Source organism: Peromyscus leucopus, chromosome 8a (assembly GCF_004664715.2).
Source record: "Peromyscus leucopus breed LL Stock chromosome 8a, UCI_PerLeu_2.1, whole genome shotgun sequence".
Taxonomy (NCBI): Eukaryota; Metazoa; Chordata; class Mammalia; order Rodentia; family Cricetidae; genus Peromyscus; species Peromyscus leucopus.
The window spans coordinates 20,048,240-20,120,328 of NC_051085.1; the positions used below are offsets into that span (position 1 = coordinate 20,048,240).

Genomic DNA, 72,089 nt, shown 5'->3' on the forward strand with positions numbered 1-72,089 from the left:
ACTCGCTACACATAAAACACCTCAAAGAACTTACTTACGTCCCTTAAAAGAAAATCTATATCACCTCCATCAAAAGCACAAAGGACCAGAAATGTAAGTACATCCTAGACATCTACCTCTTTCCATTTTTCTTCTCAAAAGCAAACAGAAATATTCAAGAGACCTTTTCAGAGCATTTTTAGAGATATGAGAGGAAGATCTCCTACATGCCTCTGATACCAAGAAGTCAACAGCTCTTTCTCATCATCCACAAGCCACACTGGATGTATATTTGCTACAACTGACAAACCTAGATGGACACATTGTAGCCACCAAAAGTACAAGATTCTCCCTGGGTGTTCTAAGTTCCATGGATCATGGCAAAGGACTAAATACTAAACACTATGGTATGTGTAAAGTGTGTTTAGTTGGCTTAAATATCTTCCGTGTTCCATTTATTTATCCTGCCCTTCCTACTTCATCAGTCCTTCCCATCCACTGATTTATTTTTTATTTTTTATTTTTGTCTCTTTGTTTTTGCCTTTCCCACAGTGTCGTTGCCCCCTCAACCCAGCTTTTCTCACTATTATTAAAATTTCCTCCATGCCCTTTACTGGTTCGGTTGTACATTTCTCCTTCCCACTGATTAATACTCCCACTGATTAGTGGAGTATTACAGAATGGAGTAAACCTCTGTACATTTCTCACTTCCCACTGATTAGTACTCTCGAAATGTACAGAGGTTTGCTCATGTTGTCTTCTCAAGGACACTTCAAGATCATTCCTAAGCTTCCACATCATGAATCAAGGTGTTCTGCCCCTCCATGTGCAGGCCTCTGTGTGGATATTTATGAGTCTATAGGCTAGTGTCAAAGAACAGAATCGTTCAGTCACAGAGTGTGTTTATCTTTGTCAGAAACCATTAAATGGTATTGTGCACCCACCAAAATTAAATTTAAGCTTCTATTAATTTCACATCTTTATTTGACATTCTGGGCATTCTAGATTTCAGCCACTGAAACAAGTATATGATGGTATCTCATCACTACTTTCCGTTGCCTTTATTCCAATAACACATAATACATGTCATCTTCTCATAAGTTTATTTACCATCTCTCCTTTTTATTTGGTGGGGTTTGTCTTCGGATCTTCTGCCCATTTTTTTTTTTAGTTTGAACTGTTTTCCTTTTCCTATTGAAGAGTTCTTCATGTATATTTTAGATAATAATTCCTTTATTTCTTCTAGAAGTAATCTACAAGTATTTCCTCTTAGTCTGGATAGGTTGGTTCATTTTGTCAACTCCACAGAAGCTGAAGTTGTCTGGGAAGAGGGGACCTCCACTGGGAAAATGCTTCCATAATACTGACCCATAGGCAAGTCTATGGGTATTTGCTTGATGAGTGATGAATACGGATGGCGGGTCAGTTCACTGTGGGCAGTGCCACCCCTGGGCAGGTCGCCCTGGCTTGTATTGAAAAGCAAGCTGCTGACACCTCTTTCCACAAGTCCTACCAGTGAGGGGCACCAGGAGAAGAGGGAGCACAGGGAATGTGTGGGGAAGGGAGAGAAAAGAAAGAGAAATCAAGGAGACGGGACAGGCAGAAAAGAGGGGGAAAGACAGAGGAAAGGGGAAGGAAGGAAGAAAAGGTAAGTGGAGCAAAGGGGGATGAGGGAAGGGAAGAGATGATGGAAGAGGAGGGGAAGGAAGGAAGAGAAGAAGGAAGGGAGGGAAAGAGAGGGAGGAGGGAGGGAGGAAGAGAGTAAAATGGGAGAGGGATAGATGAGAGAGAAAGGAAGGAGAAGAGATGGGGAAGAAGAGAGGATGAGGAGAGGCAGGGAAGGAAGAAATTAAATGAGGAGGTAGAATTCAAGCATGAGTAGAACACCTGGTTGGGTATGGAAACACATATGTAACCCCTGTACTTAGGAGGTTGAGGCAGGAGGACTGTCAAGTCTGAGACTAAGGCTAGCCCCAGCTACGCAGTGAGATCACATCTCAAAAAGCTCTATGGACAGTATCTGAAATGTATAGTGTGCTTTCTTTAAACGTCTCCAACTGCCACTGGTTCTACCAGGATCAGAAATCATATGTCCTGTAAGTCCCCCTCCCCTAATTTCTAACTGATGTCGTGTAACCAGCACTAATTCTTTGATACATTCTATGCTTGTGGTTTATTGATAGTCTGAACTATGCGTAACTGCCAACAGCTTTTTACTGACTTTCCACTTGACTTTTGTTGATCTGTCTCCGTTTGCCCATCCCTTGCATCTGCAAACGCCATGGACCGCTCTGATGTCTTTATGCCTTTTAGGTCACTTTCAAGAAGGAAAAGCTTGTTTGCATCACAACATCGGTCTTATCTTTTCAATGTCCATTTCTTTCTTATTTTCTTTCCTTTTTTGTGAGTTTATCTCTGGTGACTTTGTCATAAGGCTGTAAACTGGAAAGAAATGCCATCGACCAAGGCAACTGACATATAATCCCATCAGAGAGAATATATACATTATATATACATATAATACACATAAGTGTACAATACTTAAGTATACAGTATTTTATAAAATATTTGATACATATGAAAACTGTTGTCATATATACATATATGTATATAGGACAAGAAAACAGAATAATTGGGTGTTTTCTATTTTAACTCAGGCAAACATGGGCTCTATATGGAAATACCTAACAGGCTAAATACAATTCAATATGTAAATTAAAATTGAAGTAAATTCCAGCTTAGGCAAAAGAGTTAGAATCTAGTTTTTTTTTCTTTTGTAAAATATGTTTTATTCTAAAAAATTTAGGTTAACATTTAAAAATTCAATTTGAATAAAAAGTTTAGAAAACATAGCAGTAGGTTAGTATTCTATAGCTCATGAGAAAATGGAGCAGAAATAAAGCAGCATAGATGAGAGCATAGGAAAATGAGTTTTCTTCTTCTATGAAATACCAAAAAAGAGCTTCTGTCTTCTTTAATTAAGGCGAAATTCATGTTCCTTTAGTAACAGAAAAAATGCCTCTTATTGGAGTAATATATCATAGCTAATGGAAAAGTATTTCAAAACTTCATTCTTCTGAATGTTAGTGTTCCAGGAGTATCTCTAAGGGTTCTCAAAACACTCATTGCCCAGAAGAACACTTAACCAAGGAATTGCTCCAATGCAAGTTCTGGTCAAATAAGATTAAAAGCATTTTTTTTAAATGTGAAATACAGAGCTAAACCAATGTGATACTGATAGACATCACACAGTATGTTGACCACGTTAAGTTTTATTTAAGTTAGTGGAGGTTCTCAATGTGAGTCTACATGAATCATTCATTTCAAGGGACATATTTGGAAGGTAAATTCTACAACAATTGATGAATTTAGAGTCCGACAGCTTTGAGGGTGTGAAATAATAAGAAGTATGGACATGAAGTTCACAAGACCTGTGAAAATTGTAGTTACTACCTGGTCTTGTTGCCTACTTGTTATATTTGGAGAGTTGTTGTTTGGTTTTGGTTTTGGTTTTTAATTCTAAGCATTCATTTCACCCAGACATCATTCTCTCTATGCACAGGAGAATGTTTGGCATCCACTTGTGTGAGCTGAGAACTCTATGCACTGTTCTCACAGCAGCAGCCCAATCCTCCTCCTAATTCAGCCTGAATGGGTTCCAGGGGACTGCAAACACTTGCCAGCAAGTTCTAAAGTGTAGCCAGATGTTATTTCAGCTTGCCGTGAAGAGTTTTCACACCAAAGTCCTAAGCTGTAATTTCCTTCATTTAAGAAATGGTTATCCAGCCATTAGTTAGCAGCTGAAGCCTGAGAGAGATCATCTATCAGCACAGATAACCCTAGGTTCTATTGTGTTCTTCATTCATGAAATCAACCCATGGAAATATGAAACTGAGCTTGCTTAATGTGATTGGGCAGATAGTGTCCAGATACAGAAGCCAACCAACATCTGAGGAGGCTGTTGGGATTAAAGCACACTGTCTACCTCTATACACCTTTCCAGCATATGTTTCTGCCTATTGCTTCTCAAGATTGATTCTGTCATTTAGTCTGAAGTCCCCATGGGCAACCACTAGATAGTCAATGAAAACAGAAGTAAACAGAATATGGTGGCAGAAACATAGTGAAGTTAAAAATCATGACCCAACAAGGAAAAAAATAACTTCGAAATAAGAATCAAACATTAACATTTCCCCCATGTTTTTCCTAATCAATAAGACTTATGATGAGCTGTAGTTAACTTACTGTTATAATTCTACTGTTGAGATATTAGGATGACTTAGAGTCTAATTTTCCACACACATATTCCAGTGTGAGAGCGTTTTATGCTTCTCAAACATCTGTGTTACTGCTTCAGAAATTACATTTACCTCCCCATCACCTTGTCACCTTGATATTACTTGAAAGGGTTGTAAACATCACTAGCAAAGTTCCAAGTCTTCTGAAGTACAGCTTTAAAACTTCACAATTACATTGGAAAGTGTTTACCTAATGCTGGTAAACCCATGTACATTGTTTTATTGGGCATTATTAATCACTATGTAACATTGAACCCTTATATTTATTAAAACATTTAGTGAATCATTTTAAGCAGTAACAAATAACTACACAAATGACTGATTCTGCACATTGTAGCTGAGGTAAAGAATTAAGACTCTGAGACTCCTTCAAAATGGAACAATTCTAAACAAGAAAAGGTTCATCTCCTTGCAAGTCTCACATTTAACAAGGAGCAACAAGTATAGACACTCTTTGCATTTAGTTCAGAACCAAGACCAGACTCTGACTTGACAGGCCTCCTTTCCAGCAGTCTTTGTGTTCCTTCAACATGCCAAAGCAGATAAATTGATCCACTTGTGGTAATTATGATTAGACCAGTAGCAAAGGTGTCCCTTCCATGAACTGACATTCTACAGCTCTAGGCCTTGCTCCAGACCACCAGTATGTCTTTCTCACCAGAAGTCCCCTTTTATCCAAAAGGAATTCAGATCTCTCCCTATAAGCCATGAGATGCAGAGTATCATCAATTCCACCTTACAGATCTTATCAACATTAGTATTTGAAAGTTATTGTCATATGACATGAAATTATTATCAACTCCTCTATCAATCTGGTCAAAATTCCATCCAGCATCATTTTGTTTGAATCCAGGCTGTCTGGGACATTAGACATTTGTCTGGTAACACCCAACGTTTGCACAATGATACTGAGTTAAATCAGCACTCTCCCCTGTAGTGTGCTTTGTGATGTTTGTTTTAATCTCCTGAGAAGTTTCTTCCAGGTTTTCAATGTGTTTGTCATTTTCCATAACTTAGAAGTCCAACTTTGCTATTTTAGGCAAGAGTGCTTCAAGTTTTCCCTCCAGGGAGGTCATGCAGTTTATAGTTTCTTGATTCTGGAAATAATTTCCCCCAAACAAGCCTTCATGTAGACTCCAGAGCTCGTGACAGAGTCATTTTCCCCAGTCTTTACTATTATTTAGATGGTGCAGCAATCATGAATGCACCTAACGTCCATGTGACACCTGTAGCTCCTGTGAGCCACAGACCAATTCCTATGATGATGAAAGCTGGGTGAGATGCAGAAAATATACTCAATCATTCAGCTATCTGTCTATTGTTAGAATATGTTGTTAGACAAATAGAACTCTGAACTCTCTGACATAACTTGGTAATGGATTAGAGGGTAAGTCTCCACATGATAACAATCCATCTCTTGAGTTTTTGAGAAAGAAAATGGTAGGAAATTTGGATAATGGGAAAGTTTTCATGTTTAAGGACTCAATTATTACCCTTTCTAAATATTTACTTACTATTTTTAGAAAAAGTTGGGGAAATGTGTGTACATGTGGCTGGTTTTGCTGTTGTAAATGTTTAACTGGTTAAGTTCTGAGAGACCTGTGTTGTTCTATAATTACTACCACCATCCAAAGAGAGCAAACAGTCAACACTCTCTAGTTTCCTTGTGTATTCATACAGTTATTTTTTTTGCATTTATGTCCTACAGGAAGCACCAATTTGCTTTCTATCACTATTGTTTTACCTTGTCTAAAATGTCTCATAATGGAAGCATGCTGTTTGTATGCTTTTGAATTTCTCTCACTTAGCACAATGCATTTGAGATTCACTCATGTTCTTGAAAGCATCCTTAATTTATTATTTTGCTGTTGTTGCTGGTGATGACAATTATTCAGTTCATTTGTCTTCTTAGTTCCTGGCTTCCTATGTTGAGGTGAGCCTAATTCCAAAAGGGCTGAGAATGATAATATATTTCTATTGTGAAAACCCCTCCCTACCCACAAGGACTTGGCTTAATGTCATGACCTCTTATGAATGAAAACACCATCGCCTTTAGATCCTTCCTGAATGCTAAGCTGGCCTCTCCAGGTGGTGTTTCTCTGGCTCCATGTCAACTGGCTTCTTGCCAATAAAAGAGGGCAGAAGGGCGTAACCCTAGTATTTCTTTCCCCATTCTTTGCTTTGGTCAGCTCTTCTGATAAAGGATGTGTTTCCTCTTTGGCTTCAGCCCCCACAAGACAAGCACATTTTGGTTCTGGTTCCCACCACCACATCAACTTAGCCCCTGGATTATAATAACAACAGTTTCTATCTTTTGTCCTGTTAAGTATAAGTTACTAAAACCTACCTGCTACTAATTTCTGGGTCTTCCCTGTCGCTTATTGGACCCCCATCTCCATCTCAACTATATAACTAGTTCTCTGTATTATAATTCTTCTGGTGTAGCTATTTGAAATACATCTATTTTCCTTGTAAGAATATAAAATATAAATATTTTCCTTATATTTATTTCACAAAGTCCAAGTATTTTGACTTTTTTGCTTGGTATCTAGCTTGTGACAGAACATTTATCTCATTAATTCTTCATACTAGTGCCAACCCATAATTAGTATTCACATCTACGAATGGAGCCTAGAGAAGTCAGATTATCATACAGAAAGATGATACAGTGCTGATGGGTAACAAAGGTTGAGTTACCAAGAAATTAAAGATTGAAGAAACTGAAGATGGGTGTGGAGAAATCTAAACAAGCTTGGTGTGGATGGTAGAGTGTAAGAGACTTGCCATAACACTGAATAAAAGTGTAAAACTATTCTCTAATCTGTTTCATGTAGCTCTTTCTGATTTATTTGCTGATTGTGATGATGAGCTGATTATGATTAGAAAGGACACATTTTCTGATTTCAATAAACACAGCAATTCATCAGATGTTCTATTAATCTACTCTACTAATAACATCACACCGAGAATATTAGCTTACATTGGGGATCCTGCTTGTCTGAATCTACAGAAGTCACTTGTCCTTCTCTAGGTCGATCAGGATGTTGAAGGAGCCAGGTTGTCAGTGGAAGCAGAAATTTAATATAAACTCCATGAATTTTATGTCATTACAAGCAGTGCTACTCACTGCCATTTTCTTCTTCAGATGAAGCATTGCGATTGACTTTTACTATTTGAGTAGATGATGGGGCCCTGTGGAGTGGGCCATGGATACCCATTCCTAGCCTCTGATTCACAAACACTGCTGTCTGTCACCCACTCCTGTAAAGTGCCCTTCATCAACAGTATTGCAGGTTCCACAGTGGCATTCATCCCATCACCTACAGCTTGCAGAAGTTAATGAGTACAGAACTGTTCAGTGAAGCAGATGGCCATCTCACCATCACACTTCCAAAGAACACTTAGTAAGTACAGTGTCTTTGGACCTTGTCACAGAATCTGTTCCTCTGGTGACTTTTTGGGGCTTACATAATTTACCTCCTCTAATGTGAGTCTTTATCCAACTCTTTTGTGATTTTTCTTTTTTACATATCATGGAAATTTTGATGTTTCCCTTTCATTTTATTGTAGGGCAAAATTTAGAGCACAATAATGCATAGGCCAAATTCAAATTGTTCCTTATCTTTGTAAATCTATCATTACTGAAATAAAGATAACCATTTTCCTTTGGATATTTTTTATTCTTTCCTTTCCATGGCCACTGAGAATTGAATAGCTGTAACAAAGACCTCTGCCTCACACAACTCAAACATTGACTAATTATCCCTAGCAGCCAAAAAACTCACACCATTTGAGTAATCCCCAGAATCATCTTAGTAGAGGAGAATTTCTGGAGTCTTCTTTCTGGAAACAAGCTTCAAATCAATAAGCTCTCCCTCATCCCTGGATTTCCCAGCTACCTTGGTGAAACACCCAGAAACCAATCTGCCGAACTGCTGTCATTCCTGGGTAGTAGAAAAGATTCAGAAAGGGGAACTGTGGTTTCACTGCAGTTTTTAACTATAAATATTTAGACACATCTTGTCTTGATCTATCAGAGTTGAAAGAAGGAACATTTTTTATTTGCTCAAAATTTTAAAGATCTCATGGAAAGAAATGAAAAGTAACCATGGTAACTCAACTCACAATAGCCATACAGGATATGATATTGTCTGAGCTGGAAAATAGCAACTTTTAATGTTTTTAAATTTTAAAATGGAAAGAACTCAACTACTGTGTAAAAATACTGATGGTGGGGGAAGACATGGTACATATGAGAACAGAAAGGTGGTGTGGGTTCTTCAACGTAGTGTGAGAGAGTACGGAGATGGGGTTCCTTAGAATTGTGAGGAGCCCTGTGAGGGGCTGTCAATTACAATAGAAATCAGGAAGAAGCATGTGGGAGAGAGGGGCACAAGTTCAGTGGGAGAGAGCATTAGCTGCTGACCCTGTGGTGGGAGGCAGGGAAGAGGACAGGAACCTGGACAGGTCAGTCTTCTCATGGTCCATCTGCACATATTCTACAGGAGCAGAAGTGAACAGATGGCTTGTGTACCCACTTTAACGTAGCATGTTACTCACTAAGGTAGCCAGCATAAAGTTGTTTTCTCATAATATGCAATATTCTCAACAGGCAGGAATCATACACGCTCATAGGCTACTCCTCAAAGCTATGGAAGTACTTTATTATCATGTCATAAATTCCAGTTCCTCAAACATAAAACACATCAGATCCAAACCTGCCTGGGACCTGATTTATTTCCATGTATGGTTTCGTCTAAGCTCTATCAGTACCATAGATAAACAAAACACTAGACGTTTGACTCATAACTCCATATTCTTCTGTGAGTGTGAGTGACAAAACTTCAAAAGGGAAAATGTGGATCTCCACCCTGAGCCAGAGTCAATCAGCTAAACAATGACGGAGGAGACCATTCCTCCAACGCTGTAAAGAAATAAAAATTACTTTCCATATAAAACTGTCTTTCTTCAAATTTTGACTAGATCTACGTGCTAATTGTCATTTTAATATGGTCTCTTTTGTGGTTTCTATTTTGTTTTGCTTGTGTTTCTTGGTTTACTCTATGAAACAGAGTTTCTTTCTATTACCTAGCTTGGTCTTATAGATCTACCCTCTTGCCTCAGCCTTCCAAGTAGCTGGGACTACAGGTGTGTGTCACCATTAGTTTATTAAAGCAGTACTTGAAAGTTATAAATAAAAAATATTACCACTCTAAAATATTAAAATAAGTGTAAGTATCATAAAAGAGCCTAACCATTAAAAATAACTTAGATCTCAATTTTAACTGAGTGGCATTCCTACCAAGCATCCAAGTTACTTTTTTGTGCATGGATGTATAAGTAGATAAGGACAGGCCCAGTAAAGTATTAATTCATCAACATTCCTTGGAATATTAACTAAGTTATCCGTGTGGTCATTTCTGAATGGATCATATGCATTTTACTATGACACTTAAAGTATTGTTTCCATGAAAGTATATTTTTCCTATTTTCTAAATAAATAAGCAACAGACACTAGAAAATGAAAACTCTATAATTTTTGTTCTAGAAGTAGGCAAAAATAAAATTGCATTATTCTTATTCATATTACTCATGTGCATACAGAACCATAATAAATGTGTGTATGCGAGTCCATAACACAGTGTATATGTGAAGGCAGAGGACAACTTTGTGGTGTTGATGATTTCTTGACATTTTTATGTGTACTTAGGAGCATCAAACTTGGATTGACAGACTTGCATAGCAAGTGCCTTAGTCTCTTTAGTACTTGAGTCACTTATTATCATTGTAAGATTTGCTTTTATAATAGCATTTAGAAATTAGGGCTAATTGAAGGGAGGGTGAAGCTAGGTTATAAACTGACAAGAGACAGAATTCTGGCTAGCAAAAGGAGAACTTTAGCTCCTACAATACTGTGATGCAAGAAGAGAGAAATCATATTCTGGAATTTCTCACCAATGCCATAAAGCCTTTAGAGAAATAAGAAAATATAGCAATATAGCCCTTGAGTATTATCAGATAATGGTCTTGGCTCTTGGCAAGCACAACCAAATTATCTATATTCTCCATTACATTGCCTTACCTTGATTGGAGGAAACTCCAGAACTGGGTTCACTCTGATTGGAGGAAACACCAGAACTAACACCAAAGTATAGTGCCTATGACCAAGAGAATATCATCAAACAAAATACGGGCCAGAGTCACAGGTCACAAAAACTGAGGTTGTGATACCAGCAGAGGCTTTGTTCATTAAGTCTTAAGATCTCATCTTTCTTGGGCCTTCTAATTAGCAGGCTAATCTGAAAATAAATGACTAGAACCTCAGTCACTACAATACCAGGGTTGTATAGCCCACTCACAGTGAGAACTATGTCTCAGATAAGGTAGCATGGCTAACTGTATTACCCATTCTCTGATCAGGTCCCCACAGAAGATGTGTTCAAAGCTGCTTTTATTTGTTTTAAGTTACAGTAAACACACACACACACACACACAACACACACACACACACACACACACATTCCGCAAATAGAAAAGTAAAAAAGTAAAATCACAAGTAAGCCAGGGAAGATTATGGCATGCAAAAGCCAAATGAAGAGTTTATTTGGGGAAAAGACAATCCTAATAAAAGATCACTCCCATAAAGATATATTGCTATAAAAGAACTTGTTAAGAGCATAAATTTGGTAACATCAGAGCTTAAACTAAGATAAACACCAAAATAAAATGTAAAAAGATCCCAAAGTCAGATAATAGACCACAAATGCCCTTTTTACACCAATAATAAATTATAAGCATGAAGCTATGGATATAAAAAAGGGCATCAGGCATCTAGTTCACATGAGCAAAACAGACTGAGAGTTTAGTGAAATAGATAAAATATGAAACATGTAGAAGGAAAAATGGTCTTCCAGAGAAACCAGTACACATGATGTGGCACATTCAAAAAAGATACAGAAAACAGAGCCAACATGAAAACTTCCTGAAGTAACAAAAGAAACAAAACGTATTGGGATACTTAAGAAACCCTAAAATATAACGCCTATGGGCTCTCCCAGAAAAATAAAATAGTTGACCATCCCAAAGAAAGATGAAAAAGATCACAGTAAAATCAAATATCTAGAGGACTGTGGTTGATGCATGGAGTGTAACCAAGCCCAGATGAATTAGAATTGAATATTGTGCAGCAATTATCTCTAAGTTACAACATTGCACACTGGAGGTGGCTCCTCGGAGTTCAAGGGGTTCTAAATTGAAACAGGCCCTCTATAAAGGAGAGGGGAGTCTCATGAGACTTAGGAAGTAAACAACTTCCAAGTCTCAAGAAGTTCCTGAACTTAACAGAATATATAGGGGCCCTCTTCAAGGTCGTAGCTCCAGCAAGCAACTTCTGGGAGCTGCCTAGAAGAGTTCTGACCAGCCGAGCTGCTGGAGTCATGAAAACAGCTGTTGGTTTTTGCAACTTTTGTTAATCATCATTGTGCTGGGGTGTGCTTTTTGGTGATGCATCTGCCTGTGTGTTGTCCTTGCTCCCATAAGTAACCCTTCACATATATCTGTAGCTGAAGTTTTTCTGTGTCCACCTGTCTCCTGCAGCAGGTCAGACCCAAGTAAACACACAGAGACTTATATTACTTATAAACTGTATGGCCGTGGCAGGCTTCTCTATATCCTAAATTAACCCATTTCTATTCATCTATAACTTGCCACATGGCTTGTGGCTTACCCGTACTTTTACATCTTGCTTCCTCTGTGTCTGGCTGGCGACTCTGACTCAGCCTTCCTGTCCCCAGAATTCTCCTCTCTCTTTTTCCCGTCTATACTATACTTCCTGCCTGATTACTGGCCAATCAGCACTTTATTAACCAATCAGAGCAACACATTCATAGCATACAGAGCAATATCCACAGCATATATTCCTGTAAATAACACCAGTTAATTAATCAGTTCACTATGTTGGACTTTGATAGACTTATTCCTTTGGACCGTTGCTGATTCCCTACCTTAGGTGAATAGATGTTTGTGCTGCATCTACTCAGGCAAAGTCTCACACAACACTAAACAGCACTGAACTGAATGCTATAGAAAAGGAAGCTTGGAAATGTTTGACAAAGTGAAATGAATAGTGTAAATAAGAAACAACACAGAGTTCAGTACTCAGTGTTGTTTTTTTTTTTTAATCTCTTATTTTAGAGGGATCTTTATGAACTCTGGAAGTATAGAATAATTTATCTAAACAACAGTCTTCTTTTTCTTTTTGTTCAAAAAAATTAGTCAATTTAAAAGCTACTTTTGAAACACAAGCTTTAAAGACAAGCTAACTAGTAAGTGTACTTGAGCAAACAGGTCATGAATCAGGTCAGACCCTGAACTAGTTGAAATGGTTCTACTTCCTGATTACCGCCTATATGGCTGCACTCTGGGACTACGTGCTGAGGTTGGTAGCATTCCAAGGTGAGTGTGACATATTGCTGGTCTCTACTAGGATCTCTACTATGACGACACTCATTAGTTTCATTAGGCATGGCCCATTCAATACTCCCTATATAAATTATAAATTACTTTCTACCTAGCTCCCTCATGTTTTCCTTTAAGGTACTGAGGGAGCCACTTTGATACTTTGTGCATGCAGAACCAATACTATGTACACACACCCAGTGTGCTGCTGGTGTGCACTATTCCTGGGCTTGTTTGAACAACAGCAGACCTGCTTCACCAGCTGAGGATAGAAAAATGACTTGGGAAAGTGAACATACAGAGAATATCCTAGAGTATCATGAACCTATTATGCCTTCCAGTTTTTTGGGCAGGTGATGGGAGGGATGAGATTGAATATGTATGTCCTGCCTTCAAGACCCTTTTCTCATTGTCTTGTTCAATTAGAATATGGATTCACCATCTATAACAAGATAGGCTCGGTGCTTGGCCACATCCTCTTACCCTAAACCTGTTCTCATCATGCTTTTAAGTATTCTAAATTTCTGTTCTCCATGTTTGGTTCCCAAGACTCACTATAACTAAGACTAAAGTGCTAAACAACACCTGTGCTATTGCCTAAATGCTAAGTTGTTTTTGAAATATCATCTGCCAGATCAATTAGCATATCACTGTTAATTTCAGTCTTTGTGAAGTCCTGCGTCACAGACATAGTATAGCTAAGTTATCGCTAATCTTTATTTCCATCTGGGACCAGTTCCCTTGTCTCCTCATCTTCTGAATCCTCAGAATTGCCCATACTCCTTCATTTGCAGAATGTTAGAATTTTTCTAGCTTGCTCCAATAATTCATCCAAGCTCTCTGCCTGTCACACAACTGAAAAGTCATCCCTATGTTTTCTGGCGTAGTTATAGAAAAGCCCCACTTTTTGATACCAGTTTTCTGTGTCAGCCCCTCTCTCATTGCTATAACAAAAATTTTGAAGCTCAACCACTTTATAAAGAAACTTATTTAACTTTTACTATTTAAGCCTGAAAGTTCAAAGTTGGATGACCCCATTGTTTTAAATTCTAGTAAAGACATTATATTGGGTAGCATCAGATGTCAAGGTCATGTGGAAGTAAAATGTCACATTTTGAAATAGAAAGCTAGATAGTAGCACTAGGTTTGGCCTACCAACTTACTCTTGCAAGCACTCAAGACTCCATGATACCTTACTCACTCAAAGGGAAGCTTCTCCATTGAAATAGATGTGTTTTATCCGTGCTCAGAACTGCCACACTTGGGGTCAAGTTCCCAAGCAAGAGGTTTTGGGCTATATAATAAAACCACATACAAAGCATGATATTTACTAAGATAAGACATAATTCTTTATGTAGGAAGTCAATCCATGAAGAAAAGGCTCAGGATATGGATTCTTAATTACTTAGTAATAATTCTGTTTTGGAAAGCCCCTTGATCGTCAGAAATTGACCCAAATCAAGAGCATTGGAGCCAGTTGCTGTTGAAGTGGGTGGTTTAGGCACATGGGATTTACAAATTACCTTATCTGGTATTTTGTTTTTGTTTGTTTGTTTGCTTGTTTGTTCTCATGTTTTGTTGCTCTATACAGAGATAGGCTATCTGATACACAAATCATGGTACAAACAAACACTGAAGACTCTTGAGAGAATATAGCATAACAGGAGGCCCACTATCTCAAAGTTGTTATGATTCACATTTTCCTGATGGCTAAGGATGTTGAACACTCCTTTAATTGTTTCTTGGCCATTTGACATTCATCTGTTGAGAATTCTGTGTTTAGATCTGGACACCATTTTTAATTGGATTATTTGGTTTGTTGATGTCTAGTTCCTTGAGTTATTTACATATTTTGGATATTAGCCCTCTGTCAGATGTGGAGCTGACAAAAATCTTTTCTCATTTTGTAGGCTGCCCCTTTGTCCTATTGACAGTGTCCATTGCCTTACAGAAGCTTTCAGTTTCATGAGGTTTCATTTATTAATTGTCGATCTTAGTGTTCTACACTATTGGTATTCTGTTTAGGAAGTTGTCTCCTGTGCCAACGCATTCAAGGCTATGCACCACATCTTCTTCTATCAGGTTCAGTGTATCTGTTTTTTTAAATTTATTTATTAAATTTAATTTTACATATCAGCCACGGATTCCCTTGTTCTCCCCCTCCCCACCCCTCCACCCCCCCTTCCCCCAGCCCAACCCCCATTCCCATCTCCTCCAGGGCAAAGACTCCCCTGAGAATTGAGCTCAACCTGGTAGATTCAGTCCAGGGAGGTCCAGTCCCCTCTCCCAGGCTGAGCCAAGTGTCCCTATATAAGCCCCAGGTTCCAAACAGCCAGTTCATGCACTGAGGACAGGACCCAGTCCCACTGTCTAGATGCCTCCCAAGCAGATCAAGCTAATCAACTGTCTTACTTATCCAGAGGGCCTGATCCAGTTGGGGGCTCCTCAGCTATTGGTTCATAATTCATGTGTTTCCTTTCATTTGGATATTTGTCCCTGTGCTTTTTCCAATCTTGGTCTCAACAATTCTCGATCATACAAACCCTCCTCTTTCTCGCCAATTGGACTCCTGGAGCTCCACCTGGGGCCTGGCTGTGGATCTTTGCATCCGGTTCCCTCAGTCATTGGATGGGGTTTCTAGCACGACAATTAGGATGTTTGGTCATCCTATCACCAGTGTAGGTCAGTTCAGGCTGTCTCTCGACCATTGCCAGTAGTCTATTGTGGGGGTATCTTTGTGGATTTCTGTGGACCTCTCTAGCATTTTGCTTCTGGTTTTATATTGAGGTCTTTGATCCACTTGAACTTGAGTTTTATACAAGGTGATAAATATGAATCATTCTTCTATATGCCTATATCCAGCTAGATCAACACCATTTGCTAAAGATGCTTTCTTTTTTCCATTGGATATTTCTGGCTTCTTTATGAAAAATCAGGTGTCCATAGGTGTGTGGATTTATGTCTGGGTCTTTGATTCAATTCCATTGATCAACCTGTCTGTTTTTATGTCAATAACATGAAGATTTTATTATTATAGCTCTGTAGTAGAGCTTGAAATCAAAGATGGTGGTACCTCTGGAAGTTCTTTTATTGTATACATTTTTTTTTTTTTTTTTTTTTTTTTTTTTTTTTTTTTTTTTTTTTAGCTATCCTGGGTTTTTTGTTTTTCCATACAAAGTTGAGCATTGTTCTTTAGAGGTCAGTAAAGAAATGTGTTAGAATTTTGATATGGATTGCATTGAATCTGTAGATTGCTTTTTGGTAAGATGGCCATTTTTACTATGTTGATCATACTGGTACATGAACATGGGAGACCTTTCCATCTTCTGATATCATCTTCAATTTCTTTCTTCAAAGACTTGAAGTTCTTATCATACAAGTCTTTCTTTTACTTGCTGGGTTAGCGTTACCCCAAGATATTTTATATTATTTTGTGGCTATTGTGAAGGTGTTATTTCCCTGATTTCTTTTTCAGTCCATTTGTCATATATATATATATATATATATATATATATATATATATATATCCCAAGATATTTTATATTATCTTGTGGCTATTGTGAAAGTGTTATTTCCCTGATTTCTCAGTCCATTTGTCATATATATGTGTATATATATACACATATATATGTCATTTTATATATTTATTTGTCCATATATAGAAGGGCTACTGATTTTTTTTAAGTTAATCTTTATCCAGCCACTTAGCCAAAGGTATTTATCAGCTCTAGGAGTTCTCTAGTAGAATTTTTGGGATCACTTATGTATACTACCATATCATTGGCAAATAGCAATATTTTCACTTTTTTCTTTTTAATTTGTATCCCCTTGATCTCCTTTAGTTGTTTTATTGATCTAGCTTTTATATATCAAAACTGTGTGTTGAAAGTGGCAACTGAGTGAAATCCATCTATAGGAATTCATATGATTCAGTTCATGCCACAAATATATTACCTGAGATTATTATTATCTTAATATAAATATGAATTTAGCAAACTATGTTCAGGATGCAAATTACTTTAGCAATTTTAGAAAAGTCATTATAGCAATATTTTGTTATAACTTGTTACACTTTAGTGACTTCATGCTGAGTCATGAAGTATCAGAGTTTTTAATAATGGAAACTTCACAAAATCAGGAAAGACCAGACAATCATCCAGACACTTTAAACACACCCTTAACACTGAATTTACATTCCTGGAAAAATTACCTGTTAACATGTTGTGGGATAAAGTTTGTCACTGTGCCCCAAAAGCAAAGAGCAAAACAAAAGTTCATTAGCTTAATTAAAAGCAGTCTTGTGTTTTGGGTTTTAGGAAACTAATATAATGTAGACATGCAGCTTCTTCTTCTTTGTGGTTTTATTTTTTTTTTCATTTTTCTTTATTAAGAAATTTTTTACTCACTCCACATACCACCCACAGACCCCACCTCCTCCTTCCTCCCACCCCCAGCCCTCTCTCCCAAGCCACCCCCATCTCCACATTCCCCAAATCAAGGTCTCCCATGGGGAGTCAGCAGAACCTGGCACACTGAGCCTAGGCAGGTCCAAGCCCCTTCCCACTGCACCAAGGCTTCGCAAGGCTTCACACCACAGGCACCACATTCCCAAAAGCCTGCCCATGCACCAGGGACGGATCCCGATCCCCCTGCCTGGGTGCCCCCCAAACAGTTCAAGCCAAACAACCATCTTCCATATCCAGAGGGCCTAGTCCAGTCCCATGGGGGCTCCACAGCCACCAGTTCACAGTTCATGGGCTTCCACTAGTGTGGCCGGTCATCTCTGCATGTCCTCCCATCGTGATGTGGACGTCCCCTACTTGCAAAATCCCTCCTCTCTCTCATCGACATGCAGCTTCTTCTACCTCAGGGTCTTAGTAAAGTAAATCCACATTCCTTGCATATCACAGAATTGTTTATCAAGAAAAACAAGATTATAGTTAGCTATCTCATTTCTCATCTACATGAGCAACACCAACAGAATTGCTAGTAGTATAACACATCCACTTGAATAAAAATATTTGGGGTTAATTACTATCATCCAAGGGACTCAAAGGATACTTCATTTATACAAGCATTTATTTAGAAACCAACTAAACAGATTTCTTTGTCAACTTAGTTTTGCCAAGTATAACAATACCACAGTTCTGAATTTATTAAACATAGTCTGGAGCTCACTTATGTTTCTGAACAGTGGAGTGAGATTGCTGGTCTAGACAGCCAAAGCTTGAGACTGATCTAATGTCAGGAAATCAAGAAGCTTACATGGGCTTTGTGTATGAGGACATTGTACTCCCTGCTCACTTGAGTCAATGCAATATGACAAACATTTATTACAGGATCCCATTTTATAAAAATTATTGCTGTATTCATGAACTTTAGTGAGACCCTGCCTGCCTATGCACAAAGAGGTGTAGATACATGTTGGGAAAATATTTACTTAGAGCTAATAATGATCATTTTAAGATGGTAGCACTTAAAGTGATGTGTTGCTTTCTTCTCTGTTTTTTTCCTACTTTCCTTACATTTTTAATGGACCACTCACTATTGTGTCAACAGTAAAATTGTATTTCGTCAAAATTGGGAAGAATTAATGGTGAAGGTGGTAACAGTCCACACACGTGAAAATATTTGTCTGTTTCACAGTTTCCTTGTCTGGGCTACTGCTGAACAAAAGAAGTTTATTCTAAAGGACAAAAAGCTGTTGGCCAGCTTAAAGTAATGGCTTCACCAGGAGAGAAATGGACATCAGGAGGGCAATAAATGTTTTGGGTCCAGCAAAGCCCCTGGGAACAGAAGTTTTGACAGTCAAATAATAACTGTAACCTTACATTTTAAGTGTTTTCCATCCTCAAAATTGTCCTCACAGAACATTTGTTTCTTGTAAAATTTCCCAAACATACCAAAGAACAGTCATGACTTTATTACTAAAAAGTAGACAATTTCAAAGCCTTGTCTCCTTCCATTTCTGTTTATTGATGATTGCTAGTTATTGTTTTCTTATGTCAGGGACATCTTTTAGTGTGGAGGAAGCGCATCAGTTAGCAGCATTAAAAGAGCTCACAGCTTCAAACCTAGAAAACCTGTTAAACGTAGATCTTAACTTGAACACATGCCAACTTCATGGCATTCATCATACCATATGTAGAAATGTATTACTGCTTCTAATGTGAACATAGGAATACAGAAAATTGAAGAAGTCTCAGGCCAATAAGACGGCTCAGTGAGTGAAGGAGCTTGCTGCACATGTCTGGGGACCTAAATTTGATCCCAGAACCCATATAAAGGAGGAAGGAGAGAACTTACTCCGCAAGTTGTTCTTTTACTTTCACATATATGCTGTGGTGCACATGCACCTTCCCCAATATTTTTAAAATTAAAAATAAATAATAATAGTAAATAATAATAAATTAGATGTTTCCAGTACAACCCCCTTCATTTTACAGAGGAGAATACCAAAATGTTGGGGGGAAATATGTAAGAATTTCTACAATTCATTCGATTAGAACCTCAGTTCAAATTTCCAGCTCCTTACAGGCCTTTTCTGGGCACATAATCCTTTGTCATAATTCCAGTGAGTCTCATTTCTTTATAAAATATAGAATGACTCCATGTAAGGGGAAAATAAAAACCTATTTAACTCAAACCAAGGGCACTTATAAAAAGCCATAGGATACAGTATAGTGATTATCAGTATAAGTATATGATGCCCCCTTAATCAGAGGGCAGAAATTACACATCAAAAATACTAGCAGTTCAACAGCCTCTGGGAGATACCAGTTTCTAAAACTTTTAGAAAAGAAAGGATTTTACTCATGAATTCAGTGTGGGACCTGCTGTTGTTATAACCTGCACATCTTTAACAAAGACGGCTCATACCTACAAGATTGTTTACTTGGAAAGCTTTCTCTTTCTGAAGCCAATTAAAGGTATTGTTCTTTCACTTGTCCAAGTGTGCCATTTATTATAAGCCTTTCTACATTGCTAGGCCGTTCTCCTGGCATTTTCCTATTTTTTTTTTTTAAATCTTATTGATCAGAAATGTCTTACCAGGTTTTTGACACTTTACTTATTTCAATTCAACTCAACAGATAGGCACTGCTTTCATATCCAAAGTATGTTCCTCTACACTGTAAGATATCAAAACAGCGTGGGTTTGGCTTAAGATTTAAAATTCATGGCAGGGTTTGTTTGTTTGTTTGTTTGTTTGTTTGTTTGTCTCAGAAATAACTCTGTTTAAAAAATACACAAAAGCAAAGGTTTAACTATAATTGTTAGAAGCAATAGCATTAATATTTTGTTATATAAAAGTTCAAGATTTAGTGTGCATGTGTACATACACATTTTAGTGAAGTCATTGTCCACCTATGTATAACCAACATGTTTCTTAACTTGTATCCCTGTTCTATTGAATGCTTACCTTCCCCTATAAAAATTTAAAAACTAATGCTTGCTTTAAAAACCCACATACTAAATTGAAATGATACAAAGAAGATGAACATCGCCCCTGCAAAAGGACCTTGCAAATTTGTAAAACGTTCCATAATTTTTAAATAATATTAATAATAAAGAAGACCATATAGAGAAATAACTGATGTATGAGTTTCAACATGAAAAGTGTCCATACCAAAGAATAAACAGCAGGCTGAGAGCTCAAAAAAGAGAGCGGGGGTGTGTGGGGGGGGTTAGGATGCTCCCAACCCACGTGAAGCTCTCTATAGATGTTACTAAGTCATCTGCTTTTAATCTTGGTGTAGGGACCATTCCCTGTCCCGACCCCTTAATTCCAATCCTACAGTTCATCAACTGTGTAAGACACTTATGGTTAGCTGCCAGGAATATTACTTACTGAGACAGATAAATGTCTAAAAGTTTCAACATGCCCCCTCTTATTTTCATGGTGAAACTCAGGTGTTCAAGTATATGAAACCTATTTATTTTTTCCTAACTTCTCCTTCCTATTTTTGCTAGTCCTGCAAAGTTCCTGCATTTGCTGGAGCCAGTATCGTGGACTACCTTGCTACACAAAACAATAGCCATACCATCAACGACTTGATCCCAGGCATACTTGGGCCCACGTTCGCCATGGAAATATTTCAGTAGTACTTGTAGGTTTATTTATACCAAGATTTAATAATATCAACAAAACAAATGCAATTGTGTTTCTTTTTTAAAATATATATACCATGTCCCTCAGAGGGTAGCATTCTGCTAACATGTGCAGAAGTTTCAGAACTCTGTATTAATGATGATCCCATCTTACACTGCTATTTGTTATCTTAGGAACACTTTTTGCTCTTTGGTCATGAGGAGAATCAGAGAAATGGAGAAGAGAAGTGTCTTTTCAGGACAGCTGTATCAAAGAGCCAGTTGGTCCATTCCAATTGTCTATAGCGAGAGAAACTTCTCATCAAGCTGTTAATCATTCTTTCCAAAATCCTGCAGAGACCTTGCATGTCTCTGCTCTTGGCCCTTTACAGCATTCCACTCTCTTAACTTTGGCTGGAAAACTTGATATGGAGTGAAAACCATGCTGGAAGTATGAAAAGCCCTGCCACTGGCAAACGTTTGACTCAACTAATCGAACTGTATCGTATATCTTTTTCAGATGTTTTTAACCTAGTCTGGAAATGAAATGCCACTATCCAATAGTATCATTCAAGAATACAATACAGTTTAAGTAATAAATAAGCACACAGAATATCTAAATTTACGGAACATAGCAAAACTCTAAAAGAGTGTGAATTAAGAAGTTTCCTCCTAAGGAAACCAGAGAAAAGCAGCAAAAAGGAACCTGAAGAAGTCAGCACAGAGGAAATAAAAATCCCTAGAAAAAGCACTGATCTGAGAAACTAAATAACAAGAAAATTCGATGAAATGAAAGGCTAGGTTTCTTGGCAAGTTATTTTAAAAAAAAATTAAAAAGAGCATTGCCAGTATTAGAAATGAATGGCACTCTGACAGAAATGAAAAAGACTATAAGGTAGTCTTCTACCAGCAAATTAGAAAGCTTAGAAGAACTTTCTAGAAAGAAAAAAAAAAACTTACCAACATTGAATGAAGAAGATTTTCATAACAAAGGAGGATATAAAAGTCTGATGAGGCCTATAACAAGAAAAGAAGTTAAATCTGGAAGTCCAAGTGTTTACAGGGGCTGGAGATGTGGTTCCCCTGGAGGAGTATTTGCCAGCATGAACAAAGCCCTGGATTTGATGTGCAGCATGACAAAAACCAGGCATGATGGGTTATGTCGGTAATCTCAGCACTCAGGGGAAGAGAGGAGGAGGATGGAAGTTCAAGGTCTTCCTCAACTACACAATGCATGCAGTGGGCACTAGCATGGTATGCACAAGACCCTGCCTCAAGAATAAACTCATAAATTAACAAAAGTAAAAACCATGCCACAAAGAAAATGCAGGGCCCATCACATGAATTTTTAATAATGATGTTACCATGGAACCCTTGTGACCTTAAGCGTCTCCACATGGCCTACATGAAAACCTTTAGGCAAGGCCTGGCTTCATTCTACCCCATCTGTTACTGCAATGTCACATTTATCCTAGAACAAAGGGAGATATGCCTGATAAGGAGCAGAGTAAGTCAGTCCTCAGTCCTATCTTGGGTGAACTTGCTGCTGAGAAGCAGCTTCTCATTCCTTGTCTTAGTTTCTAACTGCTCACTCCCTTAGGACTCAGCTGGAGGCTTCTCTGGAAGCCTGATTGAATAGTGAAGAGGCCCCCTTCCACATGGCTGAGTGTGCATTGTCTGTGTTTTCTGTACTATAGCTTGATGTCATCCTGTGGGACTAAGGGGGTGGGGATTAGACATCATGTCTGACTTCATTTGGGCTTGTTGTCTTCATATAAAATTATCTATGGAAATATGTGAAAGGTACATACAGCAGCCACAGTCATACTTGTGGCTTTATTACTACAAATTTGTTTGACTTTCATTGATAAATTCTATGACTATATGAAAAATAATCACTACAAACCTACCCTCAGACAGTACTGGCACTGGAAAGACCTGCCAGCTATTCTGAAACCATAGCCAGATGAAGACCCCACCAGAAAACTGCACACCACTGTCACATGCAAAGGTGTGAAACTCTAATAAAACATTGACAAAACAAATGAAACAATATTTGCAAGAGCAGATAATAACAACATGGCGGTCTTGCAAGGAGACTTTGACTTCCCAATTCTGATAATATGACAGATTTGTATTAGTTACTCTTCTATTGTTGTGATAAAACACCATGAGCAAGGCAATTTATAGAAAAAAAAGGTTGATCTGTACTGGGATTACAGTTTCAGAGGATAGGAGACCATCTCCATCACTATGGGGATGTGTTAATGCAGGAAGCATCACAGCTAGAGCTGGAAGCTGAGAGTTTATATCTTGATCCATAAGCAGGAAGCAGAAAGAACAAACTCTGTGTGGCATGTAGCTGTTGAAACCTCAAAGCATGTCCCCAGTGACACACCTACTCCCCCAGAAAGACAACACCCCTTAAGCCTCCCCAAACAGCATCACCAGCTTGGGAGCAAGTATTCAAATGCACAGGACTGTGGGAGACATTTTAATCAAACCCCCACAATCTTTTATTAGTAGACCAGAAGACAAAATTTACTTGATGAACTTTGAAAATACATTGTGAAATAAGCAGTAAAAATTACGGCATGAAATAATCCATAATAATCCCTTGGATATGAAATGTCCAGAATTATGGAGACAAAAAAGCCAATCAATGACTAACATGGAATTAACTTTTCTCATCTTTAAGATGTTGTGCAATAAGCAACCCATCGTTGTTGTGGGGTTTTGTTTTGTTGTTTGGTTTCCCTTGCCTGTGTGAAAGAAATCCATGTTACTGCAAATCTCTCAATGAATCCTTTGAACATCCTTCATTGATCAGGAATCTGATATGGTGTGGATGCTGAATAGCCCCAAAGCTCACATGTCCTGTTGGCTTGGTCCTATTTGTGTTATTGGGAAATGTTGAATCATTTAGGAGGTGCAGCCATGTAGAAATTGCTTAGGTCATGAGTAGCATGCCTTGTAAGTAGACTCTTCTTTGTCTTGTCTCTTTGTTTCCTGGTTGAAGAGTTAACTGTTTTGTTTCACTGCATGCTCCCACTGTGAAGTGTCACCCTCACCCCAGGACCAAATCCTTGGAGCTACTGACTTTGACCTGGAACTTCCAGGAGAGTAAGCCAAATAATCATTTTCATTTTTGAGTTTAATTGCCTCAGGTATTGCAGTATAGTGGCTCCATGGATAAACTGATTGATGCAAAAACATGAAGCCTGGAGTCTGGATGCTCAAAACCCACAAAAAGATGATCAGGAATATTTATGTGATCCCAGCATGCCTGTGGGGAGATGGGAGGCAGAGATAGGAGACTGTCTGGAAGCTTGTGAGCCAACTAGCTTGGAGTATAAGAGGTCCTGACTCAAACAATCAGAAGGTTAGGGCAACTCCACATGGCATGCACACACATGGATATGTACACACACACACAAATATGCACACATACATACAAATATGCACACACCAATTTTTTAAATAGCATATGGATAAAATTCTAAAACATTCCTAGGTTCTTGCACAGTATTTCCTTTAGGTTTAACTAGAAATACAAAGTTCTCATTTTACTTTATGTCAAGAAAGAATGTCATCGAATCATTACAAGCCAAACCAAAAGATTCTATTATAATCACACACAAATACATAACCTAGTCAGTGTTCCATCTTTCATCAAATTGTGGCAAAAATTAAATCTTGAAATGAAGCCTACTGAAGGCATTTACAATCTGATTGATGAGTAAATTAAACTGTTCAGTCAAAATTTAAATTAGCCATCCTCATAAATCATAGTAAAATAGCAAAACCAAGAACAGTTGTAATTTAGGCTTTGGGTGACTAAATTTGGGGGCTCAAGTCATCTGGGCTATTGACTAAGACTTAGCAGCAAACAGGGACAGTTCTACAGGGAGCAAGACTAGAAGAGAAGAGACAGTAGGGATGGTTGCAACATGAGGTGCGTTGTCAAGACCCACTCAGGTTTGGATGAGCAAGGGTTGTGGCTCACATTGGTCAGAGTCTCCAGATTGAACAATTCATAGAAAAAGGAGACTAGCAAGAAGGAAATCCAGCCCTTAGAAGTTAAGGGTGAGCTTCAAGCAATGAGGAACAAGATTCAGAGAAGATAATGAAAACAAAACTCTCAATTTGATCCCATTTTAACATTTAAGTCCAAAGTGAGACTGAAACCACACAAAAAGACCTAGTAGTCCAATGATAGAGAAGATGGGAGCCAGCGAGAACATTGTATCTAATTTAGTGTTCATTACGAATCCAAGGGCTTTGTAATTATATGTTGATTTAAAATAGTCTTAGGACAAGGAATGGATAGTTCCTTATGAAATTATATACATAGTAACTGATAAATGATTTAAACTAACATATGTATTTGAGGATAAGGTAATGAAAATTTTGTCTTTCACACATTCCACTGATTTTTCTCTTGTTTACATATCTAATGCTTCTTAGCTAGCCTCAATAAATAAAATGTCTATACTCAAATAGAGAAGTAATATTTAAAGTCTAAAAAACAGCACAAGTAATGAGAAAGAATATAATTCAATAAGAATCCATTGTTTCCTTTCAGAAAGTCCTTTTCTATAATGTTTGTTAAATGGCTAAAAATGATTTTCACACCATGCTCAAGAGAATCTAGGAGCTAAGGCCTGTACTTTCTTAATAGGCAACATCAAAGCCGAATGCAAAGAGAGTTGGATGTAGACTGCATTTGCATATAATACAACAACTTTAGGATTATAAATTTATAATCTGGACACTTAGAATGATTTGGATAAGCAAGCATCTGTGACACAAAAATAAGACAACTCCATCCCTGGCTATCCTCAAAAGATACTGTTATAATATAAAGTGTTAACTTGTTCTAACCCTGAGAAATATGACTGTAATAAGGGGAAAGGTACAAACCCAGATGTAGATAGTATTTCACAACAGAAGTAAAATAATTATAAATAATTCTAAAAAAAATCTCCTAGAAAGAATCTTAGATCACTTGTGTTTATTCAAAGTGTGTAATTATACATTATAAAACAAAATGATCTGCCTCACACTTGCGGTAAATGTTTAAGCATTTTTATTTCTTCACCTACCAAAGAATAGGAACAACACAATCAGTCACGTGGTGGAATTTTTAAAAGCCTCGGCACATTGTCTATCAGAGAGTAGTTGTGTACTGCTCCAGAGCCTTTATTAGTCTTCTTCTTTTGGATGCTTTGGCTCCTAATCCACTGGATAGCAATGCTGGTCAATACAGGTGCTCACACAGGCTCAGATCTTTACCAGAAGGTCCCTGTGCTGAATGTTGAGTCTCAAAGGTAGCCAGGGTGTTAGCTAGTGATGCATCTCTCTCTCTCTCACACACACACACACACACACACAATGTTACTGTTGTTTCCAACGTGCCCACGAGGTGTTGGGAGAGAAATTCAGAGAGCTTGTCAAAACCCAAACAACATTATTGAGGTGAATTCATGAAAAAAAAAAGCATTACTTCTGCTTAAATTATTGAAACAATCCCAGAACACAGCAAAGTGAGTTTTATTAACTTTAATTGGAAATCCTTTTTGTGTTTTTTCCTCAGTCCTACATCATCTAGCAGCAGAAGTCTGAGGTGTGTTTTTCTGTGTTAGTGATTAAAACCAAAACCTACAAAGCAGTCATAGAACTTTCAACATTCATCAATCTTTAAATTTAATAAACTTTCTCGGCTCCTTCACCATTGCTGGAATAACAACGCATGATTGAAATGCACTAAATGAGCCATGAACAGCAACACTGAGTTTGGTGAATAGCTAATACCAGCACAGAAGAGACCAGGAGAACGTGCAGGAGAGTTGCTGAGAAGCCCAGTCCTACTGACCAAAATCAACACCCTCCACCTACCCACATGTGAGAGATATGTAAGTCATCTGTGCCCACACAGCCCACACATTTACAGCATGAGGTTCTGAGGAACCCAAATCTCTTGCTGTTTTCATTCTTTACACCCTGTAGATATAGGAGTATGAGGAAAATTAACTACTCCCTTTGGTATTCGCAAAGTGAAATGCAAGTATTAACACTAGCCTTTCTGTGATAACATACCTACATTGGAATTTAAAATTACTTTCATTCACCTTTTTATTTATTTCTTTGCATGTAGCATTCTCCACAGGAAGGAGATATGCTTTGTCCACAGTGAGAAGGTCTAGGGAAATCCTTTTCTGCCTGGAGACAAACTAGAGGATGAGGAATGTTTGAAGGGTGACTGAATGGTTTTGAGTGGAAACAGGCTCAAATAAATAATAGAAGGGTGCAAAAAACAGAAGAAAAACCATGAAAGTGCATGATTTCTATATGTTAATGAACCTACTGCTGTAGAATCCACTGAGATGATACTGAAAGACCCCAGCATACTAGCTTAGCCTAACGCCATTTCGAGTAAGGTCTGAAAAGCACAGAGTGTCTACGGCCGGCCACCTGGCCCCAGAAAAGGGTACTAAAGGTCAGAAAAACAACTTGGAGCCAGACAGCAGGCGTGTCGAGCTCGGGGGGGAAAAACCACGAGCTGTCCTGAGTTTGAACCTGGCCTCATTTGAATCGTCCAATCAGAACCCTGTAAACCGAGCTTCTCGTGCTCCTGCTGCCAGACCCTATAAAAACCCTCCACTCCAGCCCGTCGGCGCGCCAGTCTCTTAAGCCTCTTGAGGGGACTGTGGACTGTGTCGCCCCAGGTACCTGTGTTCCTGAATAAAGCCTCTTGCTGTTTGCATCTGACTTGTGGTCTCGGTGTGATCTCTGGGCGAGGGTCTCTCCAGAGGGAAGACTGCCTTCGGGGGTCTTTCAATACAAATGCTTACACAGAAGATATAACTTAAGCCTGCTTACAAGAAACAGCATCACAGATGGAAAATGATTTTGAAATTTAAAAATGAGGTTGGAGAACAGGAATTAAATGTTCCTCAAACTTCCCAAGTTTACAATTCTTGTATTTTATATGGCCAAAGACAATAGTTTCATGGAAAAAAAAATTAAATCAAGGTACTATTATAGTGTTGTAAGCATTCTACTAAAACTATTACCAAATAATCTATGATCTGAACAAATATACATTCACAAAAATATTAACTTTTAGATTAAATTTTCAATAGTAAATTGAGAAATGACTGAAACATTCAACTCATTGCTAGTGAAGTTATTGATTTCAATAAAATAGGATAATAGGCATTTCTTAACATATTGTTCATGTCTTAGTTAGGGTTTTTATTGCTTCAAAGAGACACCATGAGCATGGAAACTCTTATAAGGAAAACATTTAATTGGAGTGGCTCACTTATAGTTTCAGAGGTTCATTATCATCATGAAAGGGAGCATGGCAGCGTGCAGGCAGACATGGTGCTGGAGCTGAGAGCGCTACATCTTGTAGACAACAGGAAGTCATCTGACAGTCACACGTGAGCAAACGAGACCTCAAAGGCCACCCCCATAGTGACACACTTCCTCCAACAAGGCCACACCTCCTAATAGTGCCACTCCCTTTGGGGTCCATTTTCTTTCAAACTACCACAGTTCACAAAGTTTTTATTATCATGGGAAAATATCCATGAAAGCTTAGACCAAAGAATAAACATAAAACTGAACAATCAATGTATAAGGCAACTGAGCTGTTATTGAAGAGAAAGCGGGAGAAAGAAAAAAGACTTGTTTTCTTTTACTCCTGAGAGAAATGGGGTTGAAAAGACGAGGGATGGTGGGTTAGGAGAGAAAGTAACAGAGCCTGGGGAAATCCCTCGGAAACAGATTTGAAGAATAAGGATTCTTATTCTTCAAATAATAGCTCCGTGGGTAAAGCACTTGCCATGCAAGTATGGGAAGCCATCAAGTGGGGGGGCGGGAAGGGTAACAGTGTCTGGAATCTCAGCACTTCCACGGCAAGATCGGAGGCAGGAGAATTCTGTTAGCTTAAGGGTCAGGTCATTTGCTGTATGCAGAAATAACAAAAAGAAAGAAAGAAAGAAAGAAAGAGAGAGAAGAGAAGAGAGAAGAGAGAGAGAGAGAGAGAGAGAGAAAGAAAGAAAGAAAGAAAGAAAAAGAAAGAAAGAAAGAAAGAAAGAAAGAAAGAAAGAAAGAAAGAAAGAAAGAAAGAAAGAAAAAGAAAGAAAGAAACTTTGCCTCAAGCCAGGCAGGAAGTGAGCACCAACACTCAGGGTTGTCCTCTGACCTCCACATGTGCACCGTGATCCATGTACATGCACACACACACACACACACACACACACACACACACACAGACAGACACGCACACAGTGTACACACACACACAAACAAAACAATCATTTACTTCATAATAGTCAGTATTTAGGATCATATGTGCCAAATAATCCTTTTTGGTTCTTTTGAACTTTTGTAAAGAGCCTATTACATACATGTGGACTCTTCTATTAAAAAGGGGTGAGAAAAATCCAAAAAGAGGTACTGAACTCGATTCAGTGCTAAATTTAAAGAACCGCAAATGAAAATTTGTGAGACTATTAAGTTAGAGCCTCATGGGACCAGAGGCCTGTGGAGAATGTGAGGCTTTCTAAGGGGCGTGTGACCCATGGCCCATGGTTCACCTGTAGCAAAATCTTCACAAATACCTGACTCTTTCCTCCACTTGGGTACCCTTAACTTTGCCAAATCTGTCTCTGATGGAAATATTACTTTGGTGAAGGAGGAGGAGGGAGAGGAGGAGAAGGAGGCTGAAAAATTATTTGTAGCCAATGATCCAATGAATTTACAGAATGTAAAAGCAGACCATCCTTCTTACTGAACCCCCTCTGAAAGGCCCTCACAGACATATGCCATAGTCTATTCATTCTAACTCCAGTCAAATGAGCAGCAAAAATCTCTTATCACAGTCTCAGTTCACATTCCCACAGGATTTGTGGTGCTGAGAATTTGTTTCATCCTCCCATTTGAATATAAAAGTTAAATCTCGGAGACAAAAGATATGCTAGCACACATCTGTGTATTGTTCATAAAATCATATAGTTACTCATTCATACATAGGACATTATATAATAGCTAGATTGAGTGTTTTCACATTTGCTGACTATTTAAGTAGCCAAGGACTGGCAGTTTTCATTCCTACAAGTGGTAGACATTGTGGGAACCTAAAACTGGAAGTAGATCAAAGGTGATCTAAATAGGACAGCAGGCAGTGTGGGTGCGGTGGGGGAGGGGTATTGGTAATGGAAGCGTGGTCAGCAGAATGAAAATGAAATCCATGTGTAGGTGTGTTGAACACACAGAAACTGTTGGAAAGACAAACACAGTATGTGTCGCTCAAATGGTAAACCTTTTTTTTGGTAAAAATAAACCATACAAAGTATTTACTGAACAAGGTCCTCTATGCTGTGGGCAAAGCACCTGGGAGAACATAAAATAACAAAAGTTTGATTTGGCTCATGGTTCTGGAGGTTTCCGACTATGATCAGCTTGTTCCACTGCTGGACCTATGTTGGGGCAGAGCGGGAGGCTACTGAACTCATGGGAGCCAGCAAGCAGACAGATAGAAGAGGACAGGCACATACATACTCTCTAAAGGCACATTCCTAGTGACCCACTTTCTCCAATCCAGCCTCAGCTACCCCAGTTTCTACCACCTACCAAAAAGCCCATTTAGTTATGAATGTGTCAGTGGATTAGTCTATCATTAGGAGAGTACTCAGATCCAGTCTTATCTCAGAAGCCCACCTACCAATGGTGTCACCATATGGGGAGAAAGCCTGCGATGCATGAATCTTTGTGATCATTTTATCTTTAAACCTTGTGACAGATGCTCTGTTGACTCACTGAAGTCACAAAGTAAATCTATGACTCCATGTTGGATTTTAGAATTCAGATTCACTAAAGGCTTGGTCACAAGCCTGTAGGAGGCAGTCAAGGGCTTAGGAAGTGGATCCTATTGGAAGAAAGTTACATCATCCTTATCAGAGGCGTGCCTTAATGGGAATGCCTTAATGGAATTCCGACTCCTCCCTCTCTTCTTCTTTGCTTCCAGGATGCCATGACATAAGCATATGTGTTGTCCCATCTGTTGCCCACCATGATGTGTCCCCCTTAGACAGACCTCATATCAACAAAGCCAGATAAACCTGTCCTCTTTTTAAGCTGTTTCTCTCAGCTATTTTGTCATGGATATGAGAACCGAATAGCTCATGGAGGATGATATGGCTTCGCCACTTTAAACATGTGGGAAATTCAAATGATAAGTAACTTATTGAATGTTCTTTAGGTAATGAGTGGTGGAGCTGAGATTGAGATCTGGGTAGTCAAACTCAAGGCTACAAACCAGCAGTGTAAGAGCTTATCATGTACCTGACTCTGTGGGGATTAGCCCTAGAACCCATACAATTTGCAGCATAGGTCTGAGATTATTTATATGCACAGGGTGTAGAAGTAAATCACCCCTCTTACATAACCCTCTGTGAAAGGCCCTCACAGACTCATGCAGAAGTATTCCACAACCTGAGTTCATTCTAAAGCCAGCCAAATGAGCAGCAAAGATGATCGCTTATCGCAGTCTTGGTTTAAAGTCTGTCATAATCTATTGTGATGAGAGTTTGTTTAATCCTCCCATTAGAATATAAAAATTAAATGTCACAGCAAAAGATATACTATCACATATCTGTGTATTACATATAAAACTATAGTTATTCATTCATACATAGGACATTGTATAATAACCAGATCTAGTGTTGACATGATGAAAAATGTTAATTAAATGTAAGGCAGGATGTGTATTTCAATGTATCAAAATCTTTTATAGATGCTCACACAGGCTTTGTGACTCACGTATATGTTCATAATTCATGGTCACTATTAATATTTACAGAGCAAGTGATCCCAACTGATTTTAATGTTGGTTGACATAAAAGACTATGAAGGCAATATGGAATACTCCGGTAGAGTTCCTGGAAAATAACAGAAAAGGAAAATAAGTCAAAGAAATATGGAAAGGGCTATGTTCTTACCAAGCCAATGTCTAAGCGCCTGGGAGTTCCTACAGGCTTCATTTCAGATGGCAACAGTGCCCTCTGGTGAACAACACATTTATTTTACAACTCTCCAGAGCAAATAGGTGAGATACTCCATGGACACAGAGGTAGGTTTAGGAGTAGACGGCTCAACACACTACTGCACAGCACTGGTTAAAGATAGCAGCCACAAGAAGGGATCTTGGATTACTGACAATAAGTAAATGATAAAAGGGCAGAGTGGCATGCTTAACCAGACTTGGACATTAAGAACTGCATCATATATACATATATACATATATATGTGTATATATATGCATATGTATATATTGCCTTATGGATATGTGCATATTTATGTTTTTATAGATGGCTCATTTTCAAATAAGATTAATACAAATTTAGGGATAAAGCTAAATATTAAAAGTAGCTCTGCCGGTCTTTCACTCAAGCTAGCATATGCTCAAACTGAACTTACTTCATTTTAGAAGCTGTTTCTATAATAGAGTAATTTTGGAAAAATGCAAATTCTACTTCTATAAATAAACAAGAGTGGGTATATTTGAAGTAAGCAATTAGGTGTAGAGAATGCTACTTCAAGAGAAAAATTATCTCAGAGATGTATCTACAAAGTACTACATATTGCTAAAACATTTTTCATTTTCATATGTACATGTTAAATTTTCAGGGATCTGAAGCACACAAATATGTCCATATAACTCTTCTTTGTCCATGTAGTATCTTTACTCCTGTGTCCAGTTCTCAGTGATGATTTTCACTGTCCATATCATTCACAAACTAAGCGGACCACAGAACACAGCCATGTGATGCATGGCATCCATCATCTAGTAGTATACCACACAGGTTCATTTTATTTTCTTTCTTTTCCTAGCCAATGAAAGCTTCCTAGTGAATGTGAATTTCTGCCTGTTTCATGTTTTTCCTCATTGCTGTAATCCTCATAGCTAAAATAATGCTCACAATAAATGCTTTCTAATAGAGGTTGAATAAATGAACCTACTGTGTTATTACAATGCAGCTGGAGTCTTGATCACTCACTATAGTTTTTCCTTTCCTTAACTCTGGTTTGGCTTTCTGGTATCCCTGACCCATTTAATGTGGCAAAGAATGACAATGTAGCCGTCCCACTTTTAACAGGATTGGTAGTTTTATTTCCCAATTTTTGTTTCTCAGACAAGGAAGAAGACCTCTAGCTGTGAACATACTTTCTCTTGTAGTTCAACCACCTTGCTGTCAGAAGCCCATGGCACTTTGATATTCTAGCCAGTGTTCCCGATGAAATGCCAGGTCTGTGTGACACAGCTCACATGGACTACCTGACTGAATCCTCAAGTGCATGCCAATCCAGCCAACCTCGTGTGGAGGGAGCTGAAGAGCTGCCGAATTCCCAGGCAAAGAAAAAGGTTGCTGTTGTGCTGTTGTGCACAGATAGTTTGTTATAATCACAAATTATCAAACCTGTAACCTGTCATACCTGTGCTGGGTGCCATAAAGAACATCAAGGGAACACGAAAAGATCAATATAAAGGAATATTCATTGGAAAGGGAGAAGAAAATAATTTATGTGAATATTTCCTTGTCAGCTGATGAGCACCACAAAGAACCAATGACTGCTTAAGGATTTAGAGGAAGACTGAGTTCAAAGGAAACTTTGGAAAGAAGGTGCTGTTAAGCTGGTAGAGCGTGTCTCTAAACAAAACGTAGTTGTAGAAGTGAAGTCGTGGGCGGGGTTGCTGGAAGAGGCAGAGATGATAGCGGGAGTCCTGGTACCTGTGCATCTAACAGAAGAGATGTGGTTTAGCGAGTAGGCCTGGGTCGAGAAAAGGGGAAGCCGGAGAGGATTCCCCTGGAAACGCATTCAGAAGCTGTGCTGCAGCTGTCCTCCTTCACAGTCACAAGTAAGACAGAAGCTCTTTGGCACGCAGTGCACTTGCCACACTCATTATAAACATGAGTTAAGCCGTGGAAGTGAATGTTTGTGATTCTAGGTCGGAAATGAGTCCATTCTTTAGTCCCCTTCCCAGAGACCCTCACTGTCAATGTTTTCTCCTTCCAGCGCTCTGAGTGCAATGGGAGATAGACAATGTGCCCACATTTCTACTTACTCATTCACTAGCATTGTTTTTTGTGGTAATCCACCTACTGTGTTCATAGTCTATGAAGATAGGTTGACAGTATTTACACAGGATTTATCATATAAAATATCATTCCTTTGGTAGATATCTTAGTAGGAAATTTTTACACTCATTTCCAATCTAGAAACAGCTCTTTTGTAAATGAACACCAAATGTGAGGCTAACTGTCTCTACTTGGTATAATGTCATTGGCTACTCTATGAGGTATTTTTGTGTGACTATGACAAAAAGCTTGACAAAATTAACTTATAAACTTTTAACTTATAAAGGAAGTATGTTAGCTGGGGTGGTGGTGTATGCCTTTAATCCCGACAGTCGGGAGGCAGAGGTAGGTATATTTCTCTGAATTCAAGGCCATCCTGGTCTATAGAGTGAGTTCCAGGACAGCCAGGGCTACACAGAGAAACCCTGTCTCAAAAAAACAAAACAACAAAAGGAAAAGAAAAGAGAGGATTGCATTGATGCATAGTTCTAAGATCAGCCAGCCTATTGTTGAGGACAGTGCATCATGGTAGTAGTGTGATGGAGCAAACAAATTACATCATAAGCCAGGAAACAACCCTACTGGACTTCAACAATTCTTTGGCCATATGGCCTCACTTCCTAAGGTTCCAGAGTATCTCATTACTAAGTTGCTGGGGAACCACGCCTTTATGGACCACACACACATATTTTTGGACACTCAGGAGCCTACAGACAACATAGCCTACACTGAAGAAGTCCATGAAAAAGAGTCTTAGGAAATACTTCTATAGTTTGTCATGATTTGATGAAGTCTGTCTGAATGGTGCTGCAGAGCTCATATTTCAGAGCAGAATCTATTTCTGAAATGAAGAAGAAAGTATTGTTTTGATGTTCTCAGGGTCATGTAAAAACCATAAATTATACAGGAGTCTCTTTTAGGCTTTGTGAAGTTGAAATCTTTCAGGCAAAAATGTGGCTCTTTTTCTCTGTCCCAACTTCTTGATTGATTATTTATTTAATATGCAATTACAGCACATCCAACTTTATAAATAAAACTAATCCTTTTTGGAACATAGAAGGCAATTTGTACAAAAGTGAATGAAAAGATGAATTAAATGAACATTATTTCAGCTCCTTAAGAAAAACCATATAAACAGAGCCAGGAGTAGTGGTCCACACCAGCAACCCCAGCGCTTGTGAGGAGGAGAGAGGAAGATCAGGAGTCCAAGGTCATCATCAGCTACATAGTGAGTTCAATGTCACAACAAGCTGGGTTATATGAGATCCTGTCTCACAAAGTAAAACTGTGAATAAAGAATAATCCCACAAAACAGAGTAAAAGAGCCGGAAAAAAATGCCTCTGTAAGTAAAAGCAGTTTTCCATGAGTCAACCCAAGTTTGATCCCTGGGACCCACATGGTCGAAGGAGAGACTGGCTTCTTTGGCAAGTTGTCCTCTGACTTTTACAAGTGCACTACCACTCTTATGTATGTACACACACACACACACACACACACACACACACACACACAGAAGTGTAATTTAAAAATTAAAACAAAATAGCACCAACAGTTGCTAAATAAAACAAAAAATGATTGAGCCAGACCCTTATTTTCTGCACAAATGGATACATATCCTAGAATAGTTAATATTGTAAAAATTACATATTTACTCAAGATAATAATAAATAATAAATCCAAGAAAATATACTTACTTCCCTGTGTCATAGCCAGAGAAAGAAATGAGACTTCAAGGACTCCTTGAATGTAGAATGGCTGACGATTTAAGGAAGGCGGTGGTGCCTGCAAGAGTGCTCACAGGAGAACACTGAGAAGCAGGGAGGGTGACTACTGAACAGAGCTCCACGGATGTTCATGTTCAATCAAACAGATGAGAACAGTACTTCACAGCTTGGACTTCATCAAAGACATGGTGGGCCTTGGAGTAGAATGAATAATGCAGTGAAGCTTTCACACGCTTCTAAATATAGTGCTTTGCAAGACCATGCGGCTTCCTGAAAAACCAACAATGTTTTTCTGTGAAAACATTAGTGACTATTTTTTTAAGAGGGTAGATCAGTCATCTCAGCGTTTCTAGTCATCCTTCTGTGTAGAGCTGAAGAAAGTTTTAGCGCTAAGTGACTAATTGCAGAGTGGAGATGTTTTGGCAAGATCTGCTTCAACAGTTTTAGTCAGTGAGAGTTGCATGCAAAACCTGTTTGTAAATCTTCCGAAGTGTGAAAGGGAGAAAGAAAGGAAGCTGTTAGAGGAGTAGAGTTCTTCAAGTTTTAAGGGTAAAAACACAGAATGTCACACATTTTTCCAAAAGGCAAGATATTCAATTCAGGAAAACCCTCCAAATTAATAAACATAAGTCCTTTTCCTGAAACTACCTAGTGATAACCAGAGATGTTGAAGGCTTATTTGTAATAGTTAATATGGTGGTATTTTATTTGTACTGAAATGTGGTTTTAATTGTATGTTAATAAATAAAGTTGCCCGGGGGTCAACTATTAGCAAGCCATAGGAAAGCAGGGAGGTGATGGCATACACTTATAATCCCAGCACTTGGTAGGCAGAGCTAGGTAAGTCTCTGTGTGTTCAGGGATACAGCCAGCATTGGAGACAAATACCTTTAAGACGTGGAGGGCTGTACTTACAGGCAGTGACGAGGCAGTCACGTGTTTGAGTTTACAACCAATGAGAAGGCAGAACAGAAAGACTATATAAAGACAAACACACAGGAAGTAGGTCTCTTTCGGAGAGGTAGGAGCACCGCAGTAGGAAGGGTAAGGTTTTAGCTCTGACCTCTGACCTCTTGGCTTTCTTCTTTACATTGGTTCTGTGTTTCTTATTTAATAAGACAGTTTTTATATCTACAAGTTAATGCATCTAAAATTGATGAAACAGGATAAAAGGAGAGAGTTTGTAAGTGTTGAGTGGTATTTTTCCATCAGATCCATGTGAAACAGTGCAGAGAACAGAGCTTTGGGGACCAGATGCTCCATTTTAGTCCTTACCTCACAGATCCAGGAAAGGTACAAAGCTAATCTATATGCATGCACTTTTGTATCCCCAACAACACATCAACAAGAAACCATAAAGTTTGTTCATTTCAGACATGATAAAGCACATATCATCTTTAACAGAATCTGGATACAGGTAATTCCAAAGTCAGCATGCTTTCCATTTTACAAAATTGGTGGGATAGCAAAGAGATTCTGAAAGGACCTAATACTTTATCATGCCACAGTTTCAGACATTGGCAAAAACCATGAGTCTCCTGAATCAGAGACGCAGTCAGCATCCTATCATTTCTTTCAGAACTACGGTGGCACCATGTTTGAATCAACTGGTCTCATTCCATCTAATCCTGGGGACAATAATGGGAGAAGGGCCTACAAAAAATACTTGATGTAATGGGTTGCATCACAGTTCATAAGCCCCAAGACATCTACAGTTATGAAGGATGGTGATAGACAACATGGCCATCTGTAATCCAAAGAAAATAACTGTTTCCTGATCAGGAAACAAAGCTGACCTCTACCACTGACATACTACTCATCAAAGCTATTAAAACTGACTGGAAATGCAAACATCCTTATATAGTTAGCTGGAAAACAGCTGCGGCTGTTGTATAGACATGTCACAACAAACTGCCCTGCTAGTCAGTGTATCCCAGCAAAAGCATGAATCAAACAGGTTCTGTGATTCTAACCAGAAGTACAAAGATCTGTGGCTATATTGGACTTGGTGTGTATAGGTGTGTCCACACACATGTGCTCACACACATTGATGTATCAAAGTGATTCAAATTCAAGTACTTAGGGGCAACTGTCTACGAATCAGCCAATTTCCAGTGAGACACAAGGCTGAAATGAAAACAGGACTTTGGGGAAAGGATTTAGGAAAAATGGGGTGTGAGGGCTCTGGCAAAGCTGACTATGTATGGGGAATAAATTTATAGTGGATTGGTAAATATAAACAGAAAACTAATTGTGTGAGTTAATGTCACCTGTAAAGATAAGCTCCATTCCATTGACTGAGAACTCATGAAATTAACTTCTCACTCCCTGGCAGTGGTTAATTTGTTTCCTAATCAGGTTGGTGAACAACATTTCCTTTTGGGACAGGGCTGTGCAGTTTAGCTAGCAACCTCCCAGAACTCAGATTGCATGCCAAGAGCAATGCTGGACATGGTGGATTTAGAAGAACTTAATGCATTTCTTTCATAGACTGGGATTTGCCTGAAAGTACAGTTACAGTGTGCTTCTTTATAACAATTCTTCTTTGTTTTTGAGAATTTCATGCACAAATATAATGAAATGTGATCATATATACCCCCATTTTCCACTTGGACTCCCCATACCCTCTTATATTCCTTCTCCAAGCTTCATGTCTTTTTTTTTTAATAACCCACTAAATTCAGTTAGTATTGCATGAATATGGGACTAAGTATGGAGCATGGCAAACCTAACAGTAACAATATCTTGAAAAAGAATGATTTTCCCTTCTCCAACAACTGTCCATTACCAATTTTTCCTCAGTAAAGGATCATGCCTAAAGATCATCTGCCCCATCTGTGCTGGGATTTTTGCAGGCTTGATGTTCTATGAGTCATGTGCAGGTAGCACAGCTGTTGTGAGTTCAGCTTTCAATACCCAGGTCATGACCAGAAGACAGAGAGATTCTCCACATCCCTCAGATCTTACATGCTCTGCCTCCTCTTCCACCATGTTCTCTGAGCCTTGGTGGTAATATGATTATACATGTTCCATTTAGGGTTGAACATTCAGTCTCTTTATCTCATGTGCTGTGATTGTTGATGGAAGACAAAGGCAGTTTCAGGGAATATACAGAGACAGGCAGTCTCAGCAAAGATGGCTGTGGTGGTTTGAATAAGAATTGCTGAGGGGCCCCCAGCTGGATCAGGCCCTCTGAATGGGTGAGACAGTCGATTGGCTTGATCTGTTTGAGAGGCATCTAGGCAGTGGTACCAGGTCCTGTGCTCATTGCATGAGTTGACTGTTTGAAACCTGGGGCTTATGCAGGGTCACTTGGCTCGGCCTGGGAGGAGGGGACTGGACCTGCCTGGACTGAGTCTATCAGGTCAATCTCAGTCCTTGGGTGAGGCTTTGCCCTGGAGGAGGTGAGGAATAGGGGGTAGGCTGGGGGGAAGGGGAGGGGGGAGGGGGGAGAACAAGAGAATCCATGGCTGATATGTAGAACTTAATTGTATTGTAAAATAAAATTAAATTAAATTTAAAAAAAATTAAAAAAAAAAAAAAAAAGAATTGCTCCCATAGACTCATACATTTGAATGCTTGGTCACCAGAGACTGGCACTGTTAGAAGGTGTGACCTTGATAGAATAGGTATGGCCCTGTCTGAGAAAGTGTGTCACTCATTGTGGTCGGCTTTGAGTTTTCAAATGCTCAAGCCAGACCTAGTATCCCTCTCTATTCCTGCTGCCGGTGGATCCAGATTAGAACTTTCAGCTACCTCTCCTGCACTATGTCTGCCTGGGTGCTGCCATGATAATAATAGACTAAACCTCTGAAACTGTAAGTCGGCCTCAATTAAATGTTTTCCTTTATAAGCATCGCCATGGTCACTAGCCTCTTCACAGCAATAGAACACTGACTAAGACAGTGGGAGATGACAAACAAAATTGGAGGTATTTTTCAAAGAGATAGACAATACACCAGTTGAAATGTCAACAGCAGACGAAAGAAGAAAAACCTTGCAGCATTATGTGGGAGCTCACCTGTTGCAATCTTTGCTCAGGCATTGGAAGCTAAATGTCAGGTCACTTACAGAGCAGACCTGGCAGGATAACACAGCCAGAGAAAAATGATTAGAAAAAGGAACTATTGGGTTCTGAAACTCTCGAATTCACAGAGAAAAGGTGGCCTTCTGGTTAATTTGAAAATAAACCTTATTAAACAACTTGATTAAATAAGATTTAAACCAGTTTACAATCGAGGCATCAAGTTGATTTAAACCCCTGGTTGGCATCTATAGCTCAACACTTGAGGGTTTTAGAAAAGCTATTGGACTCTCATCCTTTTTCCTGAATGTTTAATGTGATGTGTTAGCTAAGAGTTGGTCCCAGGCAAAGCCTGCAATTGTTTCTTGGAAAAAGTGTGATATCTTCCATCATTAACAAAAGAAAATAGTAACCTCATCCATCAGATTACATGGCAGTCATTTCCACAGTAAGAGCTAACTTAATACAGATAATATCACTAATTAAAAGATTGGGGCACATATTTTTAGCTCTAATAACTTTCTATAATAACTCTAAGAATTAGCTAAAGGGAAGTGATATTCTCATGCTTTAATTTAAAGTTTGGAGTACAATAAACTTTTCTCGGTGCTAAAGGAAAGAGACTAATAATGGCTTAACGCCACATTTGCATGAAATAAAAGACAATTTCCATTTTATTTTCATAGAATTGATCAAAGGAATGAAGAGAAATAATTTTTCATTTAAGAAACATTAATTTTATCATGTTTAATAAAGCTTTTCACATAGAAAACATCTTCAAAAATATAAAGGTGATAAAAATCTGCTTCATTTCTCACCTATCCCTTTTTTGGCCTAGGGGAAAAATTCCGAAATTATTTCAATTAAGTACACTTATAGTAGAAGAATGGAAAAGGACTTTAAAATTATCCATTGTTTATTACCAAACTTTTAGGGAATTAAAAATACTTTCTAAGCTAGCCAAATAAATAGATTACAAATGCAAAGCTTCCATTTTTTTAAAGGACTTATTAGATGTCGAAAATTCTTTTCTTTCTTTCTTTCCTTTCTTTCTTTCTTTCTTTCTTTCTTTCTTCCTTTCTTTCTTTCTTTCTTTCTTTTTGTGTTTTGTTTTGAGACAGGGTCTCACTCTGTAGCACAGACTAACCTCAATCTCATGGTCTAATCCAAACTTGACTTGAATTTATGGCAATTCCCTGCATCAGATTTCCAGAGTGCTAGATTACAGGCATGCACCACCATATCAGGTTGGCAAAATTATTTCTGTAAGACTTTTCAACACTCATTATCACAGTTTTCTCCTTCTCTCTATAAAGTGCTAAGCATTAAAAAAAAAAACAAGTTTTAATCATTTATGTAGGGCATTACAAGGAGTATCTATTCACTAAATGTATATATAATTAAAGCTCCTTAACTAATAAGTGAAAAGTGATTTTTGCTTTCAAAACTATTTCTTAAAATTTGAGCAGCTAAAAACTGTTCACAGATCTCGGTATCCATTATTTATTCATAATATAGTTAAGGTGAGAAAGTTAATGTGGCAGATAGAGGAGATGAAAGTCAACTGGTCTGTTGAGAACATTACTGTGCTGCAGAGTTCAAACTGGCATGATTATTGATGAATTGATGGTACCAGTAATGGTGTAAATTTTTCTAAGAAAAATAAATCAGGACACATAGAAAAAAATTTACCACATATACATGCAGAGAAACATAAATATATACACAAACAAAAATCACAAAAACACAAACTTGAAAATGATAATAGGGAATCAAAAAATCAGCAAAGTAAAAAAAATGTGCATACATATAGATGAATATTCTCCAAAAATATCATTGGCTTTGTTTCGTGTTGGCCATTTACTGCTAGTTGTGAGGTTTGCTTTTAAGTATTTATAGATAGTGAGACACTACTAGAAAAAAATTGATTTTTTTTTTTTTTATTTTCAAGCAGTTGTCAATGAGAGATAGATTCTTGGTTACTGATGGGATTTCATAGCCACTTACCTCCCTTAACACTGCGACCCCATCTGGCTTGGATATGTGCAGACAGTGTCCACGCTGTCACATTCTCTGTGAGTTCATACGTGTGTCAGCCCTGTTGTGTCTAGAGGACACTGTTTCCTTGGTGTTGTCCATCACCTCTGGCTCTCACAATCTTTGGGCCTCCTATTCTGCATAGTTCCCTAAGCCCTGAGGGGATGGATTTGATGAAGATATCCCGCTTATGACTGAGTGTTCCAAGGTCTTACACTTTTTGCATACTGTCCAAGTATGGCTGTCTGTGTTAGATCTCATCTACTGCAGGAGGAAACTTCTTAGATAATGACTGATCGAAAACACTGATCTATGGATATAGCAGAATGTCATTAGGAGTCGTTTTACTGCTTCGTTACTTTAGCAAAATAAGATTATTTGGTTTTCCTCTATGCTATCTAATCTTAGGCTTTTGGCCACTAATGTGAGGTATGAGTTCCATCTTATGGGTTGGGTCTTAAATCCAATTTGGTGGTTGGTTACACCCACAATTTAGTGCCACTATTGCATCAGTATATCTTGCAGGCATATCACCATTGTAAATCAAAAGGTATTTAGTGAAGGCTCTAGGTAAGCACCAGCTCGAGTTCTCTGTGTCCAATAAGATATATACATGTTCCCTTCAGCAGTAGCACCTTACCATCAATTTGTGGAGAGGAACCAGTAGTGTTGTTCAAGGATTTCTATAGGGTACCTTTGGTCAACAACTCAACTGATATAACCCATTTCTGGTATTGAAGTTTTCTTTTGATGGTGAGAGATATTTAATTGGGGTTTTGTCTTTCCCATTATTTGGTGGCATATATATATATATATATATATATATATATATATATATATACATTTAGAGAAACTTCTACTGTGATAGGATTGCATATGACCTTCAAATAGCACTGAGTGTTAGCTGTCCCTTCCTGTATTTCCCATCCTTATGCTACTCTTCCCTCTTCCTCTCCTTTAATCCTTCCATTTCAGTCTAAGCCATGTTGCTCCATAACTATATATTTTATTTCCCCTTTCTTGTGAGCCCTTGCCCTAGTCCTTCGTACCTAAATTCTTTGGTTATATGGATTGTGGTGTACTTATCAAAGCATAACATCTAATATCTACATATAAGAACATGCATATCATATTTGTCTTTTTAGGTCTGAGTTACCTCACTTTAGGATTTTTTTTATAACTCCATACACTTCCCTGCAGAATTCATTATTTCATTAACAGCTGAATCTGTTATGCAAATGTACCACATTTTTATCATCCATTCATGTTTATGGGCATCTAAACTATTTCCAATTTTTGGCAATTGTAAGTAGAGCACTAATGAACATGGATGAACAAGTGTCTTTGTAAAAGAATGTAGAGTCCTTTGGGTATAAGCCCCAGAGTGGTATAGCTGGATCTTGAAGTAAATATATTCACAGCTTCTGGAGGAGTCATAACATTGATTTCCATAATAGCTGTAGAACTTTTCACTCCCACCAGCAACGGATGAGTGTTCCTCTTACTCTACATCCTTGCCAGCATGAGCTGTCATTTGTGTTATTGATCTTGGCCATTCTGATTGATATAAGATGACATCAAAGTAAATTGATTTGCAACTTTCTGGTGACTAAAAATATTGAACATTTCTTTAAGTGTTTCTCAGACATTTGTGTTTCATGTTTTGAGAACTCTCTGTTTAGATCTGTATCTATTTCTTTCATTGGGTTCTTTGTTTTCTTGATGTCCAGGGTTTTGGCAGGGTTTTGTTGTTGTTGTTGTTGTTTTTAGTTTTTAAATTATTTTAGATATTAACCCTCTATCTGATGTATAATGGTAAAGGTATTTTCCCATTCTTTAGCCTGCAGCTTTGTCCCAATGATAGTGTTCATGGCTATACAAAAGCTTTTATGCTTCATGAGGTCCTATTTATTAACAATGTTCTTAGTACCTATGCCATCAATGTCCTATTCAGAAAGTCTTTTCATGTGCTAATGAGTTCAATTCTATTCCTCTTCCTCTTCCTCTTCCTCTTCCTCTTCCTCTTCCTCTTCCTCTTCCTCTTCCTCTTCCTCTTCCTCTTCTTCTTCTTCTTCTTCTTCTTCTTCTTCTTCTTCTTCTTTTGGTTTTTTGAGACAGGGTTCCTCTGTATAGTTTTAGTGCCTGTCCTGGATCTGGCTCTGTAGATCAGGCTGGCCTAGAACTCACAGAGATCTGCCTGGCTCTACCTCCCAAATGCTGGGATTAAAGGCATTCACCACCACTGCCCAGCTCTACTTCATCCTCTATCAGACTCAGAGTAGTTGGTCTTATATTGATGTCCTTGATTCATTAGGAGTTGAGTCACAAATATGGATCTATTTGCATTGTTTCATATGCAGCTATACAGTTAGTTCAGAAAAAAATTGTTGAAGATACTGCTTTTACTCCAGTGTGTGTTTCTGGCTTCTCTATTAAAGAGCAGATGTCCATAATGCATGGAGTTATGTCTAGGTCTTCAATTATATTCCATTGTTCAGCATGTCTTTTTTTTTTTTTTAATGCCAATACCCTGCAGTAAACAAGTTGTTACCAGGGGTCTGAGAGCAAGAATGGAGAGATGGTAATGGAGGACATGAATCACCTGCCTGAGTCCCAGCTGGTGTGGTCACTGCCCATCCCAGGTAGAGTGCTTCTAGGTATCTCCATCTGACACAAAGGAATGTGGAAGAGCCAGAAGAGAGGCTGAGCCTCCTGGGAATGGGGGTAGGATGGGAGGAGAGGTCCCTGGAAGCGATATGTTACAGGTCTGAGGATCAAACTGGGAAGATTGTAACAGAGTATGGGAGGAGAGGGAAAATCACCTACTGGAGACCCAGACTGATGTGGCGCCTGGGAATACCAGGTAGACACAATTTCTAAGTACTGGCCATGGGAATCAGCTAGAAGGAAAGGCTGGTATGATCCACAAAAGGGGGGAAATCCGGGTACACGGAAAGGTTCCACAGAGTGCCCAGGGAAGGGGGTAGAAAGGACGGGCCCCTAGAGATGGCCTGCTTCAGGACTGGGGATGAGGCTGGAGAGATGGAGGACAGGAAGGAGAGTGAAGGTTGCCTCCCTGAGACTCAGTCCATTGTGACCACTGGGCTCCTTGGTACAGCAAGAGAAAGATTTCTAATGATGCATGGGGAGAGGGGTGAATTCCTCCACAACTTGGAAAGTTCCTCAGTTCCAAACCAAATGTTCTCCACCACAGAATCTCAAAGTATTGGGAATGATGGACCTGGAAGTGATTACTCCTCTTCCAACCATGAGACTATAAACATGTCAAGGGGAAATACGTGTTTGCACATTTGAGTTACAGTGCCGGAACAGAGCAGCGGGAATCACACACATGATTTCATGGGCTTGGAACGATTTTTAAGAAGTAAGAAGCCAAATCTTATTTTCAAGGTTAGCCTGTTTATAAAACATGAACGAATAAGCCCAGCAAAGTGGTCTGCACCTGTAACTGCAGCTACTCAGGAAGAAAGATAGCAAGATTGACTCTGTCTCAAAATAGTTTTTGTACCTTTTCTCTGATGCATATGTGATGTATGCATTTGTGTTGGAGGCAGTAGTGGTGGTGCACATGCCCATGTGAGGCCAAAGGTCCACATCACATATGTTGCTTTCTGCCTTTTTTTTTTTAAAGGGGGGGAATCAGTTTCTCACAGAATCTGGGGCTTGCCATTTCAGCTAGACTGTATGTCCAACAAGGCCCTGAGATCTGCCGCTCCCACAGCTGCCAACACTCAAGCTGGTGTTCTGGCTGTATACTGCCATGCCACCCAGCTTTTTTACGTGAATGCTCAGAATCTGAACTCAGGTCCTCTTGCTTGTATAGCAAGCACTTTACCCACTGAACCATATCCCCAGCCCAATCAAAACAAAATTTTAAGTAAAGAGCTGGGGTTGACTCAGAGATAGACTCATCGCCCAGCCTGTACAAGGATCTGAGATGCGGTCTTAGCACTTCGTAGACAAGAGAAGAAAAGATAAGTAGTTATAATTAAACTGTAAAACTAATGAGTGTTTGACCCATGTCTCCCCACAAGACGGACTTTACTTTGAGCCAGCAATATTTAGAGTCTACTATTTTCAAAATATTAATTTCATCCAGACATCTAATAAAGTTTTCTCTCAACATAGGTAGAAGGAATAAATTAGGCAGTTTGTTATGAAGGAAATTCAGTTTTTCTGTTCTAAAAAAAAATGCCCTGGAAACAAATCATCTCTGCAACTCTCTGAAATCTAAGTAGAAAACTAGAGCTAGGAGATGATGAAGTAGAATTTTAAAGAGAATTTTGCTAAACAGAAGGGTTTGACTTCGCCAAATTTTTAATCCAATACAAGTCTCTAAACAAATGAAAAGCAGTAGACTTTGATGTAACATCGTTTATGATACAGAATGTCCTTTATCTCTGACATGAAGAGGTGACAGTACAGCTTACATGGGGTCTTGGTTTTCAATTTAATTAGATCTATGAATCAAGAGAAGAACACACTTCCGGGAAAGTCTGTAAGAATATTATCTGGAAGGATTAACTGAGGAAGGAAGACCCCCCCCCCAGAGTGTGCAATACCTGCAATGCAGCCTAGATAATCTGGTCCAAGGGAGAAGCTGCTGTTTGGGACTGCTTGCCCTCTCTCGATGCTGGTGAGTTCATTTCCTCTGCATCTTTCATCCCTCACTGACACCAGAGCCCAGCCTCTCTGGCCTCCTAGGGTGGACTAAAGATTTGCAGCCCTCAGGGAGTCCCCTAGGCTTTCATCACCTATCTGGGACTACTTAAGCACTCAGCATCATGGACTAAGAAACTACCTGGTTCTTAGTACGCCCAGCAAGTGGCTGTAGTTGGACTACACAGCCTGAATTCTGGAAAACAGTGTTAATCCCCTTTCTTATACGTATTGCTTCTATCCATGCTGCTCTAGAACTCTGACTAACTCAACTGCCCTGTAGTGCTTCTCTATAAACAGATAAACTACATGAGAGTCCAGCTATGTGACATCATTGCTTCGTGCATCTTTGAGATATTTCAATTCTTTGCCGCTACTCTTTCCAGGACTGTAACTCACATCACCTAACCACCTCATACTTTCTTCACAGCTTCTACACATCACTTGCTTCTTCCCCAATCCTCACTCTATTCTCCTGCAATCCTAATTCAATCCACACAGGTCCCTGTCAGTCATCATGAGCGTACAGACCTAGCTGTATACATGTAAGTGTATTTATATACACAGATAATTAATTTAAATGAATCTACGCCAATTGGAATAATAATGCTCCCTCGAAGACTTAAATGTTTTCTTTTATAAAAGTTGCCTTGATCGTGGTGTCTCTTCAAAGCAATACAATGGTGACTAAGATAAGAGTTCAGGGAGAGAGTGAGATAGAAATAATATAAATACAGTACTAATGCATGTAATTCTCAAAAAAATTAAAAAATTTTAAGAGATATGAAATTGCCCTTCAAAAGCCACCATCTGATTAAGGAAGCAGAGAATTACAAGATAAAGTTTTATAATCTCTTCAGCAAATATAATTCAACATTTTGAAAATTTAAATATTTAAGAGGGAAATTTTATTTGAAAGTAAGTTAATACTATATATTTAACTGATAATAGCTGTCAAAGATATTTCATGTGCTAATGCCTAGAGCCTGTGACTACAACTTTTAGCAAACTATAACTTATGGCAAATCAGTGTGTTTTGGTTAAGTGTCTTGAAAAGAATGACCTAATCTGAGGTATAAAGGGGGTGTCTCTAAGTGCAGTCCTATAAATCCCCAGAGGAGAAAAGTGATGAAGTAAGAGGCAAACCACATAGGAGAAAGCTGTGTGAAAATGGAAACCGAGGCTGGAGTGATGGGGGCCTGAGGCCAAGGAATGCCACAGATGCTGACTGGCACTATAATGTGGCAACAGCATGAAAAAGAGGCAGTCCTTCCCTGAGTCTCCAGAGAGAGCTCAGTCCTGAAGATAATCCCTTGATTTCAGATTTCCACTCTTTCCACAGCCGACCTCAGTTCTCAGATGTATTGAAGCACCCAGAGACAGCAGCATCATTGTGTGCTGGGCACTAGGTGAGTCTCTAAAAACAGGAAGATGTTTTTCTCTGTGTTTGCTGTGCTGGAGTAGCACTAATGGTGTGCATTCCCTGGGCATTTTAGCCCCCGGTGTTAGCAGAAAAGACCATAGAGAAAAGTTTAAAACTTAGCACAGATGGGATTCTATACTGAAAAACAAATATTGAAGCAGTGGAAAACCCAGGACAGAGGATTCAACGAATTAGTGTGGAGTCCATTAAGTCATTAGACAAAGTAACTTAAATATTGAGTTAGGCTTGAAGATGATTGAGCTTGTCAGGAAGGTACATGGAATCTGGGGATGGCTCAGCAGGTAAGAGCACTTGCTGCTGTTTAAGGGAGCTTGTGACTAGGGTTAAAACTCTTAGCACTCACAGGAAGAGTCAGGCTGGGGACATGTGACTAGCACTCTTTGGGGATGGCCACAGGAGGATGGCTGGGGCTTGCTGGCTGCCACCTCCAGGTTCAGTCAGCAAGAGTGGACTGTGGTATGTCCTCCATGATGTTCAGGAATCCTGAACTCAAAGGGAACAGTAAGCTCAGAAAATGGTAGCTTTGTGACACATAAATGAAGTAGAAGTCAATCTGTAATAGTCAGCTATAAAGCCACACAGCGGGGACATCACAGAATGGTTTTCAGGAAGTCTCTAATACGTTCTGATATCTGTTGTAGAAGATAAGCTTGTGGCATTTATGTGGAAATTCACTTAAGTGGAAGAATTCATTCCCCTGCTGAGGCATGAAAAATGGAGTGTTCCCTCATTCACTGAGCTCCAACAGCTGGCAATGAATTTGCATTTGTTCTGTCAATCCAGTGGCAGGTGTCTATACTTAAATCCAACCACTAGACAGGTTGTTAAAATTTCTTTAGTTGGTCAGAGTAGAATTTTCATTACCTTTAGTTTGGAAAAGAGTGGGTAGACCCAAATAAAAATCCTCTGTTCATTATATGAAGTTTATTTAAGAGTAGCCAAATGGGTTTTGAAAAAAAGAATCTAGGAAATTAACTGCAAAAAGAAAAGAAAAGAAAAGAAAAATTCTCACATTCACATTTTCCTTCTTTCAGTGCTTGAGTGGTAGTGTGTTAAGACTATTTAGAGTTCAATAAATTCATTATGGCCTCATGGGTTAAAAAAATATTAACTTAATTGAGCCCAGAAAAGGAAAAAATATCCTCAGAAAGAGAGCTTTGGAAGGGATCATAAGTGCCATAAAATATAGAAAGTGACATCAACAAGCTGCTTTTATGAAGGCATTTCTTTTTTATTTTATTTATTTTTATTATTATTTATTTGTTTTACATCCTGATGGCAGTCCTCCATTTCTATTCAGAAAAGGGCAGGCTTTCCATGGATATCAACAAAACGTGGCATATCAAGTTGTAGTAAGACTAAGCACCTCGACTTCTATCAAGGCTGGGCAAAGCAATCCAGTATGAAGACTAGGGTCCAAAAAGTGGGAAGAAGAGTCAGAGACAGGCCCTGCTCCCAGGAGTCCCACAAGAAGACCAAGATATATATATCACATATATGCAGAGGGCCTAGGCCAGTGCCATGCAGGCTCCCTGGTTATCGGTTTAGCCTCTGTGAGCCCTATGAGCACAGGTTAGTTGATTCTGTGGGTTTTCTTGTGATGTCCTTGTCCTGCCCCTGGCTCCTACAATTCCTTCCTCCTTCTCTTCAGTAGGATTCCCCAAGTTCGACCTAATGTTGACTGTGGGTTTCTGTATCTATTTCCATCAGTTGCTGCAGTTGCTGGATGAAGCCCCTCTGATGACTATTGGGCTAAGGCACCAATCTATGAGTACAGCAGAAAATTGTTAAGCATCATTACGTTAACATTTTTTTTCTTAAGTGGTGTTTGGTTCTATCCTAGGTCTCTGAATTGTCCAGCCTCTGGATCCTGGTGCTCCAGGCACTGTGAGGGGTGAGCTCACTCTCATGGCATGAGTCTCAGGCTGGACCAGTCACTGGTTGGCCACTCCTACAATCTCTGTGTCACTCTTACCCTAGCACATCCCATAAGTCAGACAGATTGTAGGTTGAAGGTTATTTGGCTGGGTTGGTGTCCCAGTCTCTCCACTGGAAGTCTTGCCAGGGCACAGGAGGTAGCCAGTTCAGCCTGTGTGTACCCTATTGGTAGGAGTCTTAGCTGGGGTCATCCTTGTAGATTCCAGGGATTTTTTCTTGCACCAGGTTTCTACCTGATCCTGAAATGATCCCCTTTCCAGTTGTCTCTTTCAGTACTCTCCCCCCACCCTACCCCCACTTGATCCCCCTAAGCTGATTGATCTTCCACCCTTTAGGGACAGAGAAGTGAAAACACTTCCTAAAGTATCTGCCTATGAGTGAGTAGAAGCTAAAGATACTACAAAAATGCCACACCAGATTCATACTGTGAATGTTTCCATTCATCAACCTTGAAGGTATTTGTTACTTAATGATCCCTTACCACTTCTCAGTGTGCAAGCCTTGTGTTGATAGCAGATCAAAAGCTACAGACTCAATAGTCTTGAATTTGCACAGTTAGCATCACCATCCACAAAACTAGGACCTACATTCTATTTCTAAGATAAACATTTTATTTTCAAGGATTAAATCATACCATGGATCTCTGCTTCACACCTATCTTTGATCAATATAGTCTAAAGACTCAGGAGTTATCTGAGAACATGAATAATAAGCATAGACAAGCAAGCTTTTTTATTCTCACATGGAAACTGTTTCTCAACCTGTGAGTCACGATCCCTTTGTGTGTGGGGGTGTGTGTCAAATGACCCTTTCACAAGGGTCACCTAAGACACAGATATTTACATTATGATTAATAACAGTATCATGATTCTAGTTATGAAGTAGCAGGAAAAATAATTTTCTTACGGTTGGGGGTCACCACAACATGAAGAACTGTATTAAAGGGTCACAGCATTAAGAAGGTTGAGAACCACTGCTCTCAAGTTACCAGTTAATTGCTACTGTTGCATTTCATTTTGCTTTGTTCACTCTAATTTTTTTTGTTATTAAATTACTGTGAATGTGCACATGGGAAGTTCAGTGAATGGACAAGAAGATAAAACAGTCATTAATGAATTTATCACTGTATTTCTTTTTTGTCAGTCATAAATCTGCTTACAAAGCTCACAGTTCTCACTGGATGTGTGAATGGAAAAAATAATGATGTTTGAAAAGCAATAAATATCTACTGCCCTACACACTCTAGACTTGGCATGGAGCAGAAAAAAAAAATTCCTGTTCTCCAAATGAATAAACCCGACTTTACTGCTGAATCAAAATTTTACAGCCAAAAGGAAAATTTTTGATGAAGTATTAATTCTTCAATTAAAAACAATGGTGAGGGTGTTGATAGATATCATCGGAAACAAGATGTTGGACTCAAATACAATCCGACACAGCCATCTTCCCCAGTAAAGGGCCACAAACTAAAAAGGATTAGTTGATTTCAATACCAATCATACTCCATAATTCATCTAATGGTGCTAATAAGTCTTCTGAAATTTAGTTGTTCCTTGTTTATCATATGCTAAACATGTAGAAGATGTCTCATAAACATGCTGAGAATAGTGAGAGTTTACTCTGGTGGCCAGGTGGAGGTCTTCAGAAACCTTAGCTGAGACGACAGTTGGTCAGATCTTGTGTGGTGGAGAGGGAACATGAAGGAAGTCCTGGGTAGAGAAAGGGATAAGTTGGCTTATGTGAGCCCCTGTTGGATTTTAAGTGTTTTCTTAACCAACATGTGTGTATTTATGTGTGTGTAAAGCCTTTTGTTCTCTCTCATCTTGAGGTCAAAGGAGTTCAGAGTAATAGCACAAGGTTATATAATCCATACTTAGGGACAAGATTGAAAAGTCCTGAAGTCCAATGGCTTTTATAATAAGTACCTAAGGAAATACCAGATTAAAGGCTTCAAAAGGAAGCATCCAATGCTATACTGGTTAGAAAAGGAAAAGAGGCAGGAGAGTGATGTTTTGAACTGTGTTGTCAAAATTAAGTGAGCATTTTCCAGAAAAACAATGAGCAGATATTCTAGATAGAAGAAACAACATACTCAAAGGAATAGAAGCTTGGAGCACTATTTACAAGTTGCAGAATAAAAGCTGGCTCTGTTCTCATAGTCTCAGCCTCTACACTGTCTTCTCTCGTGGACAACTGGCCACATTCCCCAAACCTACCTTTATTTTCTTTCTTTCTTGTTTCCTTCCCTCCTTTTTATCCCTCCCTCCCTTCTGATTGAGTTTTATTCACTCTATTAACTCTCTCTCTCTCTCTCTCTCTCTCTCTCTCTCTCTCTCTCTCTCTGTGTGTGTGTGTGTGTGTGTGTGTGTGTGTGTGTGTGTGTGTGTGTTTCATACAAATGGGTGAATCTACTGAAGCAGACACTCACATTGGATGCACAGGCAGCTAGCTTCTGATCAGGCACAGGCAACATGGTCCCCAGCTGGGAAAGAAGGAATGAAGAAATGAACCAAGAAAGTAAATACTCAGGAAAATCAAGAAAAATGAAGGTGGGGAAGGCCACAGTATTTATCTCATGGCAGTGGCTCAGAAGTGAGGGCTCAGGTAGAATTTGCAATGATGGACATGCACATTAGAGAGCTCCCTCTCATGGATAGTCACTCATTTCTCAACCGTGGAGCAGAACATTTCTCTGACTGCTCATATTTCCCCCATAAACAGTGTCTTAGAGTTACTATTGATGTGGAGTCAACATGACCAAAAGCAGCATGTTTTTCATAACATGTTTTTCATATAAGAGTTCATCATCAAAAGCAGTGAGGGCAGAAACTCAAGCAGGGCAGGGACCTGGAGGCAACAGCTGATGCAGAGGCCATGGTGGAGGAGGGCTGCTTAGCAACTTGCTCTCCATGGCTTGCTTAGCCTGATTTCTTATAGCAAATTCAGGACCACCAGCCCAGGGGTGACCCTGCTAACAATAGGCTAGACCCTCCCCCCATTAATTACTAGTTGAGAAAATGCCCTACAGGCTTGCCTACAGTTAGATCTTTTGAAGGCATTTTCTCAACTGAGTCTCCCTGAAGTCTCTAGCTTGTGTCAAGTTGACATAAAACCAACCAGTACAGTTGTGTTTCACTTCTGTCACCAACTATCTCATCACAGACATACATAATAAGTGTGAAAAGTACAATTCAATTGGCAAGCCTGGTGTGGCTTTCCATGTCCTGCAAGATGGCAGTCTTCTCTTCAGAGACTCCATTTCTTATGTTTCACCTGTGGGTATTTGCAATGTTGAGTTCCATTTTTTTTCCTGGTTGTTTTTCTGGACTTGTCCTGAGGCTGTGCACCCCTTAATTCCCCCTGCACAGTGTACAGCTATGACACCTAGCCTCACTCTACTGCCTATAACTCCATGCACCATGCTGTATTCCACCATCAAATCTGGAAACTACCCAGAATTAGATTTGAATCATTTTCATAAATAAGTAACTTACAGCCTTATGAAGATTACACAATCTCTGCTTCAGAATTCCTTCCCATACAAAATAGGAAAAGCAAGTGCTATTCATAAATTAAATAACATAATGCCTCCTGAGAATACAAAGCATATGCATATAGCTTAAAAAAGAAAAGCTAGTTCTCCCAGTCCACCACTATGAGAAAACTCTAGAACAAAGAACAAATGTCTTTAAAAGGAGACCACCCTGGTATGAACTCTAACCTTTATACATGCTAGCTTTATCTTTTTGGGCTCTGGACTCTGGTCTTCTGTTTTCTATTAATAAATGAAGATAATAAAATTGGCTGCAGAAAGTTTTGTGGATTAGACACACACCTCTCCCATTGTCTGTCAGCAATCATTTCCCTCCCTGAACATTCTCTCTATACCTGTGAGAATATGCTGACAATGGTACTTAACCTTCCCATCCAACCCTGACCAACCCCTTCACTGTGGGTAATGGCATCGCATCTTCAACTCGCTCTCAACACCCTACATGTCTATGAAGACACTAGCAATTCTTAATTTGTACTATTTTAGGGATTGTTAATACTCAACAGTGTTCCAAAAGACAAGCAATAGATAGAAAAAATGAGGAACTTTACAACTCTTCTTGGCATTCACTCGATTACAAAATTCACATATATTATAATACATGAGGAGTAGTAATAAATGTCTATCCCTTTAGACATTTATTAAGGGCATGAGATGAGTTAATTATTTGCATATTTATAGTCACATTGCAATTGTTGGGGATGAAAAGCATCTCATACACCTAGCACAATCCATATCACATAGTTATAACAACCTTGGATATTAATTAGGTATAAGCATATCCTTTTTAAAAAAGGTATTTTTATGTATATGAATGTTTTGCCTGTGTGTATGTAAGTGCACCACATATGTGCAGTTCCCTCAGAAGATAGAGAAGAGGCCAACAGACCACTAGAACTAGAATTACAAGTGGTTGTGAGCCGCCATATGGGTGCTGGGAACTGAGCTCAGAAGCTCTGCAAAAATAGCAAGTGCCCTTAACCACTGAGCCATCCCTCCAGCCCCAAGCATACCCATTTCTATACAAATGCAACTCTGTCTTATAGTGTCTAGATAATCCAATGTCATCAAAAGATAGAGATGGAGTTATCTTTAAATAATTTTTTTCTGATTACTAAGCCTTCCAAGGTGTAGTGTTATACCTACACTCTATAAGGAGAGGCAGAGGCAGGGGGATTAGGAGTTCTAGGCCAACCTCACCTGCATACAGAGTATGAGACCAGTCTGGGTTACAGGAGACACACTCCTGGGGAGGAAGGAAGGGCTGTCAGCCTGCAACTCTTTTCTGTATGAGGACATCACATACTTTGCTAAATGCTATACTGAACTTTCTATAGTTTTAAGAATGTGTCGTACTTCTCTGAAGAAACTAACGTTTACTGAATGTCATAGTTTACCAACAGGGCTCAGAAAAATCAAGCCACCCGAGGGCTGAGAGATGGCTCAGTGAGTGAAAATGTTAGAAGGGCATGCCTGATGGCCTGCGTTTGGTTCCCAGATCCTATGTAAGAAGGTGGATGCAGTGGTGTGTGTCTGCAATCCTAGGACTCGTACAGAGAGATGGGGGATGAAGATAGGATAACTGGCTGCAGAGTCAGAGGCCAGCTCGCATGAAGTATACTCCACAGTGGCAGAAACAAGAGACCCGGCCATAGCAAGTAGCAAGGCGAAAGGCGAGACCCAACTTCTAGAGGTTGTCCTTTGACCTCCACACATGTGAAAATAACAGGCATGCACTTATACACACACACACACACACACACACACACACACACACACACACACACGAGAATTATAAAACTGTTTTAAACAGAAAGTCAAGCTAATCCAGAGGAGAAAACAGTGCGCCTGGTTCCTAGAGTCAGTTTAGGAGTACATTCAACAAGTGTATGTCATAGTGGTCAGTGCAGCCTTTGAAGCAATTTTCAAGGCCATAAAATGGATTCAGAGCCTTTTCCAGACCCGACTCCATCCTGTCATTAATGTGTCCAAATTTTAGTAAACAGTTATAATTCTGGACTTTAATAGGCCGAGGAACTCTTTTGAAACTGTGTGGCAATATTCAAATAATTTACTAACAAACAAGACCCAAGCTTCAATCTTAATCCGAATAAAAAAGTAGATCTATGGCTAAACATACAAACAACAAAGGTTAAAAGGGCACACTTAAACATTATTGAAATGCTAGTACTGTTATTGACATTGAAGTGTAGATAGAAAATTCTATATTTCATGACTGTATTAGAATTGTTGATAAGGAGAATGTTATAAAATTGTTTTTAAACAGGAAAATTTATAGAGGTGCTATCACTTGAGACATGACTAGTCATAAACCTATTTCTAGGAGGTGAGTAATTAAAACATGAACTAAGTAAAAGTATACTCTTCCATCTTCTTCCTCCCCCAAGAAAGGTTCCAAAATGATCCCAGACACTAGGAAGACTCTTGTGAGCTCTACCTTTGCAAGTATGATTAGAAAATTCTCAACAGTCCCACAAAAGAACAACATAAGTGAAATCCATTGAATAATAGAATCCTTTCTCCAAATTATTTTTCCAAATCTTCTGCCAGAGCAAACACATGGTCCGTGTTAGTCAGCTGGGTCTGCATCAGTGTGTCAGCTGCATGATCTGCACACAATCCTCTGCCAAATCTATTACACTAAATCCCACTGTTTTTAAACCGAACTCCAAACATCCTTTCAAGTTCACAGAACATTCTAAATGTAGCATAAATGTACAACATTTTAAACCGTCTCCATTTTGAAATCATTTGAGACTGTTCCTCTTGAATAAATCTCACCCTGTCCTTCTATAGTACCTGCTGGCAAAGAAGTAAGGAGACAAACCTTTGGGTTTTGGCACAAAGGAGAGAGAAAGCAGAAAGCTTGCTTGCTTTGTTTTTGTCAATATAGTTTTTAAGTATTCCCTAGGGCAGTGGTAGATATTAAAATAGTTAGACAAAAAATGTTATCAGATTCTTGGGATGTGTTATTTGAAAGCACAAGTATGCATTTCTTGCTTTGTCCCTCAGCCATGTCACCAACGAAGTCCCTGGTGCGGTCACAAAGCACCCACACTACTCTACCCTAGGACACTTTGCCTCTCATGCCAACAATAGTACATGGGGTAGAATCTCTTATTTTCAAATATGAGGCAGATTATAATGAAAAATCTCCTTATTTCTGAGAAATAAAAGGAAAAGAGAAAAATAGCTATTTTGATGTATGAGCATAACTTTTACTGTAACAATAACAATGAAACTACTTAACCATGATGTCAGCCAGCTATAACTTCTAAAAGGTTATTGCCTCATGTCATGCCATATTCTAGGCATTAATTGAACATGACAAAATATCTGTGGTTTACCACCTACTTTAAATATTTATAGTTCTGTGTAGCCATGCATAAACATTTCATTTTCAGTGACTGAGAACATCAGAAGAAAACATCCACAAACACCCAAGTGTTGTGCACATACATACACATCTTTCCTACCTAATAAGATTGATCTTGGGTTAAAACAGAGACACTCTGCTCATCTGTTCACCCGTTGCTCCCAAGAAGTCCAGCCTCTCCACTGAAATTCCAATCTAACCTGTTCTCTGCAACACCTGAACACTGTCTCCCACAATATCATCTCTCCCAAATTCTTCAAAGTTATTTTATCAGCATAAAAAAAATGACTTTTATGGGGCTAGAGGTGTCTCAGAAGTTAAGAATATGTGCTGCTCTTGCAGAGGACCTGAGTCTGATTCTCAACACTCACATCAAACAACTCACAACCTTGGGTGCCTAGACTACACACACACACACACACACACACACACACACACACACACACACACACACACACAGATAGAGAAGGGGAAGAGAGAGAGAGAGAGAGAGAGAGAGAGAGAGACAGAGAGAGAAGACAGAGAGAGAGACAGAGAGAGAGAGAGAGAGACAGAGAGAGAGAGAGAGAGAGAGAGAGAGAGAGACAGAGAGAAGAAACAGAGAGAGAGAGAGAGAGAGAGAGAGAGAGAGAGAGAGAGATGGAGAATTACAAACAAATCTTTCAAAAATGCTCTTTTATGATTTCTCTTCTGTAATCCCATTTACCCTGTTCCAGTCACTCTGGTCTCCTTGATGTGCCTTGAGGTTGCCAGGCAACCATGCTTATTCCCTAACTAGCCATAACAAATAATCTTCAGCCTCTTCAAGGTTTAACTCAATGTGTTACCTTCTTAGAATGGTTTCCTCTATGACCTTCCTGGAATTGCTTCTCTGAGTGTCTTTTGTAAAAGTGCAACCCACCCCCTCGACCTCCTTCACTCCTGTCCCATGATTTCTCTTTGACATCATAATCTGCATCACACTGTGTACTTTGCTTACCGAATTTGCCCCCACTGAAATCCCCGACAGGATGTGATGTTTTGTGTGGTTTATTTGCTCTCATAGAACCAGTGTCTTCAATTTGTAGGAATGTTGTAAGAGCTCAATAAGCACTTGTGAGATAATTTCCCAAGTGAGACGTGAAATCTTATGATCATTAGCAGCACAGATGTCAGAGTCGGGGAGTGCTCAATGTAAATCCTGGCTCTTTCTCTTACTGATAAAGTAATTTTCCTTGGAAAATTAATTTCTCTTTCTTATCAAGTGTGTGTAATGGTGCCGATCTCTAAAAATGCTTTCTTATAAGCCTGAATGGAAATAGTAAAATTTAAACCAATATAACACAAAAGAATTATATTTGCAGGGATTCATAGTTACCATTAGCAAAAAGTATTACAATGAGATTTCCCAAATAGATATAGTAAAGTTTAATTTGGCAACTAAGTTAATTACTTTAATCAATTCAATTTTAACAAAAAAATGATTTTTCATTACACAGTGCCACTTGACACAAAATTAAAAGATAATTAAGAAAATCACAGTATGAGTTCCTAACTGGTTTTTAATTATATAATCTAATTATCTAAATAAAATCTTGTTATATTAAATGCACTTTTCATTAAGTTCTATGTTTGAGTTTTACATATAATCATAGCACTCAACAACAGCATTGTAAATAATAAAATGCATTCTTATATTAATTATTCTGATGGGTAGGAAATATGTGAGCTTTTAAGTAGCCTTCATTTCATCTGGTGATTTTCAGCAATTGATCTGATATCAGAAAATTCTCTAGTATTTTCCTTCTTAATTATGTTATTCCTTTACTTAACCACTTCCATGTCTCTGACAAAAGGGCACAGTGCATACAGTCCAATGCTGTCTCCACACGCAGACATAGACTCCATTTTCCACAACATGTTGTCTCCCAGCTTGCAGCATCCATCACGATTATCAGCAGCTCAAGCATTGAGAAAAGAAAAGGGAAAAAAGATTAGTGCCTCTTGGCTAGTCCACTCTTCTGGTCCTAACACACTCCCTGCATCCATTTTTTTAGTTTTCATAGATTTAAGTTAATTGGTGTAAGAAAAAATGTAGAAAACATAAATATACTTATTATTAACTTCTTTAATTTTAATGTTAAAAAAAATTAGACATCCAATGGTTTATAGGTTTAATTTTTCTCAATAATTTTTAAACTTGTACAATCTCTTGTATTTGCCAACCACTGTTTGGAACAATTTACATTTTTAGTGCATTTCAACAATAGAATGTGAACAAGAGTCTAACTTTAAAGCTCTTTCTAATAATGGTGTTAAACAGATGATTTGATTGCATGCTCCATATAAAAAACCTGAAACTGAAATTATTTTCATTGAATCTGAAGAGTGTATATCCTAAAGCACACATTTTATGTTTTTATATCTCTCTTCTATTTGTGTAAAACAGTACTTAATTCCAGGGATCATCTTTAAGTGGATCAATTGAGGTGCCAGATATGATGAGTGATGTTTATTTGAAAGTAGTGATTTAAAACTATCATTGTAATTTTTCCTTCTAAAAGCATGGAAACAACCTTGCTAATTATTTACATCCTGCCAAAACAGATTGCTGGTAACTAATGCTGCCAGTTCTGCTCTCCATTAAGCAGCTCTTGGGGGAATCTTTATTCTTAGTTTATTGAGCACTACAAAGTGGCTTTCGGCCTTTAAGTACACCAGCATTGGTGCAGGAACTGAACACTGACCACTGTGGGTCTTCATTTCAAAGGAAGGCTGAGATACAGAAGTGATTACGTAAGTGTTATAAACTGATACTTTATTTCTTATTCTCTACTACAATACACAAATAAATAATGTTACTGTATTTTTGTATTGATAGTGCCATCAGCTGTCTTCATAGCTTTTAAAAAACATTTCTTGTGGTTTTGTTTTATGAGACATGATCTTACTATGTAGCTCAGGCTGTCCTAGAACTCACTGTGTAATCCAGGCCAGCCTCAAACACATAGCGATCTACCTGTCTTTGTTTCCCAAGTTCCGGCACCATGCCCTGCTTAAAAACATTTTTGAAGTAAAAACATTTGTGGGTGTTTTAATATCGCTAATAGAATAATAGCTCAGAAAAGTAAACTTCAGTCACTTAAAAGGATCTTTCAGTCATCAGCAGTTGCTGATTGTGGAGAAGAACATTCAGAGCCATAGTGTATATAAATGTGGATAACACAGGAGGTAAGAGAAGAATTTCACAAATAATAGAGAAGCGCACACATCTTACAAGTGCAAAAATCTCTGAAACAAAATCCTTGCCTATTTTAAAAAGTTCTCAAAGAGTTTTGGCTTATTTGGGAGTGGACATATAATAGGGTTTTGAGTCAATCAAATTCCTGTCATAAGTAGATTTGGTCTTCTACTTTACTACTTGTATGTTAGGAATAAGGGTGTTATTTATTTTAAACCACATCGTAAAAACCTAACAGGTTTCTAGGATAATTTAATAGCATTCCTATTGTTAAAAAAAATTGATTCAATTTTATTTCTTTTTTGAGACAGGGTCACTATGTAACCCTGGCTATCCTAGAACCTGTTATGTAGATCAAGCTAGTGTTGAATTCATAGAGAACTGCCTGCCTCTGCCGCCTGTCTGCTGGGATTAATGGTGTGTACCACCATGCCCAACATTTACATTACATACAAAGCTTGATATTCTATCATTTAATAGAAGTTCAATTGTTTGTATAATATAACATGTTTGGAAATAGGGAATCTGACATCAGTGAGGTTTCTTTTTTCTTTTTTCTCCAGGCTGGCCTCGAACTCACAGAGATCCGCCTGCCTCTGCCTCTCAAGTGCTGGGATTAAAGGCATGTGCCACCACTGCCCAGCGTGAGGTTTCTTTACAGTAAACTATATCACTGAAATCAATGCTACATATACAGTGAATGAGACTACATCTACACAATATGTATGCTGATGGGACACACTTTGAGAAGTAAGTTCTTGGAAACATGAATCAACGTAATAAATATACAATATCCCTGAAGCCATTAAGGGATATGTGCAGAGTGGTGGGGAAGTTTAAGATGATTTTAAATTTTCTTTAAGAAAAAAAATTTCAATATTTGTGTCAATGACTATTCTTTTGCTTCTTTAAGAAATATATTAAACTATGTAATTTATTTCATTTAAAGACAATGTAAAAAATCTAACACCACTGAATAAACAAGAGAAAATCCTTAGCTACATTTCCAAAAGCATTTATATTTGGGTTCTCCCATAAATGATTCACTTTGACATGTCTGTGTCCTTTGTGGCCTAGGACACATTAAGAATGTTGAAAATGTGAGTCATTAAAGAAAGCTCAAATGTGTACTCCTTAGATGATTTGAGGATAAACATTCCAAGAGATCAAATTTCTCTAATATGCCAAGTGTCTATGAAACAAAACAATGACCACATGCAACCCATATTGAGATTTTTTTTTCAGAAATTCCAAATGTTTTAAAATACTTTGAAATTTCTAATCCCAGTCCAATCAGCCAGCTCTGTACCAAGGCAAATCTCTGAAAGTCATCATCATAAAGTCCTTCAAATGGTTTGTGGAAATCAAGTTAAAAAGACAAATCTTTAATATATATGTTTGATATATATATAATATTATAATATGTACTATAATACATAACATTATATATGTATTAAAATGACTCAAATTAAGATCTAGCTCTTGAACAAATCTTTACCAAGTAGGATTCCCCCACACACACAAAAACAAAAACAAAACAAAAAAAAAAAACCCTCAAAAAAAAAACTCCTTCCCAGCAATAATGTAACAGGGACAGGGGTTATGATTTAAAGTGCCAGGAACTAATTTAAATCAAGGAAAAAAAAGAGAGAGAAGAGAACAAAGACTTGATGGTTTTATAATACACTGGTTATGTGAGCCACTGGACATGAATTTCTTGAATATAAAATGGAAATAGAGCAGAAAGTGCTTAGCAAGCCAAACCAGAACCACTGAAAAGCACCCGAAAATGTCTTTTAATATCTGTTACAGGCAAAGAAAAAACAGAAGCCTACTTAAACTTCGTGGGAAATAAAACACACTAAGCTCTATCTGAAAACAGTAAAAAAAAAAAAAAAAAAAAAAAAAAAAAAAAAAAAAATCTTGACATAATCCCACCCAATTATCCTTGAGCATCCCATATTTGTGGCAAAATGCAATCTAGTGCTTAGTTTAGACACAGAAGCACTCAGTGGCATCCTCAAAGTCCTGTTAACTGAGCTAACCTTCCATATGGACATTACTTCTTTTTACAAGGAAAAAGTCAGAGCTTAAGGATCAAGCTCCTATAATTTTACAAGAAACTGAAATGCATTAAAAATAGGCAGACACTCAAAAACAAGGACAGGCTTATGTCATGTCAGTTGCTGAAACGGTAAAATATATTTGGGTGAGCTGTTTGGTCCTACTTTTGTCTTACAGATTCTAAATATTGTCTTACGATTAACTTTATTCTCATGAAAGCTAAGAGCTCAAATTTAGTATTTAAATTACTTTGTTATAAAATGTAGGATTATAGATCCGATAGTTTGAAACACAAGACAAAAAAAAAAAAACCTCACTGGTGATATTGATAATTAAAATTAGTAACAAAGAGAAATGTAAGTAATTCCATTAAAGGATTCTGTTCCTTTGTTGGTTTGTAATAATTATGTCCCACTTTCTGAGTTCCTACCATAGTGTTTTCCAGTCACCTACTAGTTTTTTAAATTTATTTTACTATATTCGACTCTCTACCTTTTCTTTTATTCTCATTTTAATGTGGGCAAGTAATTGTGTAGCCTGCCTAGCAAAGTGTAGGCCAAAACATGGACCCATGTCTCACCCCTGGAAATCTAGAATCGTGCTTGTTTGGGCCCACCCACCCTCACCTAAACAGAAGAATTCTCCAGTCCCTAACTCTCTGCTCCTCCTCCCCACATCCCTTAGTCACACATTTTATCTTCCCTCTGCCCCTTCTCCATATAGGTGTCATGAAATCTCAGATCTTGTTTTCATGACCTACCCTCAGTGCCACACTGGCTGTGGAGATACTCTCCTTCACAGCCAATCTTCTCACACACTGCTCCTTTCTCCTCCATCTCCTCCATCTCGCTCCACAGCCCTCTGTGCCCAACCCTTTCTCCGCAGTCATCACAACACGCCTGCGTGAAAGACCAGGCAGCCCCTTTCCGTGTCCGTCATCCTTGATATCTCCACAGGACAAGATCAAACAGCTCTGCATTTTTTCTTGAACCATTTTTTCCCCTCACTTCAGTAACTCTTGGTTACTTTCAGCTCCCGACATTTTGCCTTTTGGACTTCTCCTTTGCCAAGTCATTCTTTTCTGCAAAAGCTTTCAGTGTTTGAGTCAACAACACAAGCCTAATGCCTTAATCCTTTCCTTCCGTAAGTCACATTGGTTTAATCTTTTAACATCAATGAATTTATTAACATCAGATGAATTAAAGGAACTGATTTTTTTAATACATAAAAAATGAAAAGCAAAACAAAACAAACAAACAAAAGAACAAAAACAAACAAACAACAACAACAAAAACCCTGAGGCTCAGTGTTGCCATGCATTGACTGGGTCTAATTGACAATTAGAAGAAAATCTGTATTTCCAGCTTCTCCCACTTCTCCTCTTCTTGACATTCATTGTTTGCAATAATCACACATTGATCTGCTACTTCAGGCTATAAACATAAAGACAAGGATCTCACATGGGAAGCACCTCATTCTCCAGCTGGGCTGGGACTAGGTACCTGTGATACAGGGTGGAGTCTAAGAATTCCTCCTGAGCCAATAGACTTATAGACTGTTCTCTAACAGCTTGGAGGGATAAAGCTATTAATTTTGTTTCTTTCTGTTTGATGTTCCATTTTTTTCAACTGATTAGAAAAAGAGACTGGGAAAATTATCTTGATTCATTAATTTCAATAGTGCTTGGACAAATACCACACAGATATACAGATAAGACTATGCTTTCAAATGTCTCTATTATTGATAAAACAACAATAATTAAATGCATATAGCTAATTCAGAAAAATCTCATTCTTAAACTCTCAAAACATCAAATAGGCAGATATATGATATATCATACATTATGAAGGACAGTTGTGGTGATATATTTGTAATCTAATACAAAAAGCTTGCCTGAAGATCAGAGGACAGACCCAGCCACAGAGGACTGGGCAGTGGTGGTACACACCTTTAATTCCAGCACTTGGCATCATGCACCTTTAATCCCAGTACTTGGGAGTCACATGTCTTTGATCCCAACACTAGGAAGGTTGAGACAAGAAGTGATATGACTGGCCAGAGAAAGGAATATAAGGTGGGAGGAGACAGGAATTAGGCCCTTTCTGCTGAGGACTCAGAGGCATTCAGTCTGAGGATTTGTGGAGACAGGATCTTCTCTTTTCGGCTGGGAAATTGGTGAGGTGAGAAGTGGCTGTGACTTGTTTCCTCTGATCTTTCAGAATTTACCCCAATATCTGGCTCTAGGTTTTTATTATAAGACCATCTAGGATTCGTGCAACAGACAGTAATTGATGACAGGTTACTGATTAAAATAAGAACCACGAATCCACATGGAAAACCCAGCACACTGATAGGTGAACAGGAGACTAAAGGAAATGTTCAGTCTACACAGAAATTGTCGACTAACTACTGAAAATGGTGTTACTGAAAATCATTATTCTTCAAATATCAGAGAAGTGTTTGTTTAAACAAAAACTACCTGAATAATACCTCCTGAGATGATTGATGAATAAGTGTGTAATTCTGGATAAGAAATTGTGTAGACACAGAGAACACATGCTCTTTGATTTCCTAACTGACATGACAAGAGAAGGTAGGAGTACCTGTGCTCAATATGATGGTTCATATCGATTCTCAGCCTCATAGGATCTAGAACCATCTAGAAGACCATCTGTTGTTGGTTGTTTTTTTGCTCTTTGGCTCTTTTGGGGACCTGCTACCCAGCTTCCAAATAAATCACAAGGAAGTTTATTCTTTCTTGTGAATGCCCAGTCTTAGCTTGGCTTGTTTCTAGCCAGCTTTTCTTAGGTTAAATTATCCCATCTATCTTTTGCCTCTGGGTTTTTATCTTTCTGTATTTCTGTATATCTTCTCTTTCCTTCTTATTCTGTGTCTGGCTGTGTAGCTAGGTGGCTGGCCCCTGATGTCCTCCTCTCTCCTTCTTCTCTCCTCGATCCAAGATGTCTCCTCCTATTTATTCTCTGTGCTTACCAGCCCCACCTTTCCATTCTCCTGCCTTGCTATTGGCTGTCCAGCTCTTAATTAGACCAATCAGGTGTGTTAGACAGGCAAAATATTACAGCTTCACAGAGTCAAACAAATGTAACAAAAAAAGAATACAACACAGCTTTGCATCAATTAAAACAAAAAAGTTCCACAGCATAAACAAATGTAACACATGTGTGAAAATAATACTTCACAACAACCAGATGCTGGACATGACGGAGAGGGAGTTTCTAGGCTGAGTTAATGATCAAGACCCATCTTAACTTGGGGCAGCACTGTTCTATGAGCTCAAGCGCCAGACTGAATAAAAAGGAGAGAGCCAGCTGAGACCCAGCATTCATCACTCTGATTTCTAACTGTTGGGGCCAGGTTACTAGCTGCTTCATCTCCTTCTCACCATGCCTTCCCCACCCCACCATGATACTGCACCATGGATTCTCAGCCAAAATTAACCTTCTTTTCCTTAAGTTTCTTTCGGTCACTGCAATGAGAAAATTACCAAATGCACAGAGTAATCTCACATCCACATTACGTAGTGCCTACTATTGTTCAGAAACATCTCTAAACATATCTTAGTGGATACAAATTTAGGTTAAAATTATTTAAAAACAAATACACGTGTTTTCATGTACATTTTTGTACATGATTTAATGATTTCAAATACATATATACACATGAACCTACTCGACAATATGTTTAACAAAAAAAGTATGTTAAAAAAATGAAACATTGCCGGGCACTGGTGGTGCACGCCTTTAATCCCAGCACTCGGGAGGCAGAGCCAGGCGGATCTCTGTGAGTTCGAGGCCAGCCTGGGCTACCAAGTGAGTTCCAGGAAAAGGCACAAAGCTACACAGAGAAACCCTGTCTCGAAAAACCAAAAAAAAAAAAAAAAAAAAATGAAACATTATTCAGAAAAGTAGCCTGTGTCACCATCATATAATATTCATAATTCTGTAAATTACAAACATAAATATCATGACTAGAAACTTATTCTAATTATAGCCAAATACTCAAAGTAATATATAATATCAATTTCTAGAGTTAATTTAATCTTGCTATTGAGATTGTTAATTAATAAAACAGTATTTTCCACAGCAAATAGTCCCCTTCAGTTCAAATATTTTGTCTTTTCAAGATTGGATGACCTACTCATCCTAGGAAATCTTCACCTTCTTGTTCTCTGGTGGTAACCCAGAGGACAAGGGACTGCAAGGTATCACATAGGGATCTCAGTAAGCATTTGTGTAGTGGAAAAGCCTCTACTACCTGTTTAGGTAACTAAAACCTAGCCTTGGGGTTCTGCTATAGGACAGTAGCATTTCATAAGAAAGAATTGGTCTAACTGGTCTTTTGTTTTGTTGTTTTGCTTTGTTTCCTGTTTCAAGACAGGGTTTCTCTATGTAGTCCTGGCTGTCCTGAAATTCACTCTGTAGACCAGGTTGGTTTCTAACTCAGAGATCTATCCACCTCTGCCTCCAGAGTGGCATTAAAGGCATGTGCCACCACCATCGAGCTCTGACTAGCCTTTTTTAGGAACTCTGTATCTGTCTAAATGTTGCTACAATTCCTTAATCCCCCTTGTATTAGTCAGGGTTCTCTAAAGAAGCATAGATGATAAAATGAACATATATATAATACATACATTAAAGGAATTTTTTAGAGTATCTTACAGGGTACGCCCAGGTAGTCCATGAACGCTGTCTCACACTGGAAAGGCTGAGAATTCAGAAGCTGATTTTTATAGCCATTTCAAGATGCATAGCATATTAAACATTACATTAGATACCTTTAAAATAACTTGTTTACTCTCCTGGCATTTCAAAGAAAAATAGAGGAATCTTGAGTTTCCTTGTGAACATTTGGTTTCTTTTTTGGTCTTCAGACTGCTCTCAACAGTCAAAAGCATTTAAGCTCAGTCAAAGTTCAGTGAAATCTAACAGCAAACATGAAACAGAGAGATAAACCAGTCCCCAGTTTCACCTCCTTTTTGGCACACATGATCATGTATGTCATGAACATTCATGAGAGACACCCTTCCTATCACCACCTAGGATAAGAAGTTAAATTGAACTAAGCATCTTTGCTTCCAAGTTGATTCTGCTTAAACCTACAGTTTCTATGCATTCTTTTCTACAATCCCCTCTTTCAGTGTCTATACTTTTTGTTGTTTAAATATATTTTTAGATATATGTGCATATCATTTTTATTAATTCCATAATTAAAAGCTAAAAAGTCTTTGACCATGCTGTGAGAGGATTAGTAAATACAATCTAAATCAAGTCTAACCTAAGAGGTAAGCAATACCTTTATGCTTTCTCTTCATCACCTCTGACCCAATTGCTTCAGTCCTCTGAATACACATAAAAGAATTCCTGGCCAGAGACTTATTTCTTAAGAAATTCAGTGCAGCTTTTTCAGAATGCAGAAAAATACAAAACATAAATCAAAAGTTAAATTTAATATCATGAAATCAAATCATCCCAATGGAAAAAAATCAGAAAAAAAGCTACTGGAAAATTCTGGAAGCAAGGAAAGGCACTGCATGGATGAAAGGAAACGAATGTGCATGTGTTTTCAACCATGTATCTTAACATGGTCTCTGACTGACTAGACAGAATTCTCAGCTTTATCTAGTTCAATATCTTCAGTACACAATTTTAAAAAGAGCTGTAACCTTTGAATAGGAAAGCATGCTTCTTAAGTTCTGAGTCTGTTGGAAGAAAAACCATGTTGTGCTCATACTTGATCATAAAAGGCAATCACATTTTAGGGGTGAGTAGATTCTAAAAGTTGACTAAACTTAGTGTCTGTTATCTGCATCTCTGGGTTATTATTTCATGTCTACTTTTTTGTTTTCCCTTGAGGGATAGATATATAAGACATTTCAAAAGGATACTTATTCTGAGATATCCTGTTAAAATTAAGATAACTGTATACTGCAGATTAATATTCTGGGTCTGTTTGGGCTTTCATAACAAAATATATTTTTGCGACTTAACAAGAATGCATTTTCTTACAATTCTGGAGGTTTTCAAGTCCAAAAGGGCAAGTGTTTTCTTCATAGCTTTTAGATGGAAATCTTTTTGTTGAGTTCTCATATGGCAAACTGAGATCTTTTATTTTTAATATTTTTATTTTGATCACACTTACTCCAACGCTTCCCTAATTTATTCCAGACCTACTCCCACCTCCCACTGGTATACCCACCACCGCTCCTCGACTTCATGTCTTCCTTTTTTGTAATAACTCACGGACTCCAATTCACATTGCCTAAGTAGTCATTGTGTGAGGCCAACCACTGAAGTGTGATCAGCCTATCAGGAGACACACCCTTAAAGAAAACTGAATCTCCTTCCTTCAGAATCCATCAACTGTCCATAGCTCTTCAGTTAGTGATAGGGATTCAAGAACTGCTTTTTCACTCTATGCTAACATGTTGACTGACTTGGCCTCATGTCCAAAAACATCGGCTGCATCCACCTCTGGTTTTTACAACCTTTCTAGCCCCTTTTCTACAATGGTTCCTGAGCCTATGGAAATGGAATGTGGTACAGGTAGCACAATTGTGACTGAGCACTCCATTGACGCAGTCTCTGTACTTTTTGACCATTTGTGAGTTTTTGTGTTTAGTGACATCCACTACATGAAGAAGTTTCACTCACAATGTCTGAGAGCTGCTCTAATCAATGAGTAAAGAGATATAAACTTAGAGGGCAGTTTGATACTGTGTCAGTTTATTAGAATAAAAGTAGTAGTAGGTTCACCCCTGGAGCTCCCCAGCCGTGGGGACTTTGTTAGATTTACAGTACAAGATATGTGTTTCCTTCTGTGTTGTGGACCACCTTAAATTCACTGTTTTAAAAGTGGTTGGTTAGCCCCATAACATTCATGACACTATTGTGCTCATCAGCATATCTTGCCATGCTGGAAACCTCCTTTCTCATAAAGCTACAGACAAGCTAAGTGTGGTAGCATCTACCTGTAATCTCGGCATTCAGGCAGAATTCAAGCTGGAAACCAGTCTCCCTAGAACACATAATGTGATCTTATCTCAAAAACAAAAACTGCAGGTATTGCTGTGGTGCTCCACACAAAGACTTATTTGACCTTACTTTGTAAAATCCTTATCTTAAGATGAGGTCATGTTGGGTGTTAAAGTTTTAACAACGACAACAAAAAGACAGAAATTCTGGTCTCAGCAGATAAAATATTTGCTGCACAAGTGTGAGGGTCCTAGTTTGGATTCCCAGAACCCACATGAAATCCATATTAGTAGCATGCACCTGTCACCCTAGTACTCCTGCTGTGAACAGAATTCCCAGAATTCCTGGGCCAGATAACCTCCCGTCAACATCTACAAACTACATAGAGGCCCTGTCTCAAATAAGGCAGGATACAAAGACCAATAACCTATCATGTCCTCTGGCTTCCACATACACCCCATAACAAGTGTGCACCTGTACTCACACACAGGAACATGCATACACATAGAGACATACACACATAATTTAACACACAGAGATTTTTAAAAAGTAATTCGGGGAAGACATAATACATAATTCCATCTACTGATACTAATTAAATAATTACTTAAAATAATCTTTAGATTCAATTAAATAATTAGTATAATCTCCTCATGATACATCTTGATTCAAGTATTAAAACTGATAAATAGTAACAAATGTGCAGCCTTTCTGTTGATCCAAAGTTTAGGAAACAAGTGTTATTAATTTTCTCATTTGGAGGGATAAGTTCATAAATGTTTGGGGTCATTGTAATTAGTTATGAGAATTGATACAATATTTATGAGGTCTTTACATCTGAAAATTTAATGTCAAAATATTGTTCTTTCTCCACTGTATTTTGTAATCCAAAGTTAAAAATCCCTGTGTCTAACCAAAAAGTCTATTGAGCTTATCTTCACATTTTATCTTAACAATAGGAGTTAGTTTTCCCCACCATGAAGTCCACTGGGTTCATTGGATGCCAGAAATCATTATCCCACAGTCAAGTGATAGCAAAAGCATGTTAGGAAGTCTTCTAGTCAAATTCTCTAGGAAAACAACCAATAAAGGAATTCATATTCCATTTCTCCTTTATTCTTACTGTGATTCTTATAATCTCCCTTGAGTCTTAACATCTTACACTAAATAATTTCAGATTAGATTTCAATGATTCATATATTGTACATTCTAGATATTAACCCTTTGTCAGCTGGGTAGCTCTAAAGATTTTTGTCCCATTGGGTAGGCTGTCTCTTCACTCCAATGATAGTATCCTTTGCTGTAAGAAGCTTTTTAGTTCCATGAAACCTTATTTATTAATTGCTGGTCATAATGCCCATACTACTGGGGTCCTGCTCACAAAGTTCTTTCTAGTGCCACTGAGTTCAAAAATATTCTCTAAATTCTCATCCATTGAGTGCAAGGTATCAGATCGTATGGTAATGTCTTTTGTTCATTTAGTGTGGAGTTTTGTGCAGGGTGGGAGATAAGGATCCTGATACAGAAAGAACTCAAAAGGCTAAACATCAAGAAAACACACAATCCAATTAAAAATACGACACAGAGTTCACAAAAGATGGAGTAGGAATGGTCAGGAAACGTTTGAAAGAATGTTTCGACATCCTTGGCCATCAGGGAAACGCAAACTTAAACTTTTTACCCTAACCAAAATAACTAAAATCAAGAAAACAACTGACAAATGCTGGCAAGTATGTGGAGAGAAGAGAGCCTGTCTTCAAAGACTAAACTACCATTGTGGAAGTGGAGGTAGAAAGATTGTAAGAGCCAGAGATGGTGGATGACTATAAGGAAACAGTGTTTCCAGGCATAGCAGGGCAGCTATACATATGAACTCTCTTTCATGGTTATGAAAGCATGCACAAGAGCTTTGTAAGTTCAAGCCACTCCAAACTCAAGCATGAAGAGAGGATGTGGGCATGAAATCCCATTGCTCACTTCAGAGCTATCATTGGTATCTGCTGGAAAAGGAAGAGTTAATATTATTTAGAATTTTAGCTCTTAGTAAGTAGATCACACTCCAGTTGAAGGTCACATGACCAAGAATATGAGAATATGTGAACAGAATAAATTTTACTTGATGGGCTTAAAAAAAAAAAAAAGGAAGACACAAAGTTTGTTGCATAGGGAAATGAGGTGATTATGGGAGGAATTGGGAAATAAATATGTTCAAAATATGCTGTCTAAAGTTCTCAACTAATAAAAAGAAAGAAACTAAAATTTTTCTAAAGAGAAACTACCAATGGAGATGTATAATACTGTCAATGAAATTGACATGTGTGTACTGCTCTGTATAAACAAAGAATATGCAATTGTTTAATTGTCATGGAAATGCCACAATGATATGCTTTGAAACAGCAGGTCAGTTACAGGAAATCTGTAAAACTGGAAAGTGAAATTCTCATTCACAGGTGCAAACTTTCTTTAAAAGTGGCCTGCAGTCAGAATGTTAATAAATAAAGGAGCATTGGTGTGATATTTATAATATGAAAATATTACACTTTCTAGTTATGATATCTTTTTATGAGAATAGTGTAGATTAAATGTTCGCTAAGCAACTAGTCCTATAAGTTATTCACTTCTTTTGGAAAATAAACCTGTATAAAATTTCATATTTTGAATAACGTTTTTTACCATAAAGGTTATTTTAGTATTTGAGTTCTATAAGAGCAAGAAAGAAAAAAATCCACTTAACTTTGAAGTAGTTATTTAATAAGTTCCAAGACCTATGAAGTATCCATTTGGCTATTAAAAATAAATACCAATTAAAATTTATAGGAGGTCATTTTTTAGCTTCTAAACCTACTTATTATTAAAATACACCAATTACACAGTGAGTTTTATGACTCACTTGATCATAAATTAATAAAGTAAGTCATACCTTATTACTGGAAAGTAATTTAATATTATTTAAAAGTCAGCTTTTGTTGAAATATTTGGGCATTCAAAATTGGCTAATTCTAGTTAGCATAATTTTTTCTGTCAGAGTTAACCTAATTTTTG

At 38.3% G+C, this 72,089-nt stretch overlaps 1 long non-coding RNA gene and 1 other non-coding gene across 2 annotated transcripts; one reads left to right on the plus strand and one right to left on the minus strand.

Moving 5' to 3' along the window:
• Positions 1–20,182: 20,182 nt before the first annotated feature.
• Positions 20,183–20,284, plus strand: LOC114692574. The gene has a single exon (XR_003734449.1). It is a non-coding gene; the product is annotated as a U6 spliceosomal RNA (small nuclear RNA).
• Positions 20,285–50,929: 30,645 nt separating this feature from the next.
• LOC119086884 lies at positions 50,930–59,933 on the minus strand. Its single transcript, XR_005090270.1, has 3 exons — positions 58,621–59,933; positions 52,250–52,303; positions 50,930–51,530 (listed from the first exon to the last, which is right to left on the minus strand). It is a non-coding gene; the product is annotated as an uncharacterized LOC119086884 (long non-coding RNA).
• Positions 59,934–72,089: the final 12,156 nt, after the last annotated feature.